The 59,426-nt window shown below is 69.1% G+C and overlaps 5 protein-coding genes across 18 annotated transcripts in view; 1 reads left to right on the top strand and 4 right to left on the bottom strand.

The window, feature by feature from the left end:
* The first annotated feature begins 806 nt into the window (after positions 1-806).
* FMNL3 (formin like 3) lies at positions 807-18,563 on the top strand. Of its 4 annotated transcripts, none has more exons than XR_016443138.1 (28): positions 808-1,051; positions 7,201-7,284; positions 7,486-7,566; positions 7,718-7,794; positions 9,481-9,564; positions 10,118-10,261; positions 10,795-10,903; positions 11,044-11,120; positions 11,233-11,326; positions 11,450-11,524; positions 12,515-12,625; positions 12,719-12,868; positions 13,027-13,128; positions 13,228-13,495; positions 13,570-13,638; positions 13,800-13,924; positions 14,000-14,202; positions 14,343-14,577; positions 15,107-15,175; positions 15,563-15,643; positions 15,837-15,966; positions 16,114-16,274; positions 16,381-16,482; positions 16,692-16,781; positions 16,958-17,069; positions 17,235-17,340; positions 17,725-17,765; positions 17,932-18,563. XR_016443138.1 is itself a non-coding variant. In XM_090053416.1 (27 exons), exons 1-26 carry the CDS (start codon positions 905-907, stop codon positions 17,324-17,326), a joined length of 3,072 nt encoding a protein of 1,023 aa, XP_089909542.1. In that variant the 5' UTR covers positions 807-904; the 3' UTR covers positions 17,327-17,340; positions 17,932-18,563. The 4 variants fall into 4 exon arrangements, 1 of the variants encoding a protein (XP_089909542.1); XR_016443141.1 differs by lacking the exon at positions 808-1,051 and adding an exon at positions 6,665-6,804; XM_090053416.1 differs by lacking the exon at positions 17,725-17,765 and having other exon boundaries at positions 807-1,051.
* Positions 18,564-18,735: 172 nt separating this feature from the next.
* Positions 18,736-31,032, bottom strand: PRPF40B (pre-mRNA processing factor 40B). 8 transcript variants are annotated; one of them, XM_090053422.1, is made up of 27 exons: positions 30,387-31,032; positions 28,669-28,749; positions 27,954-28,097; positions 27,571-27,651; positions 27,182-27,209; positions 26,889-26,914; positions 26,358-26,435; positions 25,959-26,069; positions 25,754-25,874; positions 25,637-25,664; positions 25,361-25,525; positions 25,048-25,162; positions 24,901-24,965; positions 24,433-24,597; positions 23,973-24,081; positions 23,045-23,195; positions 22,571-22,782; positions 21,964-22,078; positions 21,692-21,783; positions 21,338-21,454; positions 21,021-21,158; positions 20,685-20,780; positions 20,149-20,229; positions 19,777-19,933; positions 19,482-19,543; positions 19,228-19,365; positions 18,736-19,150 (listed from the first exon to the last, which is right to left on the bottom strand). In XM_090053422.1, the coding sequence occupies exons 1-27, from the start codon at positions 30,840-30,842 to the stop codon at positions 19,058-19,060; spliced, it is 3,225 nt and encodes a 1,074-aa protein (XP_089909548.1). In that variant the 5' UTR covers positions 30,843-31,032; the 3' UTR covers positions 18,736-19,057. The 8 variants fall into 8 exon arrangements, 6 of the variants coding, with proteins under 6 accessions (XP_089909548.1, XP_089909546.1, XP_089909543.1 ...); XM_090053420.1 differs by lacking the exon at positions 30,387-31,032 and adding an exon at positions 29,069-29,214 and having other exon boundaries at positions 18,737-19,150; XM_090053417.1 differs by lacking the exon at positions 30,387-31,032 and having other exon boundaries at positions 18,737-19,150; positions 28,669-29,111.
* Positions 31,033-31,989: 957 nt separating this feature from the next.
* ATG101 (autophagy related 101) lies at positions 31,990-36,178 on the bottom strand. Of its 4 annotated transcripts, none has more exons than XM_090053443.1 (3): positions 35,357-36,178; positions 34,301-34,590; positions 31,990-32,852 (listed from the first exon to the last, which is right to left on the bottom strand). In XM_090053443.1, exons 2-3 carry the CDS (start codon positions 34,550-34,552, stop codon positions 32,448-32,450), a joined length of 657 nt encoding a protein of 218 aa, XP_089909569.1. In that variant the 5' UTR covers positions 34,553-34,590; positions 35,357-36,178; the 3' UTR covers positions 31,990-32,447. The 4 variants fall into 4 exon arrangements, with proteins under 4 accessions (XP_089909569.1, XP_089909568.1, XP_089909566.1 ...); XM_090053442.1 differs by lacking the exon at positions 35,357-36,178 and adding an exon at positions 35,216-35,350; XM_090053440.1 differs by lacking the exon at positions 35,357-36,178 and adding an exon at positions 35,090-35,167.
* A 3,005-nt stretch (positions 36,179-39,183) lies between these two features.
* On the bottom strand, positions 39,184-46,454 carry NR4A1 (nuclear receptor subfamily 4 group A member 1). Its single transcript, XM_090053509.1, has 7 exons — positions 46,324-46,454; positions 42,425-43,245; positions 41,631-41,760; positions 41,186-41,337; positions 40,741-40,943; positions 40,282-40,460; positions 39,184-40,052 (listed from the first exon to the last, which is right to left on the bottom strand). The coding sequence occupies exons 2-7, from the start codon at positions 43,241-43,243 to the stop codon at positions 39,796-39,798; spliced, it is 1,740 nt and encodes a 579-aa protein (XP_089909635.1). The 5' UTR covers positions 43,244-43,245; positions 46,324-46,454; the 3' UTR covers positions 39,184-39,795.
* Positions 46,455-52,056: 5,602 nt separating this feature from the next.
* TAMALIN (trafficking regulator and scaffold protein tamalin) overlaps positions 52,057-59,426 on the bottom strand; it is a 7,644-nt gene continuing 274 nt past the window's right edge. Inside the window, exons 2-8 of the mRNA XM_090056006.1 lie at positions 56,413-56,462; positions 55,031-55,085; positions 54,421-54,523; positions 53,838-53,931; positions 53,687-53,753; positions 53,538-53,604; positions 52,057-53,361 (exon numbers count right to left, since the gene is read on the bottom strand). Coding sequence (XP_089912132.1) covers positions 52,886-53,361; positions 53,538-53,604; positions 53,687-53,753; positions 53,838-53,931; positions 54,421-54,523; positions 55,031-55,085; positions 56,413-56,462 — 912 coding nt within the window. The 3' untranslated portion in view covers positions 52,057-52,885. The remainder of the gene's footprint in view (positions 53,362-53,537; positions 53,605-53,686; positions 53,754-53,837; positions 53,932-54,420; positions 54,524-55,030; positions 55,086-56,412; positions 56,463-59,426) is intronic.

Genomic DNA, 59,426 nt, shown 5'->3' with positions numbered 1-59,426 from the left:
AGCGAGCCGCGCACATCTGGGCGGTGGGGCCGCTGCAGGGGGCACATCTGGGCGCGGAGTGGAGGGGCGGGGTGTGTGCATAGGGCGCTGCGCGGGACACAGCTGGGCGTGGGAGCCTGCCAGGGCAGTAGCTGGGCAGGGAGGGGCTGCGCAGGGCACATGGGGGGCGGCACCGGGTGCAGGGCACATCTGGGGGCTGTAGGGGATACATCTGGGAGGGGAGGAGCTGCACAAGGGGCGGGGCACATCTGGGCGCGAGGGGGATGCGCGGGACACATCTGGGCACGGCCGGGCGCGCGCAGGGCACATCTGGGGCGGGGGGGTGTTGCACGGGACACATGTAGGAGCGGGGGAGGGGGCTGCACGGGACACATCTGGGCTGGACAGGGCACATCTGGGGAGGGAGCTGCAGGGGGCGCAGGGCAGAGCAGGTACGCTGCGCGGGACACATCAGGGCAGGGAGGAGGGTCTGCGCAGGGCGCAGGGCACATCTGGGCGGGGAGGGCGCCCGGGACACATCTAGGCGTTGGGGCTGCAAGGGCGGGGAGGGGCAGAGGGCGCAGGGCACAGCGGCTGCGCTGCGCGGGACACATCTGGGCTGGGCACAGGGCACAGCTGGGTGGGGAGGGTTTGCAAACGGCGCCGGGCACATCTGGGCTCGTTGCGGGGGCTGCGCGGGACACATCTGGGCGGGGCGGGGGGGGGCTGCACGGGACGCATCTGGGCGGGGCGGGGGGCTGCACGGGACACATCTGGGCGGGGGGCGCTCCCGCTCCGGGCCGAGGGCGGGGCGGGGCGGGGCGGAGCCGGGGGCGGGGCCGGCAGCCTCGGCGGGGCCGGACGCGAAGGGCTCGGGCGCGGGGTCGGGCGCAGGCTCCCCGCCGCCCCCGGTGCTGGGCCGGGGATGGGGAACGTGGAGAGCGCGGACGGGGAGTCGCTGCCCCGGAGCCCCGGCGCCGGGTGCCCGCCGGGCGGGCCCGGGATGCTGCCCCCGGGCAAGACGCCGATGCCGGAGCCGGGCGAGCTGGAGGAGCGCTTCGCCCTGGTGCTGGTGAGAGCCGGGCCGCGGGGAGCGGGGCGAGCCCGGGGGCGTCCGCGTCCCCCCGACGGCGCCGCCGGGGCCGGGGCCGGACGCCGCTCGGGCCGCTTGCTGCCCCGCCCCCGCGCTGGCAGCCGCCCGCCAGGGAGGTCCCGGGCTCGGCGGGACCCTCGGGCCGGCTTGGGGGAGACCAGGACGGGACGGAGCGGCGGCCCCAGGCCTGGGGTTGGCCCCCCCCGGGCACCGCCGCCGGCACCGCCGCGCCGGCCCCCGGTCCCCGCCTGCGCCGGGGGTTTTGCCGGGGGTTTTCTGGCGGTGGAAACCGCCTGTCACCCGTTCCGCTCGCCCGGCGCTGTCGGGGCGGCAGGAAGCTGGGGCTGCGTGTGCGAGCCCCGCGCGTCCCAGCCGGCCCCCTGCGTTGGCGTGTGTCTCTGGGGCTGGCCCGCGTCCAGCCCCACGTCCTGGGTGCGCCCGCGCGCCCACCTGAGACCCCGGGGGCACTCGGGGGCCTCTGACACCGCTCACTGCGCGGCCTTGGGCATACTCCTTGCTCAGCCGGCGCTCCGGGCGCCCGTGTTTTCGTGGGCCCAGCGGGTGGGCGGTGTGAGGAGTGACTGTCGCGTGGGGACAGCGAGTGCAGTGGCAGGGACGATCAGGCAGCATCCCTGCGGCTGAGGATCGGGCCCGTAGCTCTCGGCAGTGCAATGAGCCCCCAGTGAAGAGGCAGGGCCTGGCTCTGGCCCCGCTGCCCCTCCTCTCCCCCGAGCGGCCCCCGCGGGGCCCAGCTGTGCCCGGCTTTGTCTGCAGCCTCCGGCCCCGCAGCCAGGACGTCCGGCCTGCACTTCCCAGCCATTCCCGGCTCCCGTGCCACGGAGGCGCAGGCGGGTGTTGGGCACGTGCCCCCGGTGCACCCCGGGCACGAGAGCTCAGGCCTGCCCCCCCCCCCCCGCTGGGCCTGCGGGTCCCGGCGCTGGGCGAGGGCCCGGGGGGGGACGGCGTTTTGGCAGCGAGACCCTGGGTCTTCCCAGCGCCCGGGAGCGGAAGCTGACGTCGGAGGAAATGACAGAGCAGCCTCTGCCCCGACCCCGCTGACTCCTGGCCAGGCGGGAGCAGGAGCAGCAGGGAGGTGCCCGGGCCCGGTGTCTCCCACCCTGTCCCGGGGGAGCCCCGGGCGGTAGCAGCCCTGGCCAGGGTGCGGGGTAGGGACGTGGCGCCGGTGGCTGGGAAGCGCAGTGTCCCCAGCTCCGTCGGGGGAGCACGGCCTAATGCCTGGAGCAGGGACGTCGGGGTCATGCTCCTGGCACCAGTGCCGCGGGGGTCGGTGCCTCGGGTTCCCCGCACCTGAGCGCCGCAGCCCGTGGGCAGGAAGCCCCCGCCTATTTATAAGGTGCTTTGCATCTGCTCAGCTTGGCTTGGCCCCGCAGCGTCTGCGGCCTGTGCGGGGTGGGGCGCCCCCCAGGCCTGAGCTCCGAGCCCGGCTCGCACGGGGCAGACGGACGGGACCTGGGGGGCTCTGCTCGCGCACGGCGGCCTCGAGCCCCCGCCCCAGCGCCTGGCCCTGTCCGGGCCCTCGTGCCGGCTCCGCTCTGCACCGTCACCCTGCGGCATCTGGCGCTGGCAGGTCCCTGGCGGCGGGCAGGCGCTCGGCGCTGCAGGATGGGCTGCTCCGGCCTCGGCCGAGCTGCCGTGGGGAAGGCCCCTGTGGTACGTGGGCTGCGGCTGCTGGCGCCAGGCCAGGCAGGAATCCCCCGTGGACTGACGGCGGCGCTCTGGGGTTTCCCTCGGCCCCCGCGTACCGAAAAGCCCCCCCGGGCATTCGAGCCTCGGGCGAGAGGCGTCTCCTTGTGTTCTTCGGCTTCCCTTATCAACCTGCTGCAGACCCAGCCTCTGCTTGTTATCGGTGTCCCCTTTCCCCAGGGCCTCCTGCGCTTTCGCTTCCCACCCGGGCCAACTCGGGTCCTGTCCGCACGACCATCTCTGCCGCGGGGCTGCGGCTTTCCGAGCGCTGGGACTCGGACCGGCTGCCTCCCCGCGCGCCCCTCCGGCCCCCGCACCTGCTGGATGGGGCACGTGGCACCTCCAGCCTGGGGGCAGCAGGGCGAGCCCTTGACCTTGCAGGGGCAGCTGTGGGCCCGCAGTCCTGCCTGGGGGCAGTCAGCCGCCCTGCAGGGAGCCCCCAGCCCTGAGGCCCAGAGCGAGAAGCTCGGCGTGCTGGGCGTCTCGGCTGGGGGGCCACGAGCCGGCACCCCGCACCGTCCTTCAGGGCAGCTGCCAAACCAGCCTAGGACCTTCCACGAAAGGGAGACGTGCCCGTGGCACTGCTTGGGCGGCATGGGGCTGCCCTCCCCAGGCCTTCCCCCGGGACCTGGTGCGGGGGGCTGGGCCCCGCCACGTCCTCAGTGCCCACAGGGGAGGGAGACCCCATCCTGCGGACGTGCCTGCGGGAGGTTTCAGAGGAGCTTTGCTGGGGCCTTTCGGGCCACGTTGACCCCTTGCTAGCCCAGACCCCCAGGGCCATGCCGTGGAGCGACTGCTTGCGTGGGCCTGGTGCCACGGCCGCAGCCCTGATCCTGCAGGGACCCAGCACCTGCCAAGCCAGCCAGTGCAAAGTCGGGCCCGCCCGGCGTCTCCGCCCAGGCCGCTCTCCTGCCTTCAAAGGGCTGCTAACAATAACCGGTCCTTAAAGAAAAGGCCTCCGGGATGCGGGTGGGGGCCGAGGAAGTGCGCTCGCACCGGGCTGCCGGGCCACAAAGGCAGGAAGCGCCCGGCTGCAGGACGCTTGGCCACGGCTCCGGCCCGGGGCGGCCGGGCTCTTGCTGCGGGGGATTTGCGGGGTGCCCGAGGGCTGTGCCCTGGGCTCCTCTAGGGTGTCAGCGGCCCCGAGGCACCTCGGAGGGCAGGACGGAGGTCCCGGCCCCGTCCCAGCGGAGGTCTGGCAGGCAGCGCTGCCTCGCCCTGGCCTCTTGCGCGGCAGGTTCGCCCAGCGCCCAACGCTGTAATTTGTGGTCGGGCTCGTTACAAAAATAAAATCCTGGCCCTGGCGCTAGGGCTGGTCGGGCAGGGCCCCGGGTCAGGAGGCCTCCCAGGGCCACGGCTTCTGCCTCTGCCCTGGGCTCGCAGCAGCGCCCGGCCCCGGCGTGATGGGGACGTGCCCGACCGAAGGGGCTGCGGTCCCGCGCCGGGACTCCCAGGTTCCCTCCCCGGCTCTGGAAGAGACCCGGGACGCGGGCCGCCCCCCGAGCCGCACCCGCCTGAGCTTCCCCACTCTTCAGGCGGGGGGGGGGGGGCAGCGGGGTAGTGGCTGGGGCAGGGCATCGAGGGGGTGCTCTCGCGCCCTGTGCAAGGGGGGAAGGACTGTGCCGTGTGGGCGGCCGCAGCGTGGACCCGCCGCGGCTGTGGGTGGGTGGGTGGCGCCGCCAAGCTTTGCTCTAAGTCCGGAGCTAAGTCAGCACCTGCTGGGCATGTCCGCCGGCGTCAGGTCCGTGCTCCTGAAGTGCCCTGCGCAGGCGTGTGCACACCTGTAGGTGTGTGCCTGTGCATCCAGGCGTGCAAGGGTCCATCTGCCTGCATGTGCGTCTGTGTGCACGAGGGGGTGACGTTAGCCCCTGAACCCCACGTGGAGCCAGACCCCGTGTGACGCGGCGGGCCCTGAGCTGGCTCGGGCCGGAAATGGCCCCCGTGGCCGAGAGCAGCTGCGGGGACGGGGACTCGGGAGCAGCGGGGCCGCCTGCCAGCCCCCGCGTGCCCGGGTCCTGCTTCGGGACAGAGGCCAGCCAGGGCAGCGCTTCCTGGTCACTCCTGTGCCCGGAGCCCCCCCGGGCACCTCTGAGGTCGCAGCGGCTGGCCGGAGCGAGCCCCGGGGATCCGGGATCTCCCCGGCTGGAGGAAGCTCCCGTGGGCTCCGCCAGCCCTGCGGGCGCGGGTCCAGGGGCCGGGAAATCACCCTTTCGGCTCTCGACTAAAAATAGCACCTCCCCTCCTCCCCAGGGCCCAGCGCCCCCCAGCTCCATCCCCGCCAGGCCGGGCACAGGGGGCCGGGGACGTCAGCTGATGTTTTTAAAGTTTCTTTTTCACCTCTCGGGCACATATTTCTGCACAAAGCGGTTTCTGTCTGCACTAACGGGCCGGCTCCGCTGGGCCGGCCACGGCACGCGGGCATTGTTCTGCCTTTGTTTGCCTGGTGCCTCCCCCCAGCTCCAGCCCCGGGCGCGGTGCCCCCAGCCCTTCCCCTCCCCCCCGGCCCCCGCGGCTGCGGAGGAAGGAGCTTGCGCCAGTGGCTTTCCGTGCACGGGGGGTGACGCCGGGCGGGACGGGGGCACCCAGGCGCTGCGTCCCCCCGGCCCCCGGAGCAGCCGCGGGCTGGCCGGGGCCAGAGGCAATGCCGGAGCCTGGGCCCAGCCGCCCCACCGGGCGCCGAGCGCTGCGGGAGCAGGCGGGAGCCGGGCCGTGCCGGCGCCGGTGCCAGGGCTGCGGTTAGCGCCGCGCGGAAGCGCCGGGTCCGAGAGAGCCAGATTGTCGCGCTGCGGCAGCCGCAGGAAGGATGTGCGCTCAGACGCGCTCCGCAGCGCGCGCAGGGGGGGCCGAGCCCCTCCAGGCGGCGGGCAGAGCTCGGGGCCAGGCCTCGAGGGCATGCATCCGTGGGGTGGCTTTGCCCCGACGGCCGGGCCGGTGAAGGAGGAGCCCTGCTGGGCTGCCACCAAACGGCTCGGGGGTGCGCCCAGGGCTGCGTGGGCTCCCCGTGGCCCGGGCGGGCCAGAGCGGGGTGCCCTGGGCCCCCCCCGGCCTCACCCGCAGGACGTTGCGCGCTGGCCGCGGCCGGGATCTCGCGTGGCCGTGCCGCGTGGGCGCTCTGGGTGCCTGCTGCTCGGTGCATCCCGGGGGCCGAGGGCTGGGGCGCGGAGCTCGGGGCGGCCGAGCCTGCCCCGTCCCGCCACATCGGGGTGACGTCATGTCTTGCCGCGTAACCCGAGATCGCTCGCCGGCCCCGCTCCCCTGCCCCGCCACGGCTGTAGCTGCCCGTGGGCGCGCTCCTGCCCCCGCAGCCTCCGCCCGCCCTGTCCGCCGGGGCCGTCAACGGTGCGATTAACTGCAGTGACGGGCAGGGGCGGCCGAGCGGCTGATGCCGGCTGCGCCCCGCTGTGCCTCCGTGTGCCCATAGCCGGGCCGCCTCTGGCCGTGCCCGGGCCCCGCGTGGGGCGAGCGCCAGGAGGGGCCGCGGAGCGCTAGGGCCTGGGCCACGGCTCGGCATGGCGCAGCAGGAGCGACCTGTTCGAGCAGCACGAGTGCAAAGGCTTGCACTTGGGAGACGAGCCCGCGCGCGCCGACGGGCTGGGCAGCAGCTCTGCGGAAAAGGGGCCGGGGGTGGCGGGACAAGGGCCCGGGCGCGTGGCCGTGCCGGGAGGAAGGCGAGCGGGACCCGGGCTGCGCCGGCGGGAGCGCTGCCGCTGCAGCGAGGGAGCGACGCTTCCCCTGATCCGCGCCGGGGAGGCCACGGCTGCGGTCCCGTGTCCAGCTGTGGGCCCGCTACCGAGAGGATGGGACGCGCTGGAGAGAGTCCAGCGGAGGGCGATGAACGTGTTTTGGGGGCTGGGGGACAGGACCTGTGAGGAGAGGCTGAGGGAGCTGGGAGAAGAGAAGACTGAGCGGGGATTTGATAGCAGCCTTCAACTCCCCGAAGCGGGGTTTGAAAGCGGAGCTGGACTGGCCTCAGTGGGGGCAGATGACAGAAGGAGCAACGGGCTCGAGTTGCAGCGGGGGAAGTTGAGGTTGGATATTAGGAAACACTTTCTCACTAGGAGGGTGGTGAAGCACTAGAAGGGGATGGTGGCATCTCCATCCTTGGAGGTTTTGAAGACCCGGCTCAACACAGGCCTGGCTGGGATGATGTAGCTGGGGCTGGGGCTGGGGCCGGTCCTGCTCGGAGCAGGGTCTGGCCTGGATGCGACCCCTGAGCTCCCTTCCCACCCTCGCTGTCTGATTCGGCGACCCGCGCTGGTCGGCCCAGCGCACAGCCGCAGGCTCGGGGGGCTTGGCTTCGCGGCAGGGCACCGTTGCCAGGCCCAGGATCAGGTCAGACTGGCCCTGGGGCCATCGGGTGTTGCGCTGGCCAGGGTAGGCGCCTGGCTGGTCCCGGCCCCCCCAACCCGTGTTTCTGCCCCCAGAGCTCCATGAACCTGCCCCCGGACAAGGCACGGCTCCTGCGGCAGTATGACAACGAGAAGAAATGGGACCTCATCTGCGACCAGGTACGAGGCAAGGACAGGGTGGGGGGACAGGAGGAGCCGGCGGGGGCAGCGCACTGGGTCCAGGGAAGATGGGGGGGGGGGCGGCAGTGGGGACAGGGACTGCGGCAGGAGACGGGACCGGCTGGGAGCAGCTGGGCTGTCGGTGGTCCCGGGAGAGGGGGTCTCCATCCCCGCCGCTCAGCTCCGCGCCCCCTGCTCCAGGAGAGGTTCCAGGTGAAGAACCCGCCGCACACCTACATCCAGAAGCTGCAGAGCTTCCTGGACCCCGGAGTCACCCGCAAGGTGAGCGGGGTAGGGGCGGGGGGCACCTATCTCCGCATCCAAACCCAGGGCAGCATCCAGCCTCGCCTGGCACCCCAGGGCTGGCGCCAGCGTCTCAGAGCCCGAGGGTCCGGGGCCGCGGGGCAGTGCTCACGGGGGCTCCTGCTTGCAGAAGTTTCGGCGGAGGGTGCAGGAGTCGACCAAGGTGCTGCGGGAGCTGGAGATCAGCCTGAGGACCAACCACATCGGGTGAGCGCCGCATGCCCCGTGCCAGGCCCCGCGCACGTGGGCAGGGCTGCGGTGGTGACGCCCTGTGCAGAAGAGGCCTCGGCAGGAGCCCGGCGCTGCCCACCCCAGGCAGTTCGGGCCGCGGCCCCGGGGGAGCGGCTGGGCAGGGCAGGGGAAGGCGGGAAGCCCGGGCGGGACACGGGGCAGGCCGTGCGGTGCTGCTGGCGCCGGCACCCCCGGGCAGGCCCCGCCGCGGGGAGTACCGGGCGGCCCGGTGGTGCGCGGTTCCCACGGCCCCGTGGCCCGGCTCCACCTGCCCGGGCCGCGCTGCAGCTGCAGGGGAAGCGCCGGCGCGCACAGGAACCGGCGCTGTTCCTGTCCCTGGCAGCGCCGCGGACTCGGGGCGGCCAGGCCTCCTTGCAGCGGATGCCGGGATGGGGCACGGTGCAGGGGAGCCGCGCCTGCCCCCGCGTCCCTCCGCTGCGTGCGCTCGGGGTGGCTTGGGCGGGGGCTCTTGGCACGGAGGCGAGCAGGCGCCTGCCCGGGGACCGTGGCCCTGTCCTCCGGAGCCGTGGCCAGGCGGGCGTCGGGGCCGCAGGTGTGCCCGCGTCCCGCGGGCGCTGAAGGGAGGTCACCGGGCTGGCGGGGGTGTGAGTGAGTGAGTGAAGCTCGGGCACTTGTGCCTGTGGTTGCACACGCGTGTTTGCACGTGCACACGTGCGCTGGCCTGCGGCCGTGACAGGATTTGGCTGCCTGGGCCCCGGTGCCCTCTCACCTCCGCTCCCTGCGCGGAGGCCCTAAAATAGCAGCGTGGCTCAGACAGGAAGCGAGCTGGGGGCGAGCGCTGGAGAACAGACAGACAGGAAATGGGCGGTCTGGCCGCCCCCTCCCCCCGCAGCCCCGCTCCCCGGCAGCTGCGCGGGGCTGACTCACTGCATCGCCCCCCCCGCCCCGGGCCCACACGCCTGGCGGCAACACGCATGCACACATGCGTTCCCGGCGCTGACCGCAGAACACGTGTGCGCGCCTGAGGGCACGTGTGTACACGCGTTGGGCCGCGGGACACGTGGGAACACGCACTCGCACCCCCCCAGGCGTGTGCGCGTGTCCATCGGCAGTGGATGCGCGGCGTCCCGGTGGAGGAGTATGCATGCACAGGCCTGCCTGCGAGCAGGAGGGTGGGACGCACGCGTGCAGGGTCCCCCACACCAAAGACCATGTGCACACGTGTAAACATGCAGGAAAGGGTACTCCTGCGCCCTGAGCGTGCACATGCCAAATGGCACACGCCAAGCTCATGGGTGCGCACAGCTGCTCTCTGCACAAGGCCCTTGCACACATCAGCGCGTCCCCCATCCCAGTCACCCAGGAGCTGGGCGTGGGGGGGCAGCGCGCTCCTCTGCAGCCTGCAGATAAGGGCTGGGCAGGGGTGGGATGCCGATCTGCAGCCACATGTGCAGCAGGGGCTGAGGCTGACTCCGCCCCAATGGTCCCAATCCGCCCCAGTGGCCAGGGATGGCGGCGGGAGGGGCAGCGGGTGCAAATCGGGGCAGCCCCGCGGCATGCCACAAGCTACCCCAGGAGCCCTCGGCTGCGCCTCCAAAGCCTCAGGCTGCGTCAGCCTGAGCCGGGCCGCGCAGTCCCCGGGGCCAGCCCCGAGCGGCACCCCGCTGCCCAGGGGCGAGCTCAGGCCGGGTCTGCCCTCAGGTGGGTGCGGGAGTTCCTGAACGACGAGAACAAGGGCCTGGACGTGCTGGTGGATTACCTCTCCTTCGCCCAGTGCACCGTCATGTAAGTGCGGGCCGCGGCCTGGCCCCATGTCCAGGGCCCTGGGGCAGGGAGGCCATCTCGGCCGTGCACAAGGCCACGGTCACGTTGGTTGTGGACCCACGTGCAAAGTCCCGTGCGATGAGTCGTTGGGAGCTGGGCACGAGGGCTGAGGGAGCCTCTGCCCCCACCCCTGCATCGCCACCTGCCTCCCCTTGCTAGGGGGGTGGGGAACAGGGGCCGACGGGCCAGCACGGGGCCACCAGCGCCTCGCTGGCCGTGACCGCTCAGTGGCCGGGCCCGGGCGGAAGGGATGGGCAACGCACCCAGGCACCCGAGCGGGGGTGTGTGCACCGGAGAGGACGCCGGGGTCTCGCCCATGCCCAAGCCCTGCCCCGGGCCCGCCCGCCCGCCTGCCGCGCCGCGAGCTTCCCGCGCGCCGCCCGCCTGCCTCTGCTTCGGCAGCCCGGCTGCTCCCAGGGCGCCCTGGGGCTGCTTCGCCGTGACGCCTCCCTGTGTGCGTGCGCGTGTGCCTGTGCTGGGTGTGCGTGCGTGTGCGTGCCCGCTCTCCCCCCAGGTTGGACTTTGAGGGGCTGGACAGCGGCGAGGACGGAGCGCTGGAGAAGCTGAAGTCCTGGAGCAGGTCCATCGAGGACCTGCAGCACCCGTCCGCGCCCTTCGCCAACAGCCTCGCGCGCTCGGCCCGCCAGTCCGCCCTGCGGTACGTGCCCGGCTGCGCCTGCTGCCCCCGCGGCACGTGTCCGGCTGCCCCACGGTATGGTGCATGCCCAGCTGTGTCGTCCGTGCCCGGCTGTGCCTGCTGCACCCTTCGGTACAACACATGCCGGCCCCGCAGGGCGTTTCTGCCCTGCTCCCCCGGCATGCGTCCTCTGCCCTCGCTGTGCCCTGCACGCACACCCCCGCTCTGCTCTGCTGCCCGGGGGGGGGCTGGCTCTGCCCCCACCACAGGGGTAATGCCCCCATCTCTCTGCTTGCAGGGCCCGTCTCTCTTGCTCTGCCTCCCCTCGGGCCTGTGCTCTCTCTCTCTCTCTCCTCTGCCCGGGTAAGTACCCGCCGGCCGCATGCCCCCAGCCCCGCTCTGCGCTCTCTGCTCCCTCGCACGTCTGTCGCCGCAGCTCCTGGGGGGCATCTCCTGCTCCCCCGGCCCGTGCTCCAGGTCCCTCCCGGCAGGAGGAGGTGGGGCGGGTGTGCCTCGGCGGTTTCCGGCCGCTCACCGGGCGCCGTGTCCCGCAGCTACAGCACCCTGCCCAGCCGCAAGGCCCTGAAGAACTCACGCCTGGTGAGCCAGAAGGACGACGTGCACGTCTGCATCATGTGCCTCCGCGCCATCATGAACTACCAGGTGGGCTGAGGCCGGGAAGGGGCTGGGGTGCCCCGGGGGTGGCCCTGCAGCGCGGGGCAGACCCCGGCCCCTGTCCGGAGCCTCCCTGGGGGGCCGTCCCCGGCTGACGCTGGGGCCAATGCCCCGTTCCTGCCCCGCAGTACGGCTTCAACCTGGTGATGTCTCACCCGCACGCCGTGAACGAGATCGCCCTCAGCCTCAACAACAAGAACCCCAGGTGAGGCTGCGTCCCTCCATCCGCCCCGGCCTGGGCGGCAGGGGCGGGGGGCTCGGAGCCAGCCACCCCCTCCCCGTGCCGCTTCCAGCACTGAGGGTGCCCTCGCCCCCAGGACCAAGGCGCTGGTGCTGGAGCTGCTGGCAGCCGTGTGCCTGGTGCGGGGGGGGCACGAGATCATCCTCGCCGCCTTCGACAACTTCAAGGAGGTGAGACCCTCCCCCCCAACACCCCCGTGCGGGCTCACGCGCCGGTGAGACGGGCTCACACGAGGCTGTCCCCGCCGGCGGCACCGACCCGACGGCAGTAACCCCACGTGGGCTGCGCCGCAGGTCTGCAAGGAAAAGCACCGGTTTGAGAAGCTGATGGAGTACTTCCGCCAGGAGGACAGCAGCATCGACTTCATGGTGAGGGCCCGGCCCTGCCATGACCCCCAGGGCGTGCACCCCAGCATCCTGCCCTCGCCAGCCCCCCGGGGCGTGCATGCCCGCATCCTGCCCTCGCCAGCCCCCCGGGGCGTGCATGCCCGCGTCCTGCCCTCGCCAGCCGGGGCGTGCATGGCCGGGTCCTGCCCTCGCCAGCCCCCCGGGGCGTGCACCCCAGCATCCTGCCCTCGCCAGCCACCCGGGGCGTGCATGGCCGCGTCCTGCCCTCACCAGCCCCCCGGGGCGTGCACCCCAGCATCCTGCCCTCGCCAGCCCCCCGGGGCGTGCAAGCCTGCGTCCTGCCCTCGCCAGCCCCCCGGGGCGTGCATGCCCGCGTCCTGCCCTCGCCAGCCCCCCGGGGCATGCATGGCCGCGTCCTGCCCTCGCCAGCCCCCCGGGGTGTGCACCCCAGCATCCTGCCCTCGCCAGCCCCCCGGGGCGTGCATGGCCGGGTCCTGCCCTCGCCAGCCCCCCGGGGCGTGCATGCCCGCGTCCTGCCCTCGCCAGCCCCCCGGGGCGTGCACCCCAGCATCCTGCCCTCGCCAGCCACCCGGGGCGTGCATGCCCGCGTCCTGCCCTGTTCGACCTGCTCCCCCAGCTTTGCATAGCCCAGGTCCTGCCCTCTCTGAACCCCTCGGCATGTGGCACGTGCACGGCAGGGTCCTGCCCTCTCCGACCCCCTCAGGGTGTGCACCGGAGCATCCTGGCCTCTACGATTCTCCTGGGGTTTGCACAGCAGGGTCCTGCCCTCTCTGTTGCCCCCCGGATGTGCACGGCCTGGTCCCACCATCTCCAGTCCCCCCGGGGCACGTTCTGCCCTCTTCGACCCCCTTGGGGTGTGCACCGTGGCATCTTGCCCTTTCCGACCCCCCAAGGCATGCATGATGGGATCCTGCCCTCCTGACCCCCCACCCCAGGGCATGCACACTGGAGGGGCCTGTGCCCACACTGCCCCCCGCCCCATGCCCGCAGGTGGCCTGCATGCAGTTCATCAACATCGTGGTGCACTCGGTGGAGGACATGAACTTCCGCGTGCACCTGCAGTACGAGTTCACCAAGCTGGGCCTCGAGGACTTCCTGCAGGTCTGTGCGGGGGGCCGGGGGCCTGGCAGGCGATGCCCAGGAGGGACTCCCCGGGGTTGGGGCCTTGCCTCAGTTTCCTTCTGCTCTCGGTAGAAATCACGGCACACGGAGAGCGAGAAGCTGCTGGTGCAGATCCAGGCCTACCTGGACAACGTCTTCGATGTGGGGGGGCTGCTGGAGGATGCCGAGACCAAGAACGTGGCGCTGGAGAAGGTGGAGGAGCTGGAGGAGCATCTGTCCCACGTGCGTGTCCCCTCCGCCCCCGCAGGCTTGCTCTTGCTGCCCGGCCCGGGGCCAGCAGGACCCCCCCGGGGGCTCCTTGCTGGGGCCTCGGCTCTCCGTCCCCACGGGGAGGCTGGGCTGGGCTCGGGGCTCACGGTCGGGCCGGCGCCCCCCCGCAGGTGACGGAGAAGCTGCTGGACCTGGAGAACGAGAACATGATGCGGGTGGCGGAGCTGGAGAAGCAGCTGCTGCAGCGGGAGAAGGAGCTGGAGATGGCCAAGGTCGGGGCCCTGGGGGCACCTGGAGGGCGGGGGTCTCGGCACGGCCCGCAGGCTGCGAGCGGCTCGGTGACCCGCGCCTGACGCCGCGCCCGCCCGCAGGAGACGTACGAGAGCACGAGCCGGCAGGTGCGCACGCTGCGCCGCATGGTGAAGGAGAAGGACGAAGCCCTGGGGCGCCAGCGCAGCGGTGCTGGGACCCCGCTACCGGGCGAGCTGGGGGGGGGCCCTCTCCCGCCTCCGCCCCCCGACGGGGAGCCCGACGCCTTCGAGGACGACCTCGGCCCCCCGGCCCTGCCTCCCGTGGAGGCTGCGCCCCCGCCCCCTCCCCCACCGCCCCCCCTGCCCCCGCCCGCCCCCCCACTGCCAGGTAAGCCCTGACCCCCCTGCCCAGAGAAGCCCCCCCCGAGCCACGGGTCCTCATTTCTCGTCTCTGCTCTGCAGGAAAGTGCCCGCCGGCCCCACCGCTGCCTGGCGCCTTGCCCTCCATCGCCCTCACCGTCGGGTTGTCCGGTACGGAGACCACCCCCACGGTCCGGCACGCCAGGGGCGGGCAGGTCTCCCCAGGGTCTGGGTGGAGAGGTGGCGGGGGTCCGGGCGCTGCACGGGCGGGGAGGAAGGCGGAGGTGGGGGGCTGCCCCGGGGCTGACGCCGGTGCCGTACCCCCCCGGCAGCCATCCGGATCAAGAAGCCGATCAAGACCAAGTTCCGGCTGCCCGTTTTCAACTGGACGGCGCTGAAGCCCAACCAGATCAGCGGCACCGTCTTCAGCGAGCTGGACGACGAACGCGTCCTGGAGGTGAGACGGGGGGGTCCCGGCCGCGCCAGCCCGTCCCGGCTGGGAGTGACCCCCGCTCCTTCCCCCCAAACGCAGGACCTGGACCTGGAGCGGTTTGAGGAGCTCTTCAAGACGAAGGCGCAGGGCCCCGCGCTGGACGTGCTCTGCGCCAAGGGCAAGGCCGCGCACCGGGCAGCCGCCAAGGTGACCTTGCTGGAGGCCAACCGGGCCAAGAACCTGGCCATCACCCTGCGCAAGGCGGGGCGCAGCGCCGAGGAGATCTGCCGAGCCATCCTCACGTACGCGTGGGGCAGGGCTGGGGGGCAGCCAGCTCCCAGGGGACCCTTGGCGGCCCCCTCGGCAGAGCACGGGGCCCCGGGGGGGGGGGGGGGGGGCTGGGGGCGCGCGAGCAGCGCCCGGTGACGCCGTCGGGGCGCAGGTTCGACCTGCAGGCGCTGCCGGTGGACCTGGTGGAGTGCCTGCTGCGCTTCCTGCCCACCGAGGCAGAGGCCAAGCTGCTGCGGCAGTACGAGCGGGAGCGCAAGGCGCTGGACGAGCTGGCGGATGAGGACCGCTTCATGCTGCACTTCAGCAAGGTGGAGCGGCTGCCCCAGCGCATGGCCGCCATGGCCTTCCTGGGCAATTTCACCGACAGCCTCCAGATGCTCACACCGGTGCGTGTCCCCAGTGCCCCCAGCTCCTGCCCCGGGCACGCCCACGCCTGGCCCCAGTTCCTGTCCTTCCACACGCACCCCCCCTACCTGCCCCCAGTGCCCCAGCTCCCCTCTACCACGGGCACCCCCATGCCTGCCCCAGTTCCTGCCCTGGGCACCCCTATACCCGACTCCAGCTTCCATCGTACCATGAACACCCCAAACCTGCCCCCAGAACCCCAGGCCCTGCCCCAGGCACCCCAGGACCCACCCTGCTCCCCGGTGCATCCCTGCCTGTGCCCGGAGTGGAGAGCGCAGGCCAGGCTCCCCCTCTCCCCCTGTCACTCGCAGGGCTGTGCGGGGGAATGACTTGGAGCCCGTCCTCCTCGCTGGGCTCCTGGCGGGCGGCTGGAGCGGGGCCGGCCAGGTGCTCTGGAGCTGGCCCCGTCTGCCTCCCCCGGGGGGGGGGGGGGGGGGGGGGGGGGGGGCTGTGGGTCGCCAGCGGGCTCCGGCTAAAGCGATGCTGATGACCTCTGCTCTGCCCCTCCAGCAACTCAACGCCATCATCGCCGCCTCTGCCTCGGTGAAGTCCTCGCAGAAGCTGAAGCAGATGCTGGAGGTGGGGTGTTGGGCCCCGTGCTTGGGACACAGCCATTGCGCCCCCCTGCCGTGCAAGCTGGGCTGCAGGGAAGGCCCCGGGGGGGCGGGGGGGCCACCGGCTGGGTAGCAGCCAGCAGAGCTGTGACAGGGAGGATGGAGACAAGCCTTTCTCCATGGCCACATGGGAGGGGACTGGGAACAACGGGCTCAAGCTGCAGCAGGGGAAACTGAGGCTGGAGATGAGAGACTTTGAGGAGGTCGGGCACTGGGCACCTGGAGGCATGGCCTCTCCATGCCCGATGGGGTGGGATGTTTGAAGTGGGGCCAGACCCCGTCTCCTGTGAGCCGGGGGAGGCGGGGGGGGGCAGGACCCCTCTGCCTCCCCTGACCTGCGCTTGCCTTGCAGATCATCCTGGCGCTGGGGAACTACATGAACAGCAGCAAGCGCGGCGCCGTCTATGGCTTCAAGCTGCAGAGCCTGGACCTGGTGAGCAGCTTCTGCCCCCCTCACACGTGGCAGGGCCCTTGCATGATTGTGGCCCATGCACACGGGCGTGCACCTCCACACCTGGGTGGGTCCAGGTGCATCTTGTAGGCCGGCATCCTGCAGCCAGGTGTGCTGGGGCCGGCGGCCATGCACGTGGACCCATGCGCCACCCCCCTTCTCTTGCCCACCTCAGCTGCTGGACACTAAGTCAACGGACCGGAAGATGACGCTGCTGCACTTCATCGCACTGACCGTGAGGGAGAAGTACCCCGACCTGGCCACCTTCTGGCAGGAGCTGCACTTCGTGGAGAAGGCGGCCGCAGGTGCGCCCGCCGCGCCCCGCCTGCCCCTGCCCCTGCCCCTGGCCTGCCCCGAGGTTTCCCTGCGTGCCCTTTTCCTGGCAGGGACGGGGAGCAGCCTGCCCTGGGGAGAGGCTGGGGCACTGACGCACGCGCCCCCGCTCCCCGCAGTGTCCCTGGAGAACGTGCTGCTGGACGTGAAGGAGCTGGGCCGCGGCATGGAGCTGATCCGGCGCGAGTGCAGCCTGCACGAGAGCGCCGTCCTGCGCGGCTTCCTCGGCGCCAGCGAGGGCCGGCTGGAGCAGCTGCAGCGCGACTCCCGCACGGCTGAGGTGGGCCCCAGGGAACCGGGGGTGCGGGGGTCTCCGTTCGCAGGGGCGCCCGGTGGGCTGGATTGCACACACCCGTGCTAGCCCTCACCCTGGGACTGGTCCGCAGGACGCCTATAACATGGTAGTGCGCTACTTCGGCGAGAGCCCCAAGACGATGCCCCCGTCCGTCTTCTTCCCCATCTTCGTGCGCTTCATCCGGTCCTACAAGGTGAGTGGGGCCGCGGGCCGCGAGCGCTGGGCTGGGCGCTGCGCCGGCCCCTTCCTGCCATTGTTGCGACGGGAAGCGCACGACGAGCTCAGCTCCCGGCCCCTCCCTGCGAGGCCTGCAGCCCCCCGTTCCCCGCGGTCGTCCCGGGCCGGGGCCCAGGTCTGTGCCTCTGTCAGCTCCGGTCCATCCCCCCCGCCATGTGCCACCAGGATGCGGAGCAGGAGAACGAGCTGCGGAAGAAGCAGGAGGAGGTGATGCGGGAGAAGATGCTGGCGCAGGAGGCCAAGAAGCTCGAGAAGGTGTTGGGGGGGTCCTGTCCCGGGCGTTGGGGGGCCCCTGCTCACTGCCAGCTCCTGGCATCCAGGGTGTGGGAGGGATGGGGGGGGACAGCCCCCCCGCCCCGGTGCTGGGGGTGGCGGGGACACGCGCGTCTCGTCCCGGTCCCAATCCTGATCCCGGCTCTGTCCGGCTGCAGCACAACAAGTGGCAGCAGCAGGAGCTGATCGCGGAGCTGCGCCGGCGCCAGGCCAAGGAGCATCGTCCCGTCTACGAGGGCAAGGACGGTGCCATCGAGGACATCATCACGGGTAGGTCCTGCCCCCCCCGCCACCCCGGGGTCCAGCCCGGCCCAGGGATGGGGGCTGCCCAGGAAGGTCCCACGCCCGTGGCCCCAGGCACCGCCAGCCAGCGCCCTGCTCCCTCGGCTCCCCACCCCGAGGTGCCTGACCTGCGTCTCTGCCCCCCGCCCCCAGCGCTGAAGAGCGTCCCCTTCACGGCCCGCACCGCCAAGCGGGGCTCGCGCTTCTTCTGCGACCCGGCCCACCACGACGAGTCTAACTGTTAGCCCCCGGCCCCCAGGTACCGGCCTCGCCGCCCGCATGCCCCCCCCTCGCCCTGCATGCCCCCCTGCCCTGGCATGGAGCCTCCTGCATGCCCCCTCCCGCCGGACGCGTGACGGTAACTGCTGGTCGGCGACTGAAGGGTCTCTGCGCCTGGGCTGGGATGTGGGGGGTGGGCCCCCGGGGGGGGGGGTGCCAAGCCTGCTCTCCCCCCACCCCCAGGGCCACAGGTGGGAGTTGGCGGGGTGTAGTTGGAGTTTGCCAGGCCTCAGTCCCTGCTGCAGCGGGACGAAGACTCGGGGGGACCTGGGCACAGCCCGTGGCTCCACAGCCAGGCCCCAGGCCTGGGTCCCCCCATGGCTGCTCCCGGGGCCACCGCCGATGGTGTCTGTTTGTCCCATAGCCGTGAGGAGCATCCGCCTCTAGCTCCCGGCTGGGCAAAGGGTAAGGACCTGGACCCAAGCCCCAGGCCCTGCTTCTGCCCCCCCTGGGATGCCTGTGTGCCCAGCATGGGGAGCCCAGGTCCTGGCCCAAGGCATGTGCTGTGCCTCAGTTTCCCCAGAGCTGGGCACCGCACTGGCCCTGCCTCACCCATGCTCTCCCCCCACAGACAGACCTGCTCCTGGACTCTGCAGGGACGTGCCCAGGGGGGCTCTGACCCGGGGCCTGCTTGCGGCCGCCGGACGTGCCTTGCAGCCCCTGAACTGCCTCGTGCCAAGTACCTGCACCAGCGCTGGGCGCCCTACGACCCTGTGCTCCCTGGCCCGGCCCACAATTGCACTTTGATGCTGGGGGGGGAAGACGGAGCCCCCTTGTCCTGCGCCACGAACCTCATGGGCAGCCCCAGCCGCCCCATCACCTGGGCGCGGGCTGCCGGCTGCAGGGAGGGTGAGTGGGGGGCTGTGGGCCAGGCGCATTGTGCAGCTGGGGGGGTCCAGGAGGGCCCGCTGGACCCAAGTCCTGGCCCCACGGGACAAACACTACGGGTGAGCGGGGGCAGCCCCAGGGACCAGGCCAGCCCCAGCACCAACACTACGTAACAAGGGACCAAGGCTGCAGTGTTGGCCACGTGGGGGGGTGGGGAGGCTGGGCATGAGGATGAGTGTTTACACCACCTGCCCATCCAGTTCCCCGCTCCTCCGGTCCAGACCCATGTCTCCATCCCCTCCTGTCACCATCAGCTGAAGTTGGGGTGGAGGGGAACTTTTTGTACATGTAAAATATACTGATGGATGTATCTACTCCACGCCTCAACTGTCCTGCGCCAAGCCGGGGGGCATAGACCCTCAGGGGCAGGGGTTGGCTGGGGACAGGTGGCTTTGAGCAACAGCGGGGAACTGGGTCCTGGCCTGCCCCTGTCCCAGGCACAGCTCTGCAGGCCCCAGTGCCATGTGCCCACCCCATGCCGCTAAGCCAAGAACAAGGCAGCACCTCCCCCTTTATAAATATTATTATTTAAAAAAGAAACCCCCAAGTCCCGGAGATGTCTCGGTGTGCCCACAGCAGGGGAAGGAGGGACCCACAGGCCGCGCAGTTGGTGCCATCCTTGGGGGCAGCTTGTTCTCTGTCCGGGAGCCGGCGTGGGCTCGGCTGCGCGGGCAGCGCCGGGAGCCCCGCGGGGCAGCGGGGTCCAGTCCTGGTCAGTGCAACAGCAGGGCCGGGCCAGGGGGAGCCCTGCGGCTCAAGCTCCGGCATAGAGAGGCCCTGCGGGCGGCAATGCAGCCCCCGGGAGGTGGCTACTGGTGGTCATCCAGCTGCTGCAGCAGCGTCCGGCGCCGCTTCTCCAGCTCGCCTTCGCTGGGCTCACTCTCCGACGTGTCCCAGCCGCTCTGCGGGCAGGGGGCAGGGCTCAGGGCAGGCCCCGGGCTGCGCCCCCGCCCCGGCCCCCGCCCGCACTCACGCTCACCTTCATCCGCCGCAGGCTGCGTTTGGGCGAGCGGCGCCGCAGCTCCACGCGCTCTGGCTCGGGCTCCAGGGCCGGCTCCGGCTCGGGCTCCCGCCGGCCCTTATCCCGCTCCCGCTCGGCCCCGCTCTCAGGGCTGTCCTGTAACACACATGGCGCCATGGGGCACACCGCCAAGGCCCAGGGGCTGGCGTAGCCAGGGGGAGGCTGGGGGCCCTAATGCTGTGCCCCCACCACCCCCTGCTGGTGTCACCTACCGATTTGTGTCTCTTCTTCTTGCTTTTCTTTTTCTGTTTCTTGGACTTCCGGGAGCTGTGATCTGGGGTTAGGGCAAGGGGTCAGCATTGGCCTGACCAAGCAGCCCCCCAACACCCTGCCCTCTTCATGCCAGCACTGCGGGGTGAAGGACATGGCACCCGGCCAAGCCACACACACGGGCAGGGACGATGGGGCACAGGCCACTGGCTATGTGGGCACAGGCAGCCCCCCCAAATCCCAGCCCCTGGGATACCAGCCAGCCCCCTCATTACAAGGACCCAGGCCCGCACGGACCTGAGGCAGGCGAGGAGGAGGCGTCGGAGCCCGAGTCCGAGTGGTTCCTCCTCTTGCGTTTGGGCGCACGGTGATGTTGCTCGTCCGGCTCCGAGTCCGAGCCCTGCGGCCGCAGGGGGGGCGACGGCCCCAGCCCCCGTTCCCCCACTGCCCCGCCCTGCAGGGGGCAGCCAGGCCTCAGCTTGGGGGGCTCTGGGGACCCCTCCATTAGCACCTCCCCCCCACAGCCAGGTGGGGGGGAAGGGGGGTCACCAGCCAGGTACCCCCTTGCCATTCCTGGGGTGCAGCACAGGGCCAGGCGGGTCCAAGACAAGGGCTCTGCACCCCAGAACTGCCCCCACGGAGCCCTCCCGGGTGGTGCCCCCCACTCACAGCTGGTGGGCGCTTGCGGTGGTGCTTCTTGCCCTTCTTGTTGTGCTTCTTGGCCTTGGCGTGGGAGTGCTGGCACTCAGTCTGGGGGGGCAGGGGGGCATCACGCTGGTGACACCCCCCAACCTGCCTGTGTAACAGCCTGGACTTGCCAGCATGTGATGAGCACACTCAAGGAAATCCCCCCCGACCAAAAATGGAGATAACCCCCAGCCTCCAAAATTGAAACCCCTCCTGATGCCCCCTCCCCCACACCATGAGGACCAGCCACAGGCAGTTGTGTGGAGTCTCACCCCCAAAATTGTCTGGCTATGGACACTTCCCCCCAGCCCCAAAGAATGGTTCAGACACCTCTGTATACGAGCGCTCCCCTCCTGCCAGCCCCCGGTGTTGGGGGTCAGATACCCTTGCCCACCCAACCCTCAGAGTGAGTGTGTGTGCGTGCATGCACATGTGCGTGCGTATACACCCGCACACTCCCCAGCACAGCCCTGTGGGGCTGTGTACCGCCCGCCCCCCCGTGGCACTGCGCCACTCACCTCCAACACCTGGATGAACTCACGGAAGAGGCGTATCCGCTCCGACTCCAGCGTGATCTGCTCAAAGGCCGTGTCGCATACGAAGCGCTCGCGCACCTGCGGGACCCGCAGCTCAGGCAGGAGCAGGGGCAGTACCCCCCCAGCAACCCTCTCCAGCCCCATGCCCACCCCTGCGGTACAGTGCTAATGGGGGCTGGGGCAGCGTGGCCCACTTGGGCCCTTCCTCAGCAGGCACAGGGCGCAGGCTGTCTGCAAACCCAGGCAGCAGTGGCTCCAGGCCGGCACCCAGGGCAAGGGGGCATCCCAGTGGCTGAGCCCAGGGGCAGGGGCAGGCACCTCGTCCCACATGGCGCCAGGCTCCAGTGGCGGGGCCGCCTGCTTTAGCATGCTCTTGAAGGCCGCCTCGCGCCGCCGCAGCTTCCGCGCCTCCTCCTTCTCCCGCTCCCGCTCCCGCGCCTCTGCCTTCTCCAGCAGCTGCAGGGCAGGCACCAAAGGGTTAACGCCAGGCCCAATCCAGGGGCCGCAGCCCATGCTGGGGCCCCTGAGATGCCCCACTGGGCCCCCAGTCAAGGTCAAAGATGCTGGTGCCTGCAGCCTGGGGGTTGGCGGGGGGTCTTGCCCCAGCACCCCATCCCTCGCCATCCCCCACCTACGCTATTGAAGGTGAGCTTGATGTTGCCGGCGTCCAGCGTGGCCGCCCGCTTGTCAAAGCTGATGACGTGTGCAAAGTCCTCAAAGGTCGTGTTCACCTCCACGCTGAAGCCGCGGTCCTGTCGGGCAAGCCCTGCGCGTCAGCCGCGTCCCCCAGCCCCAAGGCCAGTCCTCCGCGGGCAGTGTTTGCCGCCCCCCAGCACCCAAATGCAGCTGCCCCTGGGACAGCAGCCTCATCCCCGGCTGTGGGCAATGGGAGGCAGAGAGCAGCCTGGGGTGCTGGCACAGGGGCGGGAGGGGGGCAGACTGAGCTTGGGGGCCCCCCAGGCCACATGCAGGGGCTACTGAGCCCTCACTTTCAGGATGTCCTTGATGATCTTCTTCTCATCATGGAAACGTGCCTTGAGATCCTCCACGTAGAACTTGAAGAGGTCCAGCGGCGTGGAGCCTGCGAGCGGGGGGAGCCGGCGTCACATGCCCAGCTGGCACGGAGGCCAGGGTCCATCCCGCTGGGCACCCCTCCGCCCCTGCTCCCGGGGCAGTCCTGCGGCACTGTGGCAAGAGAACCCAGGAGTCTGGGCTCCCCATCAGGGTGCAGCCGGGCACTGCCACCCCCCCGCGTCCTCACCGGGCTGCCCCAGCATGTTGGCGAAGCGGGCGTCGGTGCTGAGTGCCGGGTACAGCTCCATCCAGGTAGACATGGAGTGCAGCTGCCCCTTGTCGTGCAGCTCGTCCAGGAAGGCCTGGCAAGAAGCAGCTCGTTATTCTACGATAGAGCGAGAGAGAACCTGGGTATCAGCCCCTCCCGCGGCCACACGCTGCCCCCATGGAGGCTGGGGACCGTGCTGGGGGAAGCAAAGGGGCCGTGGGCATCACGGGGCTGCAGCCATGCCACGCAGCGCGGGCGAGAGCCAGGCACTGGAGGCTCTGAGCCAGGGCAGAGCAGGCCAAGCAATGTCCTGTGCCAGCGCGCAGGGGGCAGGGCCGGCGCCTCCTGGCCAACTGCAGCCACGGAGCATGCAGCAGACAGCGCCCCTTGCTCTGCCAGCCGCCACCAGCCCCCTGGCGGCCGCCGAAGGAACAGGTCCCGACACCCTTGGCCACAGCCCCGAATTCAGAGCAGGGAAGTGGCCAGCTCGCCCATCACGGTGCCAGACTGAGCACCCTGGCACCACCCATCTGGCTGCCTCCCAGGGGGTGCAGGCCCCAGGGCCCCCAGCATGGCCCGGGGCTACCTGGAAGGCCTCGCGATTCTTGCGCTGCTGACGCCTTTCGCGCAGCCGTGTCTTCTCCTTCTCCTCCTCCTCCTCCCGCTCCAGTGTGCGGATGTGCTCCTCGAAGCAGATCAGTGCATCCTCCTTGTCCATGTCTGCAAGAGGCCCCGGGGTCAGGGGGCAGGGGCCGCGCTGGCGTGGTGTCCCGGGGCGGGTGCTGAGTGACTGCAGGGCTGGGGGAGGCATGGGGACACCTGGGTTCTCTCCCATGCTCCAGGAGGGCGGCGGGGGGGGGATAAGGGTGGGAGCACGGGGGAGCTACAAGGCAGAGATTGTCTCCCAGCTCTGGGAGAGGCACAGGGGCCTGAAGGGTTAAGCCAGGACGCCTGGGTTTTGTCCCCTGGCTGCGGGCGCAGGAAAGGGCAGGCACAGCATGGTGTGGTGTGGCAGCACCCCCGCAGTGGGGGGCACGGGCCGGGCTGGGGCGGCCCTCACTCTGCAAGTCCTCGTCCTCTGCGAAGGTGGGATTGTCCATCAGGTACTGCTGGGCCTCGGACCAGGTGGTCTGGAAGCTGACATTGCTCATGCTGTCCAGGATGTTCTTCAGCGCCTGGATGTTGCGCTTGCGCAGCTGCTTGGCATGTTCCTGCGCAGGAGACAGGACGCATCAGACGCCCTCGCGCATGGCCGCCCTGCCCGGCATGCTACGGGCCCTACCCAGCTCCTCTCCATCCACCACTGGTCTGGTTGGGGCCACTCTCCAGCCCAGGCCATGAGTCCCAGGTCTGCCCCCCCACCGAGCTGCATTAGCACCAGGAGTTGTGGGTCCAACCCCCAAGGGGGCTGGAGACGAGACCCCTGCGCCATGCTGGATGCCCTAGAAACACGTATACACGCCAGGTGTGGAGCAGGCGCCCACGGCAGCAAAACGTTTCCTTGTTACATGGAAAGGGACCATGTGAGGGGCAGGTGGTGCCGGCCCGCTCAGCCAGGACTCTGCTGCCCTGCTGGGGTGGCAGGGGGAGGCCCAAGCCCCAGGCTGTGTCCCTGGTAGGTGTGTTCCAGCTGCGTTGCGGCTCACCGACACTGCTCTGCAGTGCAGACCCCAGCCCAGCCCTGGGTGGCCACTCCCAGCCTCACAGCTCTGAACCCCAGAGTAGCTCCTATGCTGCAACCTGGCGCTGGGTGCTCGAGCCCCCTCTGCCACCTGGTACAGGGCACCATTGCTGCTCTGTGGCCCTGGAGCCCATCGGTGTGCCCGATGAGGACTCGTACTGCCTGATCCTTGTCACCGATCCTCCAGGCCATGTGTGAGCTGCCAGCAGCACCGGCCCCAGCACGATCCAGCCAGCAACAAGCAGCCCTGCTCTCCTGGCCCAAGCGCTCCCACCTGTGGCCACAGGTGCATGGGCCCCACCCCTACCTTCTCCTTCTTGGCCAGGAAGAAGAGGACGTCATCGTAGATCTCCTTGCGGTCACGCTCTGGGACCACAGCCCAGACCTCCAGCTCCCCAAACATCTGCTCAGCTTTCCTGCGGGCAGGAGGAGGGACGGGACACGACACACGGACCGGGAGGGTTATGGCACGGGCTCCTCAGGGCACAGCAGTGCTTCCCGGCCCGTGTCTGGTCAATGCAGGAGGGGCACGGCTGGGCGCTGGGCCCCCCCCACCTGCGCATGGGGGAGGCCAACAGATGCAGCACAGCAGCCCCTATCTTCTGGGACCCCGCTCCCAGCCCGAGCCATGCATCAGCCCCGCAGAGCCATCCTAGTCCCCCCAGCCCTGGGCAGCATGCAGGCCATGACACGCCTTGCTCCAGCATCGCCCCCACAAACCCTGGCCCCGGAGGCGGACGCGGCACCCGAGCTGCGCTGCCCCCCACCTGTAGCGGGTGGTGGAGCTCATGCGCTCGTGCTGCTCCAGGAACCGCTGCAGTTCCTCCCGGGCCTCCTTGGCCCGGAGCCGCGCCTCCTCCTTCTCCTCCTTCTCGCGTTGGGCCTTGTAGGCGTTGAAGGCCTGCTTCTTCTCGCTCAGCTTGGGCAGGGCGCTGGGCACAGAGCAGACGGGCGGGCTGGAGGAGCGGCCCCATTGCCAGCCTCCGGGAAGGGGCTGGCGCCGACGGGCCGGGGCCAGCCAGCTCCAGCAACGGGCAGAGAGAGGAGACGCTGCAGAGAACAGGGCAGGGGCGCTGGCTGCTGGGGGGAGCGGCACCGGGCTCCGCCAGCCCCAGCCTGGCCCAGCAGGGGGCACCGGCCGCAGGGGGGGGCAGCGCCCGGCATCCCCCCACTGGGGGTGCCACGCTCCGGATCGGGGGCCAGGGCTGGCACACGGGGGCTGGGTGGGCACCTACCTGTACCGCGGGTCGTTGATGATCATTTTCATGGCCTGCTCCCATGACGCATTGGAAGCGACGCCCTGCAATAGAGCCACGGGTCAGTGGCACCGGCCCCCATGGCCACAGGCCCCCACGGCCATGGCCCCCCATGGCTCCGGGTACCTTGTCCTTCAGCAGGTCCTTGAACGCCTGCTTGGCCTCCTCCTTGGTGCTCCAGCTGCCGGCACTCGGCATCGTGTCCCCACGCTCATCCTCCTCCCGCCGGCTGGGGTCGGCACTGGCCAGGAACAAGAACAGGTGTCGGGCGCAGGGCTGTGGGGGCCCGGGCAGCCCCCAGGCTCGGCGGAGCTGGAGGGAAGAAGCCACCCTGATCCCCAGGGCAGGTGGGACCCAGGCTGGATGGGGGTGCAGCTCAGGCTGCCCCAGCTGCCAGTGGCCCCATGGCAGGTGCTCAGGCTCCTCCATGCCCCCCCACCTGCCAGCCACGTCCTCCTGCAGTGGCATGACCTCCTCTGGGGTTTCGGCGACAGCCCCTAGTGCCAGCGGCTCCTGTTCGTCTACGGCCGTGGCCTCCGTGTCTGTGGTGGCAGCTGAGGACAGGGACGGGCTGGAGGTGGCAGACGGTGTCTCCTGCTGCTTCCTGGAGGGGGGGATGAGGGCACCGAGGTGATGGGGCAGTCGCTGCAGCAGGCCCTGAGCTCACACCCCTGCTCTGTGGCACCCTCCCCTGCCCCCCGCGCCAGCCACTCACCCGGCCTCCTCCTCCTCTTTGATCAAGGCTGCAAAACAAGATGCCACCTGTTACGCTGATGCCCACGGCTGCCCCCATGCCCGAGAGCCCAGCTCCCCCCCCAGCGCGGCCCCATACCCTCCAGCTCATCCAGGTCCCGGGGCTTGGTCCAGCGCGACTCCTTGCTCTGGGCATTGTAGTAATAGGACTTGCCTGTGTCCGACTTGTACTCGCGCCAGGGGCACTGGGACAGCAGCAGCTGCAGGAGCAGGCGTGAGCTGGGGACCTGCTCTGCAGGGAGACGTGGGGCTGCCCCCCGGGCCCTGCTCCCCGCGGCCCCTACCTCTGCCTTGGACTTGAGCTCGTCCGGCTTCTCCCAGGTGGACTGCTTGGAGTCGCAGTTGTAGTAGTAGATGCGCCCGTCAGGGGCCTTATGCTCGGTCCAGGGAGGCTTCTGGGCCGAGGCGAGGAGTCAGCACCACCCAGCCTGGCCCCTGCGTGGCACCCTGCCCACCGCGGCAACGGACCCAATCCTGATCCCAACCATGGCGATAGGCCCAGATCCTGCTGCCACACCCAGTCAAGGGGTCCTGAGCTCCATCCGCTGGAGCCCTTCCAGCAGGACCAGACACAGCTGCTCCCTCATTTTTTTTACCCCAAAGGGTTCATTTGGGCCCCGATGGGACCCCTCAGCTGTACGGGGCCCCCACACTGCCCCCAGGGTGCTCCTGCTCCCACCTACCTTGCGGGACAGGTCGCGGGCCGGAGAACTGCTGCCCGCCACGCTCTGCTGCACCGCAGCCACCAAGGGGTTCAGGAGCTGCCGGCGCCGGAGCCCAGTCAGCCCCGAATCGCCCCAGCCTGGCCACTGCCCCTGACCCAGCTCCCCACCTCTCAGCCCTGCTAATGCCCCTGACCTGGACCCTAGTCCCCTCCCCGGCCCTATTAATGCCCCCAACCAGCCGGTGCCCCCAGCCTGGACCTCAGCTCCACTAATGCCCCTGACCCAGACCTCAGCTCGGCCAGTGTCCCATACCCCCGCCCATTCCAGCTAATGCCCCCAACGCAGACCCCAGCCCACCTGGTGCCCCCAACCGAGACTCCAGCCCCGCTCAGCCCTGCTAATACCCTTGACCTAGACCCCAGCCCAGCCAGTGCCCCTGACCTGGACCCACCCCGACCTGGACCCCAGCCCTGGGCCTTCTGCCCCCTCCCAGACCTGCAGCCCCCCAGGATCGCAGAGGATGGAGTGGGGCGGGGGGCCGCAACTCACCGTGGGCGCCGGCTGGGCTGGAGGGGCTGGAAAGCAAGAGCTGGAGGTGACTGGGGTGTATGGCACGAAGCCAGGGCAGGCGCTGAGCCCCAGCACTGCAACCTCAGCACCGGGCCAGGGTGGAACCAGGGGCCACAATGCCTCGTCTCCCTTCCTGCCATGGTCCCCCCTACCTACAGCAGGCTGCTGCCCCGCCGCCCCTTGTGGGGTGCCCCCCATCTCCCTGCCTCAGGTCCACTGCCACCCCTGCACCAGCTCTCCCCCCCAGCCTCCGTGCCGCCCCAGGTACTCACCCCCGAGGGGCTCTGTCCCTGGAGCCGCCTGCCAAAAGAGAAACGGGGCCGTGACCCAAGGAGGAGGCGGCTTGGACCCAGCCAGGTGGCAAGGCCAGTCCTGACAGTCCCCCCATACCTGAGGCCTGGTGCCAGCTGGGGGAAACCGAGGCACTAGGGTGCAGCTCCCATGTCTCCGCTTTGCCCCACCCAGGACTCACCCCGCTGGAGCCCACTCTCCTGCTGGGGGGGAACCCAGGAGTCCTAGCTCCCAGCCCCCACAAGACCCCACCCTTTGCCGGCGCTGGAGACAGACCCCGAGGTCCTGGCTCAGAGACCTCCTGTGCTGGGATGTGGGGGGCCCCCACCTCATGGCCTCCATGGGGCAAAAGCAGCCCAGGGATGCTCACCGCTCTGGGCACAGGGACGGGGCCAGCGGGCACCCCCGGCATCAGCATCCCGGGCATCAAGGGTGGCACCATGGCGGGCATCTAGGGTGCAGAGTGGGTGAGGGGGGGCCAGCGCAGCCCCAAGGGGCACTGGGTGCAGGGCTGTGCCAATGCCTCCCACTGCACCCCCAGCCAACCCCATGGCCAGATACGGGCAAGACCCCCCGGTGCAGGGCCACAGGGGCTGCGGCCTCCGGCCCCCAGAGCTGTGCAGCCCGGCTCCCCCTGCCCCCGCGATCCAGAGCAGAACCCAGGACCTCGGCATTGAGTTTCCTCCCCCTGGCTGCTCTAGTCACTGCCCCACGCTCCCCACAGTGTGGGGGTGCAGGCGCCGGCGGTGTTACCTGTCCCATGGGTGGGGGCGCTGCCATGGGTGGGATCATCGGCGGCATCAGGCCAGGGGGCATGGGGGGTACGGCAGGCGGCCGCGGCCCCAATGGGGGTAGCCCCATCGGGGGAAAAGGAGGTGGCATCCCCGGGGGAGGCATCTAGGAGCAAGAGAGGCCACCTGTCATAGCCAGTGGGCACAGGCTGCACCTGTGCCAGCGTGTAGCCCCTGTGCAAAGCCCCCGTGCTCTGGGCAGGCTCCAGTGCGAGGCATGACAAGCATGGGTGCAGCTCACCCAGGCTTCAGGTAGGATCTGCTGCACCGCGGCCACCGCATGTGCCTACATGGGGCTGGTGCCGCTGCATCGCATTTGCACGGGAGGCTGGTGTCACTGCGCCGCGTTCGTACGGGGTGGTGGGGCTGGTGTCACTGCACCGCATTCATGTTGGGGGCTGGTGTCATTACGCCGCATTTGCACAGGAGGTTGGCACCACCGCACCACACTCGCACGGGGGTTCAGCACCACCGCACCACATTCGCACGGGGGTTCGGCGCCACCACGCCGCATTCGCGCGGGGGGCTGGCACCACCCCACAGGCCCGCACAAGGGCTCTGCCCCTGCGGCTGGAAGGCAGCCGAGGCTCCTGCGTGCATCCCAGCACCAGCCTGGGGCTCCGGGGGGGCGCAGGGCAGGGTCCCAGGGGTGCAGCCGTGGAGCACAAGTGACTTACGAAGGGCGGCGGCATCATGGGGGGGGCGCTGGGGAACGGGGCCGGCTGCCCCGAGGGGCCGCTGCCGGATTCGGGAGCCGACTGCCAACAGCACAGAGAGAAAACCAGTGAGGGGGCGGGGCGGGGCGGGGCAAGCTGGACCCCTGGGTCCCCTCCTGCCCCGGGCCGGACAAGCTGGCAGCGGGCGCAGCCCCACGGCCTGGGCTGGCAGCACCGGCCCGGGGGGCCGCGGGGAACACGCTGCCGCTTGCTGGAGCCCGGCCCAGAGGGCCCTTGGGGGGCAGGTGTGAGGGGGCAGTGGAGCACGGCCCCCCCGCCGCACGGCCAGCCCCGTGCCACTGCGCACGACCGAGCGCGGCGCCCCCGCCACCGCATGGCGCTGTGCAACCCCGCCCGCTACCTGCGCTGCAGCCCCCGCGCCCGCGGCCCAGCCCCCCCAGCGCACTGCAGGGCACTGCCCAGCCCCTCCCCCGGCCGCGCCGCGCGGGGGGCGATGCGGTGCGCGCGGCCGGGCGGGGCGGCGGGGCGGGGCGGCGCGGCGCGGCCGGGGGCCGGGCCGGGCCGGGCCGGGCCGGGCCGGGGACGAGAACAACAAAGCAGACGTTACCATGCCGGAGCCGCGGATCAGCTGGTCGGGGCGCACCCGGCAGTAAGAGCCGCTCCGATTGGCGGAGAGCGCGGGAGGGGGGAGGGGGCAGGCACCCCTTCCGTGCCAGTGCCGCGCAGTGCCCGGGGGCAGCACCCCGAGGATCCTCGCCCCAGTACATGCAGTGCCCGGGGGGGCACCCTTGCACGCCGCGCAGTGCGGGGCGGGGGGGCTCCCCCGAGGACGCAGTGCAAATCCCCGGGCTCCCGCCTGCACGTGGCGCCGGTAGCGGGAGGCTGGGTCCTTTCCCGCCGCCCCCGCTCCGCGCCTCGGTTTCCCCCCGCGGGGGCTCGAACCCGCGGCCCCGGCCCGGCCCCGCACCGCTGCCGGGAGCGGGGTTGGCCTGCGGGCGCGGCGGACACGGGGCACTGCCCGGGGCAGCCCGCGCGGCGCGAGCCCAGGACGGCTGCGCGGCTGTGGGGAAGCCACGCGCGGGCCCCGGGCCCCGGGCCACGCTGCCCGGAGGGGACGGCTCTGGGCCCCGGCTGCAGACCCCCCGGAGCTGAGCTGAGAGGTCTCACCCGCGCAGTGCCCAGCACCAGCATGGGCACGGGGCAGGGACCACAGGCCTCGCAGCCCCCCGCGCCCAGGCTCAGCTGAGATTCGGCTCAGCAGGAAGGAACTTGCCAAGACCCCGCGTGGGCCACACGGCGCCTCCTGGCCCCTCGCGGGCAGGCAGAGCCGGGGCCGCAGGAGGCGATGAGCGAGGCTGGCGCTGGCAGGTGGCTAGCCGTGGCCTCCCAGCCCTGAGGCTGCAAGTAACTGGGTCACTTTTCGTCCCCAGACTAATCTCCGGGCCCTGCCTCGCACAGAGCCCCAGCTGCTCAGCACAGCCACCAGACAGGCCACTTCCAGCCTGCTGCTCTTCCCCTGCCGAGGCCCGAGGCCCGGAGCCAGGACTGGACTCCCAGAGGGATCAGGAAGTGCCTGCGGCCACTGCCCCACATCCCACCTGCCTGGCAGCCATGGGACGGCCCCGCTGACTCGGCCACCCCTGCAGCCTGGACCGTCTCTGCCTGGGGGCCTGGTCCCTGACCGCCCACCTGTGCCCAGCTTTGTGCTGCAGACGAGCCTGAACAGAAGCCAGTTTCCTTTGACACTCATCCATGTTTTTCACTTGCATTTGAAGAGGAGGAAGCAGGTGGACAGGGGAGAAGGGGGAGGTCCAAGACCAGCGCGGGCAGCAGACCGCGTGCATCCGTGCAGCACGACTCCGACGATGCCAAGGCTGACGGGAAGGGCGTCTCCCAGCCGGCTGCTCCCGGTGCTCTCTGGCCGGGACAGCGAGACTCTTCCCGACTGAAATGGGGGCACGACCCTGGCTCACCCTGCAGCCCAGCATTGTGCTCAGGGCGGAACAGGCTGGCGGCTGATCCTGCTCAGGAAGAGACGGCTCGTCCCAGTGGAGAGCACCTGCGGCAGGACCTCCCTGCAGGGAAGAGGCAGGACCCCAGCAGAGATGGAGGAGCTCTGGGTGCCAGGGGAGCAGAGGCAGCTGCTCCTGCAGGGAAGGGCACGAACTTGCCATTCCCTTCACGCACGCTGGCGGGGGCCATTACCTTCATGGGGGAGGCCAGCGGGGTCAGGGCTGGTGCTAGGTGCCGGCGATGCCCACCTCCATCTCCTTGGAGGGCCAGCGGTCCCTGGCCAGCAGGGCCATCATGCTCTCCGCACGCAGCAGCAGGTTGCAGCCCAGGAAGATGACGCCGAAGATGACGGTGAGGCAGAGCACGCAGAGCACGGCCACCTGCACCCCCTGCATGCTGCGCTGGCTCCCCGCCTCACTTCCCACCACCACGGCGCAGCCAGTGCTGAGGAGTGAGGCCACAGTCGGGACCCCGGTGGAAACGGTGCCATTCATCACAGGGTGGGTGAGGCTGGATGGGGTTGCTTCCCCTCGATGACCCAAGGGCTCTGGCACTGACCGCCAGGCAGGCTTCCCCACGAGTGCCAGCAGAGCTGGGCTGCAACTGCAGGGCAGCCACAGAGGGGGAGGGTTTAAGTGATGTCAAGGAGCGCTGCTCCAGCCCAGCCCAGCCCAGCCGGGAACCAGCCGCCAGCAATCAGAGCAAGGCTCCTGCAGCAGGGGAAAAGAAACCCCCTTGGCTTCCCCTGCACTGAGTCTCCCGCCCTGGTTGGGATGGGAGTGGGGGGGCTGCGGCTGCCCCAGGGAGGTGCCACTAGAGTGCCCTCCCACTGCACTTGCCCCTGGTTTGGGATGATGCCAACTGGGTCATTCCCCCCTCCTCCCCCAGCTCCAGGCAAGGGCTGCAGGTCAGCTGCATGTGGGACCCCCCCCCAGTCATCTTCAGTCATGGCTTCACCTGCTTCTTGCATGGACAAGAACCAGGCCCAGTGGCAGTAACCCCCGACCCTGTGTGGCACTGACCCCAGCCAAGAGGGGCACTCCTGGGACCAGACAGGATCATTCATGACTGCAGTGACCTGCCAGGGCACCGGTTGGGGGCAGGGGGCAATGGGGAACGGGACATGAGGCCAGGCCTGCGTCTACCACATGGGGACCATGTGAGTCCCTCACAAAGGGGAGCTCCAGTGTGGAGAGCTTGCTCTGTGCTGGAGGGGAAGGGGAGCCAGGCACCTGCCCCAGGCTGCAGGGCTCCCAGCTGCTCTGCACAGCCCATGGGTCCTTCTCTACCAGGACGAGGAGGCACGAGGAGCAGAACACAAATTTATTGTTTTACAGAACACAAAGACAGGTGGCAGCTCCAGGCATGGCACCAATGTGAATGCCTGGCAATGTGCCCAGGGCATCCTCTCCGCACCAGGCGGAGGACTAGAGGCCCAGGCCGTGGGGGGTTTGCCTCGTGGTCCCAGCCTTGGGCACCACTGCTGCCTCCATGGGGGTGAACATCTCCTGTTCATGCAGCACTTCATAGAGGCCCCTCCCCCTAGCAGCTGACAGAGACCCCAGGGGAGCGGGCAGCATGGGGATGGGGCCACAGCACAGCAGGGCATCCGGGGCGTGGGAGGGGAGAGCAGCTGCCTCAGCACACGGCACAGAGCACTCTGGGCGACCCCAGATGGACACGCTGCAGAGGGGCCGAGTCCAGAGCATCCATCTGGAGTAGCTGGACAGAAAGCCTGGAAGGGCAGGTGCTCCCCGGACTGGGCCCTACAGGGCCAGCGTGTCCTTGATGAGGCGGCGCATGGTGGTAGTAACAGAGGTGCCCAGGGAGTCTGTGATCTGGTAAGAGATCTTGTACAGGTAGGGCTGCACGTCCTTCAGGCCCGTGTCAAAGACATTGTCCACCTCGGACTGGGTAGGCATCTTGGGCAGGTACTCATGGCGGTTCATCACTTCCACAATGTTGATGACCTTCTCACACAGCTTCTCGCCCACCTTCTCCCGGCAGATCTGGCGCTCCTGCTCATTGGCCAGGCTCACCACGTTCACCCTGACGGTCCACACCTCCCAGGGGATGCACTCGTCCGAGAAGGGCCAGCGTGACTTCTTCTTCTGGTAGAACTCCAGGGAGATCTGCCCCATGCCGTCACCGCCAGAGTTGCGCAGCGCATCCTGGGGAGAGAGCACTGGAGTCAGGGGGCCTCTGGGCCACAGTAGCCAGTGCCGTGCAGGCTTTCCCCCAGAGCCCCCCACCCCTACTGCGTGCAGCACTCCAGCACCTCACATGCCTATGTGCAGCAGGGCAGTGCTGGGCCACCAGCCCCACTGCAGCAGTGGAAAACTACGGCAGGGAGAAGCCAAAGTCAAGCCAGTGACCTAGCCCTGACTGTTGCCCCATCCTCTGTGTCAGCCTGTCTGCAACCATGGGCAGGAAGTTGTGTAGAGCAAACTACTGGGTTTGTTTCGTTCTTGTGGCTGCAGAGGAGGACTGGACCCTGCAAAGCGCCTAGTGGCCCATGTTCCCAGCCCACAGCAGACAGGGCACAGCATGGACGTGTTCTCAGCTGCACCAGCAAGTACATGGGCACACTCAGACTGCATGGGGCCATCGGCTCCCTGGGAAGGTTTCATGCCCCACCCCAGGACCTCACCCAAAGGCAGCTGGTTCCAGAGCTGATGCGTTTGGCCCAGCAGGAGAACGGCTGGCGGGCCAGGGATCAGCCATGAACCTGGGGCGCTTCTGCAGGAGCACGGGGGATGTGGGACTCTGCCGTTGGCCTGAGTCCAGTGACACCTGCTCTGCACAGCACCCCACAGCGCTCATGTTTGCACCACACCTCTCTGGGCTGTGACTGCTCGGGACAGGATGGGACCAGCAGAGCTGGTGACAGACATAGACCGCAATGGCTGGAGGCGGGACCCGTCCCTCTGCCACGCAGCCCAGCAGCCGGATTGAGGCCACAGTGCCCGAAATCCCCCTAATTAAACCCCGCTGCAACATATGTTCTGGATTTTGTTTTGCGGGAGCCCTGCCACAATCTGTCTGGGAGTGGGCGTGGAACAGACGCCAGCAGGGGCACCACCAGCTGCATCGAGCCCCACCCACCCGGGCTGGGCCAGGCACACAACATGCCATCAGCCACGGCACGTGGACCCCACGACTGCGGAGCCTCACACATGGCCTGGCCAACGGGGCCTTGCGTCTCCGCACTCGCCTGGCTGTGGGAAGTCACTGCCTCACTTCCCGCATCCCTGAAGGCCCTTGGTGCCCACCCCACTGCCCTCGCAGGCTCCGTGGAGGCCGTGTCACTCTGTCAGCCCCAGCCATGGAGCAGCTCAGGACCCCTGGAGAGCTCACAGCTCAGCCTCCCACCAGAGCTGAGGCCTTCAGTCCTGAATGCTTTCCTTTCAGGGCTAAGCCCGGCAGTGCCTAGCAGCTTCTCTCAGGGGCACCTCCGGGAATCAGGCCTGAGGCACCTTAGAGCGCACCGAGCCAAGAGTCTCAGCACCAGCAGGGTGGGAGCAGGATGTGGCTCTTCAAGCACGAGCAAGGAGGGATCGATTTCCCTGGGCGGCTGTGCCGTGTGCCGGGGAAGGACCCTGCGGGCAAGACTCAATACCTTAAACTCCCCGACCGCCTTGCGCAGTGCCCGGTCCAGCTCCTCGGAGGAGACGCGCACGTAGGTGAAGTCGATGAAGTCACAGTCCACGTCCTGCGTGCCCACAGTGCCGATGGAGTAGGTGCCCTCCTTCTTGTAGTGGAACTTCCCGGTGCTGCGGTGCAGCAGGATGGTGTGCAACACAGCCAGCATGGCCTCCTCGATCTGCCGGCCTTCCACCGACACCTCCAGCACCTCCGAGCGGCAGTTCATGGTGCCAGAGCCAGGCGGGAGACGTGGCGGAGTTCGCCCTGCAAGCAGAGAACCGGGCTGGGACTTGGCGGTGCTGCCCACTCTCCAGGGGAGACCCCCACCCTTGCGGCGGACAGGGCCGGCTCAGGACATGGCCACGCGGGGCCTGGCTGGCTCTGCCACAACTCCTGGACCTGCCCCTGCCACCAGCTTATGCCCATTGTAGAGACCGGGAAACTGAGGCCCCAAGAGAGGAATGCCTGGAGGACACCGGGCTGCCCCAGCTCTTCAGGGCCAAGTGGGTGCAGTGAGCCTGGGAGGCAGTGAAGTTTGATACCCCGGGGCCAGGGGGAGGGAAACTGAGGCGGGGGCAAGAGAGGGGCCCTGACGAAGTGGGGGATGGGAGGGAAACTGAGGCAAGGGCCGGGGGGGCGGAGAGGAGGGAAACTGGGGCAAGGGGCCCTGAGGGAAGAAGTGGGGGAGGAGGGAAACAGGCAGGGCCAGGGGGACACGACAGCAGCCCACACCGGGGGGACAAGGGCAGCGGCCCAGCCCTGCCTCAGTTTCCCCCCGCCGCGCTCGCCGCCGCCTGCCGACCCCTCGGCTTCCCCCGCCCGGAATGAACCATCGGGCGGCGCTCGGACCGGCCCACCCGCGGCCGCGGAGGGGGGGCGCGGCGCGTACCATCTACTGCGGAGACCAATGGGCCGCCCCGCGCCTCCGAATCGCCCCCGGGCCGTGGTAGTGCCCCTTCCGCCCCGCTCTCGCGACCCACGCGACCCGCAACCACCCGCCACCGAGCACAGCCCCCAGCCTCGCTCTCACTTGGTTCGCTCCAGGAAGAAAACAACCACGGAGAAGTTCGCTTGGCCGTTCCAGAGCGCCCCACTTCCGGGTGGGCTGGCGCTAGCTCGCCCCCTGGGCTGGAGGACCGTGCAGAGGCGCTAGTACAGAGCCGGGGTGCGGGGGCGAGGCAGGTGTGTCACTGGGACGGGGCACACGTGCGTGTCTCCGCTCGCTCGCCCCAGGGATCATGCCTGGGGCTCCGGCAGCCCGTGCCCGGCCTTGGCTCCAGCCCCCCAGCCTGGCTGCAGAGCTGCCCGTGGGAGGGTTTGCTTCTTTGCTTTGTCCTCCCTTGCCCCCCCCCACCCTTTTTCTGCCCCTTTCCATCACCTGGGCTCATTCGCCAGCCCCAGAGATGCCAGGCCCAGCTTGGCGGGGCTACACACATACTAAGTTGACTTAAAAATAAAGAGAGGTAACTAAGGGACTTAATTAAATCGGCTTAAGTTAAGCCACATCGGAGTGTACACATATACAGTGCCTGGTCCTGGCGGCAGCCATCCCTTCAACTAACATGTTTCCAGGGAACACACCTCAGAGCCGTCTTATCTTGCACGGCATTGAACCCGACTCTGCTCCATGTTCATATGCGCGCTCTGGGTGTTTCTACACGTGCATGAACGCACCGTATGTATGGCATGTTAAGTTTAGTACCCGCACGCCTTTTTAGTGATACTAACGCGCAGTAGACTCATTCTACTGTGTATTAGCATGCTAGCACATGAGGAGAATAAGTCCGTAGTGTCCGTAGTGCGCACGTAGTGTCTCATGTAGACGTGCCCTCTGATAGTTAACTTTAAATAAAGTTAAGCCAGCTTAACTGTTAGGAAGTTAGTATGTGTGTACGCACGCCAAGCACCTGGGGCATGGTGAGCACCCCTGGAGGGCTCACGGGGACTTAAAGGGATACCAACCTGTTCCCACGAGGGGCATCAGGGCCCTTGATTTTTTGCAGGGTTATGGTGGGAAAGTGAGGCAGGAGGAGGCACCCCGCCTGCCACAGGTATTTTTTCGACTTAGGGCTGAAACACGCAGTCCTCGCTCACACTCAGGCAAGTGCCCCGCTGCAGCCTGGGAGTGCTTGGTCTGTCCTCCTGCCCCCAGCCCAGCCCTGGTATGGTGGCAGATATCCTCCCTGTCCCTGTGAAACCTGGGTGTCATCTCGCCTTGGCTGCCGGGGCAGCCGCGTGTGCTCACCACCCCTGGACTATTTATAGCAGGGCCGTCGGGGCTATTCCTGGCTTGGCTGCTGATGTCACTGGGGCCGGAGGACACCGGGCAAGGGCGAGGGGCCCTGGCTCATCCGATTCTGGGGGTGAAACAGAGGCTGGAGACGCTGCCAGAACACCTGGCTTCTATTTTCAGCTCTAGGGTGGAGCCTAGTGGTTACAGCAGGCCTGGCTGGGAGCCCGTAGGCTTGGCTCTTGACCTGCTTGACACTCAGTAAGCTACTGCCCCACACCGTGCCACAGTTTCCCCATAGCACAGCTGGGCTGATCCCTGTCTATTAGTCGCCTGCAGCTCAGCTGGGAAGGCACAACCCATCTCCCCTCCCTCCCTTCCCCGCTCTGCTGGGTGTCAGACCTCCCTGCACCCAAAGCACCTAGTCCCAGATCTCCAGTGCATGGCGTGTGAGGCTAGGGTCATGGAGCAAGTGCCCACCACAGCCCCAGCCCTCCCCGCCCTGCGGCTCTGCAGAGGGCAGCCAACTGTATAAATAGCCAGGGCCGGGGGCCAGGACATGGATCTCGCCTGGGACCGGGCCAGGCTAGAGGAATGCTGCATCCACCATCAGCGAGGGAGCTGCCCCCTCCCTGCCCCCAGAGACAATGCACAACCACCCCCACCCAGACCTCTGCCCACCCCAGCAGCCACCTGCCCCTGCAATACAGCCCATACCTGCAGCCCGGGTCTGACCTGGCGGTGACAGGAGTCCCAGCAGCCGCAGCCCTGCCCCATCCTGTCTGGAGGGGCCCAGAAAAGGCAGACCCTCCACCCCCAGCAATGCAGCTGCTGCTGCCTGCGGGCTGACCATGTGCTGTGTCATGGCACCCATACTGCTCTCAGCAAAGAGGGAGTCTCGGGCAGGGGCTTGTGGGGCGACCTGTAATCCCAGCCCCGCTGGCATGGGTGGGCAGCAGCTGGGGGCGGTGTTCGGTGCCAGGACAGCATGTCCCGGGAAGCGGAGCCCGCGGCCCCTGGCAGCACCGAGCGGGGCCGGCTCCTCCCCGTGCCCGCGGCCGCTCACGTCCCTCCCGGCGGCTCCATTCCCAGCTGGGTCAAAGCTAAATTTACCCTGCTGCCGCCACCAGTAACTTTCCGCCTGGGCACGGGCACCCCTGGCCTGCCCTGCACGTGGCTGGAGCCAGCCCGGGGGCACGGGGGCCCTGCTGCAGCCTCCCGCACGGAGGCACGAGGAGACCCCGCGCGCCGTGCGCTTGCCCGAGGCAGCAGCTGCACGCTGACCGCGTCCCCCCTCAGCCCACGCGGGTGGGAGCAGCGGGACCCCCACCCTTGACCATTGTCCTGCGCCGCGCAGAACAACCGTGCCTTTGTGCCGGCCCTGCCGGCTCCACCAGCCTCAAAGGCGCTTTGTTCCTGGCGCGGCCGGGGCAGCGTGGCTTGACCCCAGGCCGAGTTTCCGAGGGCCCCGTGCTGTCCTTCCGCTCCCCGCGCTGGGCCCTGCTCCCCGCACAGCCGCTGCCCCCCACAGCCCCCCAGCACACGCAGGACCCAGGAGTCCGGGTGGCTACATGCCCCTGGCCCGGGGCAGCCCCAGTTGCAAGCCCGCTGCATTCGTTCATTCCTCCCTCGCCCACGACCTGGCCTGGCCTGGGCGCGGCTGCTCCATCACCCCCAAGCATCAAAGGGGCCTTTCTTCCCCAGCCCCACCCTGATCCCTGGCTTTGGCCAGAGCCCCCCAGGCAAGGAGCAGGTCAGCGGGGGCAGCCTCAGGCTCTCCTCAGCCTGTGGGGCCGACCCAGTTTCCCCTGTGACCCGAGGGGACCTCGGCGCAGCAGCCGCCCCCAGCCCCAAAGCAGTGGCAGCCAGGCCGCAGGGACAGGGCTATCACGACTCCGGGCTATTTTAAGGCAAGCGCATGAGCAGGGCAACAGGTGCAGGGCCGCGGGCTGGGACCGGCCGTTCAAGGGCATCAGAGTTTCCACAGGGCGCAACGTGTGAATCCCAGCGCCCGCTGTTCCTGCGGCCCTGGCGCAGCTGACACCCGAGCCGGGGCCGTGGCGGGGGCTGGAAGCCTCCTGCAGCCTGGCCCAAGCCCGGCTCCGTGCCCAGGGGGGCTGCTCCAGCCCAGGCAGGCTGCAGGTCCAGACAGGGGGTGGTGGTTGTGGGCTCCTGGTTGGGCTGGGGGGGGTCCCTGCCCCTCTCCTCCCAGCGGCAGCACAAGGGTCGCCCCTGAGCAAAGCTGGTGCAGAGGGACAGGCTCAAGGATCCCAATAAAGTGACCCTAGGAAAGCACACGGGGCACAGGACCCAACCCCATTTCCCTGCTCCCCACTGAAGGGCCAAGAGACCCTAATCTCAGAGGAACCTGGACTGTCTCAGGCTGCCCAGTCCCAGCTGCACAGAGCAGCTCTTGGTCCTGCTTCCCCAGGGACAATATCCCACCCAACCGCTGCCCCATTCAGCGCTCCTCCGGATAAAAGACAAGCCCTCACGACACCCTGGCCACAACACCAGCAGCACCCATCAGCTGCACTTCCCCCCCGCCAACACCAGGAGCCTGCGGGCCCATGCGCTGCACTGCTGGGATCAGCCCTACACCCACAGCACGGAGGCAGCAGAAGCCGCAGGGGCTCACAGCTTTTTTATTTTAATATATTAAATAGATACTCATCGGAAAAGAGGAGCACGTGGCTAATCCAGAAAAAAAATAATAGACAAATATAAATGTGCTTTGCAAGGGGTGCATGGGGCTATGTACAGCAAGGGCGGGGGGGGCCAAGGCAGGCACTGTGCATCCCCACCCCACGATCAGCTATTTACAAAAAGCTTTGATATTTGTACAAAAGAGGTGACAGGAGGGGGCAGCCAGGGCCTGGGGGCAGCACGAGCCTGCTGGGGGGATGGAGACTGGCTGGGGAGTCAGCGCCAGGGATGATGCACACCAGGGGCAGGGAAGGCAGCTTGGCCCCCAGGCCCCCAGCCAGTGCCTGGCAGGGGTGCAGCTGCCAGCACATCCTGGCCCAAGGGGGCAGGGGCAGCAGGCACGGGGCGTTGTGCGTCTCAGTCCGTCACCCTAAAGGCACATGGGTCTCTCCACAGAGAGGGCATGTGGGCAGTGCCCAGCTGGCACGGGGCAGGGCAGCCCCCTTCCAGCGAGTCCCGGCTCTCTGGGAACGCCATTCGTCTCCCCTCCTGCACTGCAGCAGGCAGGGGAGCAGGTCCATCAACCGTGCCACTCAGAAGGGCAACGTGTCCATGAAGATCTTGTCCACAATGGGTGGGGGTGGCACCAGGTCCTCCAGCTTCAGGTAGAAGATGCGCTGCAGGCCCTGGGTGCAGAGCGTGCGCAGCTCGGGCAGCTTGCCCAGCAGCTTGGACAGGCAGCTGGGGCGGGCGGGCTCACCCGCCGTGCTCGACACATGGTCCTTCAGGCAGCCCACGATGCAGTTCTGCAGCTCCTCCACCTTCTTGGGTTCCTTCAGCCCATGCCGGTCTGCAGGGGAGAGGAGGGAGGTCACCCAAGGGTTGCCATTATACCCTCTCCTCCCTGGGGGGAGGCAAAGTTGGCAGGGGCAGATCCTTCCCTCGCCCCCATGTCATGGTGAAGGGTTTGTGCCCACGCCCCCCATCCCAGCCTGCAAGGACATGCCCACAGGAAGCCCCCAACCCCGGAGGTAGCCAGAGTCCCAGCTCTTGGCTCAGCATCTCCCTCCGGCCCCCACCTGTGATGATGACGAGAGCGGCAAGGCAGGAGAAGGAGGGCACGTCGATGCTCATGCGCCGCAGGCCCTGGGAGAACTCCAAGATGGAGTCGATCCACTCGCCGAAGCCACGTACACACTGTGCCCGGTGCAGCACCACCCCGTTGCAGAAGATGAGCTTGCCTTCCTCTGGCTTTGACCTGTGGACATAGCGGAGCCGTCACAGGGTGGCTGGGGGCTCCCGGAGTCCGAGCAGGGGTGGAAGCACCTGAGCAGGGGGGGCAGTGGGGGAGCAGCTGGGCCAGACCCCCCCTCCCCCGAAGCTGAGGACGATGCTGAAAGGATGAAGGCTCTGGCTGCAAACAGCAGGGGACCCGAGAGGCACGTCCCAGCAAGTGACACGCAGCACCTGGGGGGTCCGGCCTACCCACCCCACACCCCCTGGGCAGGTGAGGGAGCGACAGGGCCCTGGGCACTCGCCTGTAAGCCAGCCGCAGGATGAAGAGCTCCAGGAAGGCGGACTCCAGGAGCAGGTCCTGGTCCTGGCGAGGCAGCTCCGCAAAGCCCTGGATCCGCTCAGCCCACTTGCGGATGACATCCATGGAGCCGGCGAGCAGGTCGTAGAACTGCTGCACGTCCACCGCCTCCTCCTTCTCCAGCTGGCAGGATGCCGTCTCCTGGAACTGCGGGGCCACCATGCAGGGGTTACTGCCCCAGCCCCACCATGGTCCCACCTCTGCCCACAGGACCTAACAGAGCTGCCAGTGCCTGCAGGGCTGGAAGCGCCACCTCGCCACAACGCAAGGATGTCCAGGCCCCTCCGCCTGGCCAGCCCCAATGCTACTGGGCCCACTGGCCAGGGGAAGCGAGGAGCTTACTGAGGCTGTGGGACCCCCCCAGACCCTGGCTTAGGATGGGTCAGTACCTTGGAGTAGTCCAACTTGGTGGCGCTGGGGATGGAGTCAATGTGCGCCCGCACGAGGGAGGTGATGAGGCTGACGGGGGAAACGTCCTGGGCTTGCTTGGGTTTCGATGGGAGCCGGCCCCGGCGGCCTTTCAGGCTGTCTGTCCGGACCACTGCAGAGAGACGGAGACAGAGCGGGGTGAGAGCCAGGCATGGGGTGGCAAAGCCCCCTCCTTTCCCAGGGCCCCCGTACAGGGGCTGGAAGCTGTTGCCCCACATGCAGGTGGGGCTGGATTTGAGCTCCAGGCCAAAACCCCCCAAACCCAGCCCTGAAGCATTTGAAATGGGATGAAGGCTCCTGGACCAGATGGGCCCATGGCTCGCGCTGGCTCCCAGCCCAGGGCAGCCGGGGATGGGGGTGCCCCGGCTCGGACTCCACCCCCATCTCCGGCGGGGCATGCCGTACCTTCTTTGACCATGCCCACGGCAAGGCACTTCTGGAAGCGGCAGAACTGGCACCGGTTCCTCCGCCTCTTGTCCACAGGGCAGTCTTTGTTGGCCAGGCAGATGTACTTGGCATTCTTCTGCACTGTGCGCTGCAGGGGCAGGGAGGGGCACGCGGCACATCAGCCCCCGGCAAGGAGCAGGGGCAAGAGGCCCGGCTCCTGGCTCCCAGCTCAGGACAGCGGCAACAATAGCCCTTCTGTCCCCCGAATACTTTTGTCGGCCTCTTTCCCACCCAGGCTCTGGCTGCACATCCGAGGGCCTGCGCTCCCGGACACGGAGTGGGCGCAGAAGCCGCGGCTATCCCCGGAGGACACGCACAGAGCCACTGCCCCACCTGCCCCTGTCCATCTCTGCCCCAACACAGGGATGGGTCTCAGGACTGTCCCCATCCCATGGAAGCAGCAGGGGAGCGAGCTTTGCTGGGGACTTTGAAGGTTTTAGGGACAGAGACCCCCTAGGAGGAAGCAGGGCCTTGGTTTCTGAAGCTGGAGCCTCAGGGTCACAAGCTCTTGGGCTACCCCAGCTTCCCGTGGCTGCAAGGAGCTGCGCTGTGTCTGCAGCAGTCCCGAGCGCGAGCGCCGCAGTGTCCTGGGCTGCCCGGGACAGATGTGGCTTCTGGGGGCTCTCCCCAATGGCCCACCGCTTTGTACGGCAATCAGGGGCAGCCCTGGGACCTCTCCGCTCTCTCCCCCCACCCCGAGCAGCCAGAACCAGGGATGCTCCACCCGGCAAGGAACCGCATGCCTTTCTCACCTTGAAGAAGCCCTTGCAGCCCTCGCAGGTGCGGACGCCGTAGTGCTGGCATGAGGCATTGTCCCCGCACACGGCGCAACGGCCCTCGTTGCTACCAGGGCTGCGCGTCTTGGTGGGTGACAGCGAGCCGTCCATCAGGGCCGGGCTGTCCAGCAGGGGTGAAGCCTGGCCCAGGGGCAGGCCGGGGAAGCCCGCCGGGGTGCTCTGGGAGAGGGCAAAGAGGTCCGTGTCCGCCAGGGGCTGGTCCAGGCGGGGCACCGGCGGCTGGGTCTTCAGGGGGCTCTGGGGGACCCCAGAGCCATGAACCGAGGACCCAAAGGTAAAGAAGGCCGGCTGGGGGGTGCCGCTTTTGGGCGGCTCAGCCCAGGGCCGCACGGCTTCGTAGCTCGGGGGGGGAGAGTAGGGCCCAAAGGGGCTGTCCCAGGCCGGCCCCGGGGGGTTCTGGAAGCCGGGGGTGGAGGGCGATGGGATGGAGCAGGGGCTGCCGTAGTAGTCCGAGCCACTCGAGGACAGGGTCTCATCCAGCTGGCTGCTGAAGGGGCCGGGGTAGCAGCCGTAGACCTGGAAGTCCTCCAGCTTGAAGGCGGCGGTGGGGGGTGGGCCGGCGGCCGGCAGCTGGCACAGGAAGGCGTCAAACTCGCCGGCGTAGCCGTCCATGAAGGTGCTGAAGCTGGGCAGCGAGGGGGGTGCTGACAGCTCCGCGCCCGCCAGGTCCATGCCAAGTTTGCCGGCTTCGGGGCTCAGGAAGTCTGCCTGGTAGCGCTCAGCCAGCCCGGCGCTCTGGGGCACGCTGCCATACTGCGCCTGGATGCAGGGCATTTCTGCGGGGAGAGGGAAGGAGGAACCGAGTGAGTGCCGGGACGCGCCGGTCCGGAGCTGCAGGGGGGATACCGGCCCCTGGCACGACTACCCACCGCGTTCGCTCCCCCCTTGCACCTCTCCTCCCTCGCCCCAGACTACTGAGCTGCAAGCTCCACGGGGCAGACACTGGCTTCCCCTCACAGACCAGAGGCCATGGAGATGGGCACCTTCCCTGGCAGGGCTCCGTCAGCTGCACCCCCAGAGCGAGGTGGCAACACGCGGTCGCTCCACCCCTCGCATCCGCGAAGCTGAAGCCCTGCAGGAGCACGGGGACCGGGCTGCCTGGTGCTCCCGTAGCACAGACCAGGAGCTCAGCCCACGGCAGCTCAGCACCAGGAGCCCGCAGGGCCAGACCTGGGAGAAGTCCTGGCCTGGGGTGCGAGCTTGGAGGAAGGGCAGGACGGGGCCGCTGTGACAGCTCGTCTCTGACACCCACCCAAGATCTCCGACACCCGCCCAAGCTCGGAGCCACGTAAATTAAGATTGTCAACGCTGCGCCCGAGGTGTGAAAAGCCGTAAAAAGAATGAGCTGAAGGGTGGGAGGGCACAAGCCCACGCTAGCTGGTGATGGCGCCGGTCTAACCCACTGGCACAAGCTCGTCCTCGGGGAAGGTCATTCAGAGCCAGCCGTGGGGCTGGAGGTGCCAGGCCAGCAAAGGAAGAAGGGAGCCCATGATGGAGCAGGGCCTCCCATGCAGACCAAAAGCCCAGGAGGGTCCCTGGTGCCAGGCTGCCCCATATCCAAGTGCCCCCATCACTGCTCTGCCCAGCCCCAGATTTCTGCTCAGGTCATGGCAACACCCAGGCCCCAGCTCCAAGACCAGAGGACGGTTGCTACGAACGCTTGGTGTGGGGCACAAACGAGGAGGGTGGGAGAGGGGTGAGAAGACCAGCTCTGCCCCCCGGGGCTCGCCCGCCAGCACGTTTGCTTTGCGGCAGGACAGATGTTTGACCCCGGCCACGCCCTGGCCTGGGGGCTTTGCTGCCCCATGCCGCCTGCCCAGCTGCTGCAGCACTGCTGCGGCCGTGCACGCCAGACCCGTAACTGGAGTCCCTGGCAGAGCTGGCAGCCTCGGGGCCAGGCGATAGCGTCCTTCATCTCACAGACCTTTAAAGGTCGTGTTCGGGTGGGCCACGCAGGACCGCTGAATGCCGAGGCACCAGGAGGCCGTGGTGCTGGTGGGGGGTTTCATGCTCCTTCAGGCAAGATGCTTCTCCAAATTCAGCTGCTTTGCCCAGTCCTGCTCACCCCCCAGTGACGCCCCTCGGCACGCGCTTGGGACCCGGGGCTCAAAGAGCTTCGCCACGGGAGCAGCTGTCCCGCCCTCGCTGCATTCGTGCCCGGCCCTGAGCACCGCAGGGCTGCTCCGGGCGAGCTCGGGAACATCAAGGCACCCGAAGCCAGATTCTGGCTGCAACCCCTGATCCTGTTAAAACTAGGGGGGTGAGCAGCGAGTGCTTCCAGCCAAGGCAGCGTGATGCAGGGAGGGGAAACTCTGAACTGTCCCGCCAGCCAAGGGGAGCGCGGGGCCAACATTCCCACCTCCCAGCGGAGGACACTGGCCCCGTGCTCCCAAAATAGGAGCTTGGCGCTGGGCTGCGAAGCCTTGCTAGGATTTACAGTATCCAGCGCCTGGAACAGATGCTCCCCAGCCTCCTTGTGACAATATTTATGAACCGTCCAAAGAAGGGCCGAGGCTGGGAAGCGCGGAACCGGCGAGCGGGCGCTGGGCACCTTTACTCCAGGCCAGGACCTGGCCCACAGCACTTGTGCATGAGCAAAGCGTGGGGAGAGCTCTGCCAAGGGGAGCAGGGCCGTGCCAGGACCGCCCCAGGGCCCTGCGGCCCCGGGGGGCTTGGGTCTAACTACAGCCCCTTGCTCAGCCCTGCCCGCACAGGAGCAGCAGAGGCTTGTGCGTGCCCGGGCAGCCACGGCCCCGCTCCCCAGGCCCCGCTGGGGGAGTCCGGGCATGAGACAGGACAGGGCTTGGACCCATGGCTGAGCCATGCCCAGCCCAGCCCTTCTGCCAGCGCTTCTCCCCCAGGCTGCCAAGGCCCCGGGGGGGGGGGAGTTCCTTTCCAGGGGCTGCAATGGTGGCATTGCAGAGGTGTCCTGCCCTGCTGCCCCCCGGTCCTTGCAACGGGGGAACCGTGCTGTTTTCTGCGGCCGAGAGAGAGGGAGAACTAAGAGCTCTCGCCCCCCTGCTGCGGGCATCACAAGGGAGGCTTGGTCCTGGCTGGTTGCCATCGCCTGCTCCACGACTTATGTAAAGGGAGGCATCCTCCTGCCCTCCCAATGGCGATTCCCGGGGCCAGCGCAGCCCCCTCCCCACAAAACCCCCTGCACTAAAGGAACTGCTCGGAGGTGCCCCTGGAGGCGCGTGTGGGGTCCGGGCCCAGGCACCCCCGGGCGTGCAGCCGGGGCGGGACACGGGGCCTGATCCTGGAAAGAAGCTACAGAGCCTGACGCGCCCCCACAGCTGCCCACGCCCGCAGGATCCCAGCCTCCCCCACGAAGCAGGCAGTGCCCGGCGCAGGGCACAGGCTGGGGCGAGAGGCGGGGAGCGGGGGCAAGGGCTGCCAGGTGCCTGGGCAGAAGCTGCACCTGTTGCTTGCTCCGGCCAAAAGATGCCCCCCCCGTGGAGGCGCGGGACCTCTCCGGTCTGCCCCGCACTGCCCGGCCCCCTGGTCTGCAAATCGGGGGGGGGGGGGGGGGGGCGCTGAACCCCCGAGCCCAGCCCGCCACCCGCCCGCGCGGGGACGTCTGCGCCAGGGCTAGGGCTGGGGCGGGGGAGTCCCGCTCCTCTCGCCCCCCACGCGTGCCCTGGGACCCCCGGGGGCAGCGCAGCCCCCCGCGTGCTCCGGAGACCGCCAGGGCCTCTGCCCCCCCGCGCGCCCGCAGTCACTGCAGCCCCCCGCACCGGAGCCCCCGCAGTCACCGCAGCCCCGCGCGTGCAGCCAAGTCCTCCGGAGCCCCCGCACCCCCGCGCGCGCTCCGGGACGCCCGCAGCCATCCCCCCCGCGAGCCCCGCACGCACCTGGCAGCGGGCGCGGAGCGCGGCGGAGCGTCCCGTCGTGGCGCGGCCGCGGAGCCGGGCTGCGGTGCGGGGCCCGGCGGGCGCTACATGCCCCATGCCCGTGACGCAGGCGGGGCGGGGGCGGGGGGCGGGGCCCGTGACGCAGGCGGCTCCGGCAGCCGCCAAACAAGGCGCGAAGGGGCGGTGGTTCCGGCGGGCGCGGGGGGGCGCGGGGGGCGCGCGGTGACGCACGCGGGGTTCCATTGACGCAGCCGCGGGGCTTTGATCTATAAATAGACGGAGCGGCCCCGAGCTAAAAATAGCGCCCCCCGGGGGGGGACGGGGGACACGTCGGGGCAGGGAGAGCCGGCGGGCGGCGCGGGGGCAGGCGCGGGGCACTCGCGCGCGGACACGGACACGCACACGCGGGGTCACGTCGGCCGCCCCCAGGACTCGGCTCCCCCCCGGGGGCAGGTCCCGAGCCCCCGGAAAGCGGGTCGGCGCCACCCTGTGGCGGGGCGGGGGAGCCGCCGCGCCCTGCCCCCGGCCGCGCTCACCCGCCGCCGGGGCCCGGGGGGCGGGTGCGAGGTGCGGGGCCCGGGGGGGCCGCCCCGCGCCCGCTCCGTCACCCGCTTTTTTTTTTCCGCCGGGCGCTCCCGCCCCCGCGCCTGGCTGGGGGCCCCGTGACGTCACGCGGGCCCGCTGACGTCGGTGGAATCCCAGCGACGCAGCAAGGAGCTAAAAATAGCCGCGCGCCCCGCCCCCCGCGCCGCGCTCCCCTCCGGGGGTGCCCCCGTGCCCGGCGCCGCGCCGGATGAGCCCCGCCGAGCTCAGCGCACCGGAGCCGGCTTCGGGAGGCGGAGCCCGGGGCCGCCCCGGGGCGCGGACACGCGGGCGAGCAGTGCCGAGCCCCGCCGGCAGGGGGCAGCGGGTGTGTCCCGCCCGCACGCGCGCACACCCCCGTGGACATGCATGCACGCACACAATGCACGCGCACACATGCACACGTGCGCACACAGACACCCCATGCATGCGCACACGCCCATGCACACGTCCTATGCATTCATGCACACACCCAATACACACACTTGCATGCACACGCACACACACCCCATGCACATAAACGTGCATGTACACACCCACACACGTGTACATGCACATTCACACACCCATACACACAGTTCCCGTTACCCCCACCAGGGGGCAGGGCCCGTGCAGGCGGCACAGGTCCAGCCAGAGCGGACATCAGGGCTGCCACCAGGTCCTGCTGACCCGAGCGGGGCAGGGCCACCGCCCTGTGCAGACACACCCAGACCCGGGTCCTGGAACAGCCACGCATGTGCAAGGGGCTGGTCAAGGGAACGGCCGGGGGCACTGCTGGCCCTGCAGGCGCCGGTTCTGCCCGGGCCCAGGCCCACAGCCCTGGGGCATAGCTGCAGCCGCCTCCACTGGGCACAGGGAGCTCAGGCGATGAGCTTGAGGGGAGCCCCCCTCCTGCCTGGGGGCTCCGGCTGCACAGCCTGCCCCTGTCCTGCACCCTCTAGACCAGGCTCCTCCTGCCTCATGGCAGAGGGAGGGACTGGACCAGGGCCACCGTGCAGGGCAGTGGCAGAGGTCCCACCGTTGCAAGCCTGGCCAGCCGGCGGCACTGTGCACAAGGCAGGGGGAGACAGGGACCGGGTCTGGGACTCGCCAGTCACTGGGATCCGGCTCCTCCCAGTGCCCTGCAGCAGGCAGCAACCCGCGCCCGTGCCTGGGCCAGCTCCCCTCGCTGCACAGGGGCTCGGCTCGGAGCACAGCGCACGGGGCTGGGCCCAGCACTGCAGCACCCAACGCTCCTCGCCGTCGGCCGGGGCAGCAGGATGGAGAAGCCCCTTGGGGACCAGCGGCCCTGCAGGAAGGCCCTCGGGCCTTCTCTGCTTCCCCGCTAGATGGGGCCCGGACCGCGCTGTGCTGGCTGCGAGGCAGCCTGGGGGCAGCCACGCCAGACACGGGGCTGGGTGGCGGGCTGGGATGTCCATGCACACAAACACCCTGCAGGGAGCTGGGTGCGCCCGCCCCCACGCCCCAGGGACATCGCACGGCCTAGGGGCACGTAGCTAGTGGGGGGCACGTCCCTCTCCGAGTCGGCCTTGGCCCCGGGCAGCACAGATGGAAAACTAGGCAGCCTGGAGCTGTTGCCCGTAGCCCGGACCAGCAGCTCGGTGGCGGCACAGGGCCCCGCTGCGCGCCCGGCCAGGCTGCGGCAGGAAAGGCGCAGGGGTGGGAACCTCCTTCCAAACATTTTGCAGGAGCCGGAGGAAGCGAGGCAGGAAAAGCAGCTGGCTGCAGCCCAGCTCGGCAGCGAGCACCAGGCCCAGGCGACTTTTACCCCAGTGAGGAGAGAAGGGCCTGGGCCTGCGGGCGCCTGCTGCTTCCTGCCTGCCCAGGCTTGGGGCCCGGGGAGCCCCCACAAGGACACCGCTCCCAAGCCCCGATGCACCCCGCAGCTGGGCTGAGGGGGAAAGGTCAAGGGACGAACAAAGCTGAAGCTGAGGACAATGGACATGGGGTCGAGTCAAGGGGCAACAAAGGAGACCCTGCCCTCCAACCCAGGAGGGAAACAACCCCTCACCACTATACTGGAGCCCCCAGAAGTGCTGCCAGGGCCATGGGGCAGGGAGGTGCGTGAGCTGCACCTGTGATGCCCTCCTCGCCCCCGGGCTGAGCCCTGACCCCACTCCCCGTCCCAGCATGTCCTTGTAGGTGCAGGTGGCGCCGGAGCCAGTTGCTGGAGCCGGGAATGCGCAGGGCTGGGCCCAGCTGCTCCGAGCCTCGCGTGCCGCCAGCAGGGGCTGGGTCCTGGCAGCATCGCCAGCTGCTGCCTTCCTGCCCCTCCGACCCCAGGCCTCGTTCTGGAGCCGCAGGTTGTGGCAATGCCCCAGGCAGCCGCAGCTCAGTGTCCACGGCTGGTGGGAAGGGGCACGGACGTACACGTGTGTATCAACACAGACACGCACATAAGACACGCGCAGGGTCATGCACTGCATGGGCAGGGACGTGCTCAGGCTAGTCCTCAAAGGCATTGAGCACCCAAGGAGCTCCTAGAAGGGGCAAGGAGATGCCATGGAGAGCACCAGGCCAGCCCTGCCCTTGACAGTGGTGCTCTGCCGGAGGTGGGCAGGCCAGTGCTGCTGATCTGAGCTGGCACAAGCCCTCCAACCCCGCTGTCCTGGCTGGCACACGCATGCACACCTCCCACAGAGACGGCAGTGCGTGCAGGCCCCCCACCCCCATTCTGGCCTCACTCACAAGCCGTGGGCTGAATGCTATTCCTAGCCCGTGTGGCTCAGCCCCAGCTGCGAGTGTGGCAGCTGCGCCGGGAATGAGAAGCAGCCAGCTCCAAACTCACCCCCCGTGGGGAAGCTGGGCCCATGGCAGGGGCAGTGGGGCTGTAGTGGGGACAACACGTGCCCAGCACTGGGGAGAGATACCCCGCTGGAGGCATTTGTAAACCATAGCAGGGGTTGGTGGCCGCAGAGCAAGGGACAGGCCCCCACCCTCCAACAACCCCAAGTTGCCCAGAGCTGAGGAAGAGGGGATCTCCCCTGGTTCCAAAAACCACCTCGTGGTATCAACCATGGCATCTTCCTGCCAGGGGATGCACGCCTCCCCCCGCCCGCTGCAACGCTGGCCCACACCAGCATTGCTCCAGCTCCCAGCTTCCCCTCCAAACCCCAGTGGCTTTCGATGACGAGGGCGAGGCCCACGCGCCGGGACCTGCCAGCCCTGCGGTTCACAGCATTTGCACCAGGCTTCCCCTGCCTTATCTCTCGGCACAGCCCTGCACCCTTTCCTGAGGGACCCGGGCAACTGCGGGTGCAGCTGGGAGAACCCGTGGGGATTTCACGAGGACGCGAAGGCTGCCTGCCCTGTCCCCCTCCCATCGTCCCAGCACCAGCAGCTGCCGAGGGCCGCAGCCTTGAGCCTCTGGAAGCCACTGGCCCTGCTGCAGAGGCGTCCGTCTACCCCAGCGCAGCACTTGGCAGCTACAGGCCATTTGCACCGAGCTGGGGGCGCCATGCTGAATGAGCCCCACCGAGCCCAGCGCGCCAGAGCCAGCCTCAGGAGGCTGAAACCAAGGCTGTCCCGGACCGTGCAACACGGATGAGCAGTGCAGATCCCATCCCCCACCCCCCAGCAGGGGGCAGTGGGTGTGCGCCGCACGTATGCACACACCCATGCACATGAATTCACGCACACGCCCTCTTCCCCCCCATGCCAGGCCGCGGGGAGAGAGGCAGCGAGGTCTGCTTGAGTGCAACTGCCTGGCCCTGTCCCCTTCTGGCTTCACCAGATAAGCAGCTGCGGTGGATGCCTTGGAAGGCGCCCAGCTCTGGGGTGGAGCCGTGTGGGCCTGGAAGGACACAGATGGGTAGCTGCAGGGCCCTGGTGCCCGTGTGCACCAGGGCAGGGCCCTGCAGCCTTCCTCAGGCAGCCCTGGCCCTACGAGCTGGCGGGGACAGACGTGTGGCCACGGCTCAGCCGCAGCCGTGAAGGCCCAAAGCCTGCGTCAGGCCGTGGTTGCAGCCCACGCTAATGAACAGCTGCAGTTTCCATCCTTCAAGGGCAAACGGCCCTGAAGCACAAAGGGACTTTCTGTGCCAGCGCGGGGACGGCAGGGGCTCGGGGCCAGGCTCACGTCTTCATGCAGCGCCTAGCGCAAGGGGGCTGCTTGCCGAGACGGAGCGGGGAAGCCGGGCTCGCATCAGCGTTTGGCTTCTGGCCTGCCTGGTCCTGGGTCTCGTGCCGGCAGGATGGGGCCAACAGCTCTCTTGGGCCCCCCACACCCGGGACAGGGAGACTGAGACTGCCACCTTCCCCCGCCGCTGCAAGCAGGTGCCTCCGCTGCAGGGCGAGAGTCGAAGCCTTGCGCCGCCCCCCCAGACGTGCTCCTTCCCTCCTTTATCTCATCGCTCTGTTGAGTCATTCGGTGCTACCCACCCACACGGGCAGGAGCCACGCGGCGCTGGGGGGATTTCAGGGCTGGTGGCATCACCGACCCTGCTGTCACCACCCTTCACACTTGCCCCCACTGCCCTCTGGTGGGGGGGCAGCAGCACCAACTTTGGGGGCTGAGATTATCCCCCCCAACTTTTCTGCAGCACCGGGCAGCTGGGAAACAGCCCCCCTGCCCCCTCTCTGAGTCATGCATCACCCCGAGGTCTCAGCACGATCCTTGGGGGGACACTGGTAGCAGCATGGGCTGCTTCAAGGCTTTGCGGCAAGAGAAGGCTCGTGGCCCAGGGCCCACGCCCACCCTCCTGCTTTGATCCCGGGCTATTCCTGACACGGGGCAGAGCGAGCAGCCCACATGCAATTACGCAGGGCTCCGGCCTGGCCGCCGTGCTGGGAGAAGCCAGGCCGCACCCCAGCGGAGGAGCCGAGGGCTCCTTGTGGCTGCAGCCAGCCTCAAGCCACGTCCCAGCGGCCACAGCCACAGCCACATCAGCACCCTCTGGCTGGCCAGGTGGTCATGCTTGGATCCGTGCCCCCGCAAGGGGCAGCACACAGCTGCCACGAGGCTCAGCGCCCCTGGGAAACAGGATCTGGCCTATCAACCCCTCACAGGCAGGTCCCAGGAAAAGCAACCAGACTGGCACTGCCAGGGGCTGGGAGCCTGGTGTCCTGGGTGCGGGGAGCCAGCTGCCAGCCTTCCCTGGGTAAAGCCGCCCCCCATCGTCCAGCCACGAAGCCACGACAGCCACACGCGGGTGCAAAAGAGTCTTGCTGTATTGAACGCCTCCGTGCCCACCACAAGCAGTGACATTGTACAGAGCTGCCCCTGCCCTGGCGCCTCTGGCCAGGCCCGTCCTGCCGCCCAGCACAACATAGAGCTGCCTCGGGCCCAGCCACCTCCTTCCTGCTCCACTTCCTGAGATAAAGAGTCAGCGCCACGGCAGCTCAGCCGGGAACTTCCCCGCGGTGGAAACAGTCTCTCCGCCCCCGAGCGCGGGGATGAGCTGCGGCCCAGACACAGCTACAGCCAAGTTTTCCAGGAGGCTGCGGGGAGCAGCTCTCAGCGGCAGCCCAGGGGATCTACGCTGCATGGGCCGGCCATTGCCAAGTCCCCGAGCATCACGCAGGCACACGGGTAACAGCCGGGAACACCGGCGAGACAGGACACAGTGCAAAGATGCACCAGGGCTCCCTGCAGCTGGGCGGTGCTCAGAGCAGCTCCTTGCACCAGGCCCGTGCCCCGGCTGCTCCCTGCAGGCCGGCCTCGCCTGAGAGCACCAGGCCTGTGGATACCCACTCACTGCACCACACCCAGGGCCTGGGCGCCTGGCAGGGCAGGGTCTGACTTCCAGCCCCACCGTGCTGGCAGACAGAGGTGCTCCCCTCCAACAGGCACCCGCTGCCCCCGACCAGGTCTCGGGCTTTGCCGTAGAGGTCAAACGAGCCAGGAGTTCCCTTATCTCCATGGCATCGTCCCCCAGGCACAAGCACCCCATGGCCGCTTGGGTCCAGGGCAATAAATAGATAAATAAATAAGTCCTGGCAAGGTGGCTGTGCCCCCATCTGCCCCGCACCCAGTCGGTGCCTAGAGGTGACTCTCCTCCTCCTCCAGCGAGCGGTTGAGGCCGGGGATGAACTTGAGCAGTCTCTTGCGGAAGCTGGTGTGCTTACTCTTGCGGGGGCCGGCCGCACCACTGGCTGGGGCGCAGGGCTTGTCCCAGAAGGGGCCGGCCGCCCCATTGCTGCTGGCGCTGCCCGTGCACTTGACGCTGGCGCTGCGGGTCAGCGCGGGCCGGCGGGGCGAGAGGGCGGGGGGCGCGGCGGCCCCGTGGCGGGCAGATGCCGTGTCCAGCGAGTCAGCCGAGTCGAAGAGGCAAGTCTGGTAGAGGGAGTCCTCGCTCTCATCTGTGGCGGTGCTGACACAGCTGGCGCTGCCATAGGTGCTGCCTGCGCCCGACAGCATCTGCCCGAGGGAGGAGCTGCTCATGAGCCCGGCGCTGTACAGGCAGGAGCGCACCGACTCCAGCGTGTCGTAGATGCTGGGGTCCTTCACAACTATGCCTGTGGGGGGAGAGGGGGGTTCAGGTAAGAGGTGGCAGCGCAGCCCCAGCCCGTGCCGGCAGCAAAGGGGGAGCAGCCCGGCAGTGCCCCTGCTCCATGCCACCCCCGCCCAGGAGGCAGCTGGCACCCAGCCCCGCTAAGAGGGGCCGGCGCAGCCCCTGGTGCCCCCCACTCACCACGCACCAGCCTCTGCTCCTGCACCATCAGCGAGCGGTACTCGCCCCACTTCTCATACAGGGTTTGCTGCAAGACAGGGGCAGGCAGGTGAGCGACAGCCCTGCCTGCACGGGGGCACGCGTGTACAGGTGTGCCCCAGCCCGCTCACCTTCAGGTACTGCAGCCGGGCCTCAAGCTCCGCTCTCCGGACGGATGTCCCGTACAGCGTGTCAAGCCTGCGTGGGCACAGCCAGGTAAGCAAGGCAGCGGGCTGCGGCCCCCCGCGCCCCCAGCCCAGGGCTCCAACGACCCCACCCCACCTGAGCACGTTTCCCGAGGCCTTGATGATCTGCACGATCTCTCGGTGCCGGATGCCCTCCACATTCAGCCCATTCACAGCTGTGATGCTGTCCCCTGTGGGGCAGATGGCAGCCTCAGCACCAGGGCACCGTGCCCGGCAGGACTGACACCAGCAGGACAACCCCGCCGCATGGGAGCCACACGAGGCCCCCCCCCCCCCAGCTCCAGCTGGCTGTGGCACAGGAGAGACGCTGTGTCCTGGCTCCACCTCCCCTCCTCCAACCTCTGCACAGCTGGGGCAAGAGCCTGGCACATCGGCCCCCAGCCGTGACCGTCACCAGCCCTCCCTGCCCCACCAGGACGGCTCCCCTCACCCCAGTCATCCCCTGCTGCCCAGGCCCCACGTGGGAAGGCAGGACAGCCACGGTGGGGACTGGGGCAGCCATGCAGGCAGCTGCTGGTACCTTCCCCTCCCCACACCGCGCCCCACAGGCTCCGGCAGGGCAGGGGCTCCAGCAGCTGCTGCACCCGCTCCCTGCAGCTCATCCCCACGGTCAGACCCGGATGCCCGAGTCCCTCTCGCCACTGCCCCAGCGCACGTACCTGGCTTGAGCCCGGCGAGCTGGGCTGGGCTGCCCTGGTGCACGCGGCACACAAAGGTGAACATCTCCACGCTCCTCTTGTCCTGGTGGTGGAGGCCATAGGTCTGCAGGGGAGAGCAGCAGGCGCTGGCACAGCTGGAGGGGCAGGGACCACGGGACCCCGCTGCTGCCTCACCGCAGCAGGCAGGCACAGCCCCAGCGGGCTCAGGCTCTGGGCACTGCGCGCCCCAGCGCCAGGCTGCGTGTGCCGGGCAGGCACGAGCTGCCTTTAAACCGTGGCTGTGGCCCGCTGCCCGGCAATGCGCCCCGCGGGCTGTGCCAGATGGCTGCTCCGCCTGCCGCCCCCCCAAGCCCGCGCCGTGACGAGCCGGGGGTGGCACGGGGGAGGCTGCTGCAACCAGGCAGCATCATCACCACTAAAAATAACCCTCGCTCCGGTGTGGTGTAAAAATACCCTCGCGGCGGAGCAAGGTGTGGCCGCAGCTGCTCAGGGAGGGGTCCGGCCTCTGCCCTTCTTGCTCTGGGATAGGGCTGAGCACCCCCAGCCCCCGGGACAGCGCCAAAGGGGCTGTGCCCACGGCCCGAGCCCCACGGGCTTCCCCAACACCCACCTGGATCTCAAACCCGAACGCCTCCTCCGCTTTCTTCTCCAGCGTGACGGCTCGCCTGGGGAGGGGGGCTGGTTAGCAACTCGCCAGAGACCCCCGCGCCCACCCAGAGCGGAAGGAGCTCCCCGACAGGCGCGAGGCCAGGGGCATCTGCTCCTGACCTCAGAGCCCCGGGGGATGCCCAAGGCCCCCACCCCGCTCAGCACAGAGCCCAGGAGCCCCGGGTGAATCCCGCTGCCTGCTCCAGCCCAAGACTTCCCAGCAAGAGCCACCGGTGCTGGGAGAGCCCAGCTTGGGCCAGGAGGAGGAAGGGGCAGTCACAGCCGCACCCCGACGGCGACTCCAAGCAGCCTCCCAGCTGCCGGCCCTGGGGCAGCATGTGGAAGCCGGGCCTGCGCCCATCCCGCACAGCCGGCAGCCGCCCCACACAGCCAGGAAGCTCCTGCAGCCCTTGAACGTTTCGGGGTTTACTCGGGGGCGCAAGCAATGCAGCGGGAGGGCGAACCGTGCCTGCAGGCCGAGCAGCTGCTGCCACATTGCCGCCGACTTCAGCACTTGCTGAACAGCGCTGCCCTGGCCCAGCCAGGCACTGGGAGCCACGGAGAGGACGGGGAGCTGGTACGCGGACCCTGCAGGGCTCCAGGGAGACCTGGGCAGCCCAACTGCTGCCTGGGGGTGACCCTGGGGGAGCCCCGGCACTGCTGGGTCACATCCTGCCAGGAAGCCACGGGCTGGAGCCAATGAAGGGAAACACCTTGCACCCTACAGCTGAGGTCCTGGGGTCCAGCCCAGGCACCCCAACCCCGTGCGGAACTAAGGGCTCGGGGCCGGGACGTCCCCACGGGAAGCACAGGGCTGAGGGGCCTCCATGCATGCCCAGGGCACGCTGACCCCCAGCTCCAGCTGCCCGTGACCCCCTTCCCCACCCAGCAGAGAGGGGCTGCAGGCTCAGAGGCCGCAAGGCGACGCCATCTCCCAGGCGCGCACTGGAGGCGGTGACTCATTTGCCAGTTGGAGACTTTCGGCACCTTTATAATTAAAACCGGCTTCAAATGCGCTGAAGCTCCACGGAGGCAGCGGAGGGAGGCCCCAGCCCTGCCACGACGCAGCTGGGGGGGGCAGGGAAGAACAGGGCCCTGCAGCCCCCAGCCAACCTCACCACCCACCGCGACAGCATGGGGTGTGCGTGGCTCTTCTGTGGCTCCACCAGCCCAGCCAAAGATGAGCAAGGGATGGCCCCACCGTGGTGGGATGCAGGGCCCAGGGGGCAGCTCCTGATGAGCAGTAGCCAGGGCAGCTGGCAGCAGTGAAGGGGGACAGGAGGGGGACACAGAAGCCAGGAGGAATCGTGCTGATCCCGTGGCAGACCCACAGCCGGCAGGTACCTGTGCTCCTCTGGGGACTCGCTCAGGAGTTTCCACTTGAATCCAGAGCCCTGCAAAGACGGAGAGAGAGAGACAGCTCAGGGGCAAGGCCTCACCTCCTGTGCCCACAGGGACAGGGACCGGACCAGGAGGGGCTCAAAAGGCCGGGGCTCTTCAGCCTGGACAGGGAGAGGCCGAGGGGGGAGAAGAGAGCAGTTGAGAACATCACGAAGGGCACGGGCAGGGGGCTATTGCTCGCCAAGTCCCGGGAGGCTGGAAGTGGGGGTGTCCACCGAGACACAAGGCACACACCTAGGTCAGGAGCTGCTCACTGCAGGGCCAAGCCTCCGGCTTCCCTGGGCACATGGCTGCAAGCCGCCATGACCCTTGCTCATTGGGCAGGCTGGGACCCCACCTTGGGGGCTTGGAGCAGCCTCCTGTGCCAGGGACCCCCCAGCGCCTCTCTGCAGCGATGGGCACGGGCCGTCACCACCCCAGTGGGCACCTGCCCCCCCAGAGCTGCATGCACCGTGCTGCGCTGCCTCGGGGGCGGCGGGGACAAGGGAAGCCTTGACACAGGCCGCAGAGCGCTCCTCACATAGCGCCTTTTGTCCTGGCCACAAGCGCCGGGCCCAGCCCTGCCCGCAAGACGGAAATAATTATGGCTCCATCTGAAGATTAAAAGCAGAGCTTGCATCTGTTTAACACTCCTTCTCCCCCCACTGACGTCAACGGGAACCGCCGGGCCCGTGTCACGTCCTGCGCATCGCAAGCTTCGGACCCCGGGGGGGCTGCGCGCTCCTGGGAGATGAAAGCCCCTCACACAGACACTCCTCTGTTTTATCCTAAAGTCCGACTTTTAATACCAAGCTCCCCCCGCCCAGCAAACAATCCTGGGCATTGTTGAGCATTGAGAGGCACAGGAACCAGGGGACGAAGGGAGCCCGTGGCCTGGCAGATCTGCCGGAGCATTAGTACGGAGGCATCACCCTGGCCGTGGGCGGCTCCGGACCCCAAATGTCAGCCGATGCTGCCAGGGCACGGGCAGGGCTGGGCCATGAAGACCGGGCTTTGTCACCAAGCAGCTCCGGCTCAGCCCCAGCCCCGGGCAGCGACAGCGGGTTCTCATTAGCTGCCTTCCACGCCTACTGGGATCCTGCCCGAAAACAGCCGCCGGCTCGCACACAGCCAGGCCCACGTCCTCACCCTCGGATGTGCCCCCCGCCCCGGCTGATCCCCCTGGCCCACACAGTACTTGGGGAGTGCCGGACCCCTCCCCAAGCCGCACCGTCCTTGCCCGGGCGGCTGCCGCGTCCAGAGCATGCTGTCCTGGAGGCCAGGGCCGCATGCGGAGGCAGGACGTGACCCAGGTGGCAGCAGGGAGCTCCGTGCACCAAGGGCCGGAGTCACGGCCAAGGGCCGAGCGCGGCAGCCGCTCTCCCCCGCAGGGGGAAGGAAGCGCGGGTAAACAATCAGCTCCGGGCCAGAGTCAGGCCGTCTCGGCCCTTCCTGAGCCGCAGGAGCCGGTAAGTGCGATGCCTGGTTCCCACCCTGCCGCCTGCTTGGGTCCTGGCAGAGCCATACACACGAGCGGCAGTCCAGGGACCTGCTAGGATGGGCATCTCCCTGTGCAAGTCGACGCACGCTCTGGTGCAAACACGTGCCCCCAACATGGAGCCATCAGGGTTTGCCAGCCCTGCGGGGGGAGGGCTGCAGTGCATGGAAGTGCTGGCATCAGCAGAAGCGAGTTCCCCTCTGCGTGCTCAGAGCCCTAGGAGGAAGCCACGTCCCTCAGGCCCGATGCAAATCACCCTGGCCCTGCATGGAAATTCAGGGTTTGCAAGTGAAATGCAGCCCAGCTGTACTGCGTGGTGCCCAGCATTTGGCTACCGCAGGCAGGGGCGCATGGCCCAACCGCTGGGCCGCAGGACAAGCCTCAGGAAAGGGGCTGCCAAGGCAAAGCTGGCCTGGCCAGGGGCTGCTGGTGCTGCAGCAGGGACCCCGGGGCTCAGAGCTGCCTGCTGGGCACGCAGCCTCCCCGAAAGCAGAGCAGCGCCCCTGGGGCAGGAGGCAAACTCCTCGTGCCCAGGGCAGATGCTGGAGGCACCAGGCTCCGGTGCCAACCACCACCCTTGAACCCGGGGAGCTCAACCCCTACCCGGGGTGTCCCGGCCACATGCTCGGCTCAGGGGGACGATGCCGGAAGACCCCAGAGCCAAGCCAGCGCCCGCACAGTGGACCTGCAGGACGTGACCTTGCAGCACATCAGCAGAGACCACAAGCTTCGAGTTTCACTTCTGCTTTCCACGCTCCAGCGACTGCAGCTTCCCATCCCGCTGCAGAGCCGAGTCAGGTCCGCACGGGGGGAGGGGAGAGATGCAGCGATGCCCCCAGAGCCCCCCGGAGCGGGGCTGACCTGCCAGCCCCGTGCAACAGGCATGGCTCCCCCGCCCCGTGCACGGCCTCCACGAGACCGTGCACGAGCAAGCGCCGCACTCGACGCCCACGCCGCCGGCCGGCCTCGGAGCAGCCGGAGGCCGCGGAGCGCGGGCCCCGCTCTGGGAGCCGTCCATCGCCCGCGGCGCGGGGACGGTCCAGGGGCTGGCGGTGCCCACGCTCAGCCTGGCACGCCGGCGTCCCCGACGACTGGCGCAGCTCGTGACGCGCCGCTCCGCGCGGGGCAGGGACAGGGCGCGCCCGAGACGGGCGGCATCGCCGCGGCAAAGCCACGGTGGCCGCGCCGGGCCCGCGGCCGACGTCCTGACGGGGCACCGAGCCGCCGACTCGCCGGCGGGCGGCCCCCCGCCGCTGTCTCTGCGCGGCCCCCGGCGCCGTCCTCTGCGCCTGCCTCGCCGGTCTATTATGGGATGGAGCCGCCAGGCAGGAAACGAGTCCCCGCCGCTCTCGGGAGCCGCGGGAGCGCAGCCGTCTCGCCGCCCGCCGGTCCGGCCGTCCTTCCCACGACGTGCGCCCGCTCCTCGCGGGGCCGGCCCCGGGCCCGTCCCTGCCGCCGGCCCGGGCTCCGGGTCCCGCGC

Source organism: Crocodylus siamensis, chromosome 6, assembly GCF_052110815.1.
Source record: "Crocodylus siamensis isolate JL-2025a chromosome 6, ASM5211081v1, whole genome shotgun sequence".
Classification (NCBI taxonomy): Eukaryota; Metazoa; Chordata; order Crocodylia; family Crocodylidae; genus Crocodylus; species Crocodylus siamensis.
This window is presented reverse-complemented; position numbering and strand designations above follow the sequence as displayed.

Bases quoted from the DNA above. Each gene is read 5' to 3' on its own strand.
- FMNL3 (XM_090053416.1), top strand. From the start codon at position 905: ATGGGGAACGTGGAGAGCGCGGACGGGGAGTCGCTGCCCCGGAGCCCC. The intron at 15,176-15,562 runs GTGGGGTGTTGG...CTTGCCTTGCAG, and splicing joins AGCTGAAGCAGATGCTGGAG to ATCATCCTGGCGCTGGGGAA. The intron at 16,483-16,691 runs GTGAGTGGGGCC...ATGTGCCACCAG, and splicing joins GCTTCATCCGGTCCTACAAG to GATGCGGAGCAGGAGAACGA.
- PRPF40B (XM_090053422.1), bottom strand. From the start codon at position 30,842: ATGGCAAGTTCGTGCCCTTCCCTGCAGGAGCAGCTGCCTCTGCTCCCC. The intron at 22,079-22,570 runs GTAGCCCCGGGC...GCTTCTTGCCAG, and splicing joins AGAATCGCGAGGCCTTCCAG to GCCTTCCTGGACGAGCTGCA. The intron at 20,230-20,684 runs GTGAGTGGCGCA...CTGCCCCCCCAG, and splicing joins AGTTCATCCAGGTGTTGGAG to ACTGAGTGCCAGCACTCCCA.
- ATG101 (XM_090053443.1), bottom strand. From the start codon at position 34,552: ATGAACTGCCGCTCGGAGGTGCTGGAGGTGTCGGTGGAAGGCCGGCAG. The intron at 32,853-34,300 runs GTATTGAGTCTT...CTCTCTCCCCAG, and splicing joins AGGCGGTCGGGGAGTTTAAG to GATGCGCTGCGCAACTCTGG.
- NR4A1 (XM_090053509.1), bottom strand. From the start codon at position 43,243: ATGCCCTGCATCCAGGCGCAGTATGGCAGCGTGCCCCAGAGCGCCGGG. The intron at 41,338-41,630 runs GTACGGCATGCC...GTCTCTCTGCAG, and splicing joins CGTGGGCATGGTCAAAGAAG to TGGTCCGGACAGACAGCCTG. The intron at 40,461-40,740 runs GCGAGTGCCCAG...CTATGTCCACAG, and splicing joins ATCCTGCGGCTGGCTTACAG to GTCAAAGCCAGAGGAAGGCA.